This window comes from Olea europaea, chromosome 10 (genome assembly GCF_002742605.1).
Source record: "Olea europaea var. sylvestris chromosome 10, O_europaea_v1, whole genome shotgun sequence".
Lineage (NCBI taxonomy): Eukaryota > Viridiplantae > Streptophyta > Magnoliopsida > Lamiales > Oleaceae > Olea > Olea europaea.
The window spans coordinates 36,176,806-36,246,806 of record NC_036246.1 but is presented as its reverse complement, the minus strand read 5'-3'; the positions used below and the strand labels follow the sequence as shown (position 1 = coordinate 36,246,806).

At 34.6% G+C, this 70,001-nt stretch overlaps 3 protein-coding genes and 2 pseudogenes across 6 annotated transcripts; 3 read left to right on the top strand and 2 right to left on the bottom strand.

Annotated features, from left to right (window-relative positions):
• Window positions 1–10,998: 10,998 nt before the first annotated feature.
• On the top strand, window positions 10,999–12,327 carry LOC111400597. The gene is made up of 3 exons (XM_023028001.1): window positions 10,999–11,137; window positions 11,333–11,376; window positions 11,461–12,327. The coding sequence occupies exons 1-3, from the start codon at window positions 10,999–11,001 to the stop codon at window positions 12,325–12,327; spliced, it is 1,050 nt and encodes a 349-aa protein (XP_022883769.1).
• An 8,870-nt stretch (window positions 12,328–21,197) lies between these two features.
• LOC111402041 lies at window positions 21,198–27,296 on the top strand. 2 transcript variants are annotated; one of them, XM_023030079.1, is made up of 6 exons: window positions 21,206–21,647; window positions 21,799–21,916; window positions 22,231–22,442; window positions 22,524–22,551; window positions 26,177–26,285; window positions 26,944–27,296. In XM_023030079.1, the coding sequence occupies exons 1-6, from the start codon at window positions 21,378–21,380 to the stop codon at window positions 27,023–27,025; spliced, it is 819 nt and encodes a 272-aa protein (XP_022885847.1). In that variant the 5' UTR covers window positions 21,206–21,377; the 3' UTR covers window positions 27,026–27,296. The 2 variants fall into 2 exon arrangements, with proteins under 2 accessions (XP_022885848.1, XP_022885847.1); XM_023030080.1 differs by lacking the exon at window positions 26,944–27,296 and having other exon boundaries at window positions 21,198–21,647; window positions 22,524–22,647.
• Window positions 27,297–36,794: 9,498 nt separating this feature from the next.
• LOC111400596 lies at window positions 36,795–41,404 on the bottom strand (annotated as a pseudogene).
• Window positions 41,405–52,215: 10,811 nt separating this feature from the next.
• LOC111402040 (proteinaceous RNase P 1, chloroplastic/mitochondrial-like) lies at window positions 52,216–63,094 on the bottom strand. Of its 3 annotated transcripts, XM_023030078.1 has the most exons (8): window positions 62,723–63,094; window positions 57,377–57,851; window positions 56,592–57,299; window positions 55,126–55,215; window positions 54,446–54,627; window positions 54,112–54,232; window positions 52,734–52,802; window positions 52,216–52,647 (listed from the first exon to the last, which is right to left on the bottom strand). In XM_023030078.1, the coding sequence occupies exons 2-8, from the start codon at window positions 57,473–57,475 to the stop codon at window positions 52,540–52,542; spliced, it is 1,377 nt and encodes a 458-aa protein (XP_022885846.1). In that variant the 5' UTR covers window positions 57,476–57,851; window positions 62,723–63,094; the 3' UTR covers window positions 52,216–52,539. The 3 variants fall into 3 exon arrangements, with proteins under 3 accessions (XP_022885846.1, XP_022885844.1, XP_022885845.1); XM_023030076.1 differs by having other exon boundaries at window positions 56,592–57,851; XM_023030077.1 differs by having other exon boundaries at window positions 52,734–52,797; window positions 56,592–57,851.
• On the top strand, window positions 57,860–62,184 carry LOC111400594 (annotated as a pseudogene).
• Window positions 63,095–70,001: the final 6,907 nt, after the last annotated feature.

The window sequence follows — 70,001 nt, the reverse complement described above, 5'->3', positions numbered from 1 at the left end:
AACCATTCACTAATATCCACTCTTTTGTTTACAAAATATGCTTTGTCAACATATTTACATTTTGATACCTTGAAGAAATAGCAATTATAATAGTAAGAAATTAAATTATGAAGGGGACACATAAATTGCACTATCTAATAAAGAACAATGTCAACTGTTTTATCTGTCTTGGCAAATGAAGTATTAGTAGATACTCTTCAGGCAATACAGGTATAAAAATCAATTATAGTTAACCTTATAGAAGCCGCTGCGACAAGCTCGTCGTCCTTCTCCAAAATAATGGTATAAAAGCCTCCAAAGTTCAGCCGTCTAATGTTTGACCTGAGAATATGTAAAACATATGAAAGATCTATTACACTTGGTCTGCAATAAAAATACATTTATTTAGACTGTCTGTAATAAAATTCATACATACAGATTACTCTTTTTTCCTTGGAAAGTATAACAAATACAATTGCCATAGCTGTTCAGTGCATATGACACTTTTATCCCTCTGCATAACAAGAAATCCTCTCCTCTCCTCTATCTCTCTTCAAGCCCCCCCCCCCCCCCCCCCCTCAACTCTTCCTCCACAACTACTTCCTTCTCGAAGACCTGCTTTTCAGCATTGTTCAAAGCCATCGTCGTTGACCTCAAAACCCTCCCCACCATCATGGTGACGCGATTTAACCCATCAAAAGACTCCTCGTTTTCATTACCAGGTGAATTATTCTCTACCCTTTTTCTTTTTTTCTCAATGGGTTCTTTATTTAGATCAAGTAAATCATCATCCTCCATTGCTCCTTCTACAGATACCTCACTTAAACTCAAATCATCTTCCATCTCGCCCATAAACTATTAACCTGCCCAAAAGGAGGAAAAAAGCACTCATGAAATTACATTAAAAATTTAAAATCACAAAGAAGATGAACAAAAAGGTCTGAAAAATAACGAAAATATCTTACCAGCTACGTATCGCAAAAATTGAAGCCGGTGATCCGAACAGGACAGCTGTCTCTATAGATTTTGGGGGTTTGCGCCTGAGTGGGAGAAAGAGGTGAAGAAAGAGAAACTCTCCATTAGTTGTAAGGATTGGGAGAGGGCTTTATTTTGTACAGTGTGCGATTGACTTGCTTGGTTCGTAATTTAGAAGGGCAGACGTTCAAGGGTAAAACTGTGAATTCACAATCGTTTGTTTTAGCTAAATTTTTTCCCTCCATTACTTGAGTGTTTATTTTATTAAGAAATTTGAATTTTAGAAGATGGTATTTGAGAATACAAGTATTTTCGCAAAGTATTTGTTTCATAACCGGTCAATTTTTCAGAGTACACGAAGGTGTCTAGTCGAATCTTTTATCAAGCAAGTCTAGCAAGTTCGAACCTACTCATTCAAATTGACGATTCTAACATCTTAAATGTTTGAATTTGGAGAAAGTAATATATAAGTACAACTTATGGAAAGTAAAACTAACAATTAAACTTGAGTTCGACGTAAAATTATCTTCTCTTTTCTTCTCTTGGATGAATAAGATATTCGTATGAAGAAATCCCACAAGTCTTTCGAATTTTCATTGTGCTATATGGTTTGCTCATACATATAAAGATAAGCTTTCACGTATATTGTCGATTGTTTTAAAACATAACTCAAAAGCGAAGAACGAATTATGAACAGTGGATATTGATTTGCTTCCATTGTTTCCAAAAGATGAACATCATCTTAGAAAGCAAAGAGGTTAAATAAACATATTTTCGCATCATGTTAAATAATCCACCATATCCAACAATTTAAATGACGCATGGGCTTTGCGTTTAGAGAGGTACGCGTGGCAATTTCATTCTCAATTTCTATGGTACAAGGAACGTCCACGAGTCAAATGACTTGGAGCATATCCATGACATTTTTATAGTAGTCATATGGGGTCTTCAAGTACAAAGTGAACTTGAGTGCTAAACAAACGGTCGTGCTTGATTGTCTCACAGGCCCTCCACCGATAGAGGGTGCCACTGGATGGCCAGGCCATCTATCTTTATCCCTAATCAAATAATCCTTACCTATTCTCGCAATTGATAAATGACCATTATCGTAATGAAGTTTTTATTAAATTCGTATAACACGATATTTTTTTCGACGGGGATGATCATACCAATGATCTTTAATACTTTATGTATGATCGAGTTATTTAATAGTGCTTTTCATGTGTTACCACGTTAAAATATTGAAGCAATATATGATATATATGCATTTTCATATATTGTTAATGATGAAATATGTATACAATTAGAATATTGACATACTCAGATTAGAATAATTCTAAATATGCTTGCAATGGTAGTTAATTTTCCATAGGCTTGTGAATTGTGATGGTAATTAATTTGTTTTATTTCTTCAGCGAGTATGTAAAATTAGGATTATGTCATTTGTTCATAAAAGAATATCTAGAAAGTGTGCCGAAAAATGATGTGTAGTGAAATGACTGGATGAAAAAATTGATCGTATTTAAATTAGGGAAGTATTACATATACTTAATTGTCTACATAATGATGTCCATAATTACATGTGGCACTGGATTCAACTTTTAATTCAAATCTCACACTTTCACATCAACAACCGGATGATTGTCACATCACATTATAAAAAACATTACGTGTAATAATTATATACATGTAAACTTTTCCTTTAAACTATTCAATGATAGAGAGTCTCAAAGTCATGTGACATTATGTAATTCATTAGGTGAGATACATGTAGCATGGTCCATAAAATTAAGATTGTTTATATTTCCACCCCCATTTTTATTCAATACACCATATTTTATTCATAGTCAAGCTCCTCAATCTTTGCTCATTATATCAATTATTTTCTTAACTTTTTTTTTTACTGAATTCTTATAATAAACTTTTCATTAATTAATACGTATCACTTTTTATGATAATTTATAAAAATATTTTATTTTCATGATTTGAAATGAGGAAAAAATATTTTTGCACTTTTCATTTTTTTTCCCTTAAAAATGATGAAAAAAATAAGTTATTTTACACCATTTCAACTCATTTTTGGATATAAAATTGTTATAAAGGACAAAATATGTTATCTAATGAAAAGTTTGAAGATAAGAATGACATAAAAATCGTTAAGGACATACTATTATAATAAGAAAAGATTAAGAATTTTAAGTAAAATTAAAATGTAGTATAAAAAATAAAATTTGTGGTGTGAATATAATTACCCTAAAATTAATAGTAAGTAATTTATTCTTTTGTGGAGATGCAGAAATATTGCAATTCAATTGTATTTCGGCCATTGATAAGGGTTTAAATTTACGAGATACCCAAATTATCATGAACATTTAAGTTAAAATGTGTAAATTTATAAATGTTCAATATTCTATAATTTCAATGGTATCCATAAATTTAGAGAGTAAAAAATTTTAAATAATCCCTTGGGCTCTTGATATTTAACACTTAATTTCACTACTCTAAAAAACTGCTTATTGTTTTCCTTATCTTTTATTTTCAATAGCTTCATTTAAATTATTATATTAATTTCTTCTATTGAAAATTGAAATACTTTGAATGCATTTAATTATTGGAGAGTCAAACTCACTGTCTAAATTATTATGTTAATTTAAAAAGTCTACTAGAGCACAGTTTTAGGAGTTGATTCTTAAAGATAGAGAATATCTTATGTTTAGTGCATGTTTGGTTCTAATTTTTCATTAAAAAAAATCAATTTTTTGACCGTTACTTCCTTAAGTCAGTTGTCATTTTTGACTTATTCTCTCACGGGTAAGACTCAATTTTCTCTCTAATGGTCAAAAAATCAATTCTTATAATTACTACCGAACAAACCCTTAGTCTATTGAAGATGCTACGATAAGCACCGATTCCCATCTTATGTTAAGCATCGCTGACATATCATATAAATTCATTAGTAGATAAGCTTATGGTGGATATTAACATTTGAATTAACTTTAAAATTTATTAATAGATTTATATGACACGTTACCAGTGCTTAACTTAAGATGAGTATCGGTGTTCATTATATCATTTCTGTAAAAATGTAAATAGTCCAAATATCACACTAGGGTGAAAGAGAAACTAAACAATGCAATGGTCCTCAAGTTATTGCATGAGATGCAAGTTGGTCCACAATCCACTAAATTTGATCACCAATTGTTGTAATTTAATTTCACCATTAGTCCAATAGATAATTTCGGTCAAAATTTGCTATAAGTCAAAATTATATTTTCAAGTATAGTTATGCCCTTGTCGAGCATGAGGACAATAATAACAAAAAGTTTAAACTAGACCTAAGTCGAGAGGTTTTTGAGAAGATAACTGTTGACCATATAAATATCGATCCAATGAAGAGCACGCGAATTAAGAATTTAAGATGGTGTGTCCAGTAAAAAGTAAAGAAGAAACTAACTCAAGCAATGAGGATCAAATCTTTCAAATAATTATATGTGATGCCACATGTGTGACTTTCAAGTTAGACTGTTTTACTAATGCGACTCAATTAGTCAATTAGCAGAATATTTGGGAGGCACTTCTCTTGCCATTACTTTCTAACATTTTTTTTTCTTGAATATAAAGAAAAGTAATTCGTTCCACGACGTGAATTTCAATATATTCACACAAAACACCCGGCAACATAAATCATAAACTGGTAGTATGAATGATTTATTTTCATATATTTAAATTCTAACTTACAAAAACACCTCGCAACATAAATCATCGACTGATCATATGAATGATACCTATTCTTATATATTGAAATTATAACTTCGAATTAAATTGAATTGTCACATTGAAGATTGTTGATTGTCAGCGGGAGTCCTTCCACAGTCAAATGAGGCAATAATAGCAACAAGACAAAAGTAAATGCGGTGTCTTTTGTAGGGGCTGAGCTAATCTTTTACTTTGGACCATTTTAAAAGTTCAAATATATTAATAATTATAATGCAACGTCATTCATTGAAGCATCAAAACTCAAGTAAAGTGTCGTATCTGGTAGCCACCATTAAATTAGATAAACAAAGAGAAGTATTTGCTTTGTGTAGACCATAGGGAGTTCTAATTGTGCATGATATTGGAGCAAACAAGTTCGAAATTAGAGTAAAAAAAAAGTGTTACAATAAAAAAAAATCATAAAAAAGGTTTGTAAACTTTAAATTATTAAGTCATCTCCAGTGCTGCATCAAAATTTGCACCAAATCAAAATTATTCTCCAACCATTACATCAAAATTTACGCCAAATAAACAATGCTTTATTATTTTTTATTCATTCTTTCAATTTTTGTCAATGTATTTATTTAAAAATATATTTATTTATTTTATAACTATATAAATTACTAAATCATAATTTCGTTAAATTAACAAATATATTGATTACTAAATTATTTACGTGTTTTATATATTATGTTAAATTGAGAAAAATAATTTATTATACTATTAATTTATGATAAACAATTACTTTAAATTTACAAAAATAATAAACTTTAATAATATAAACTTTACGTTAAATTAAACTTTAAACGTAAACTTTACGAATTAAACTTTACATTAAATTAATAATTAGGGTAATTGACACAAAACGTCCCTACCTCTCAAGCTTATTGTGGAAAACATTCTTACCTTTCATTTTTTGATATTTTTGCTCCTATTTTCACATTTCATTGCGGAGAAGGTCATTTTCGTCATTTTTTCCAATAAAATGACAATTTTACCCCTGATTCAAATATAAAAAAATCAATAGAGGAGAATGAGCCCTAAGGGTTAAATATCCTTTAATGGGATTTTTTTGGCTGGAAAAATCGAACTATTTGGAAGAGTTGGAGTTGGTAAAACGGTACTCATTATGGAATTGATTAACAATATTGCTAATGGCGAAATTGGTAGATGCTACGGGCTTAATTGGATTTATTGATTTTTTCGTTTTATTTTTATTTTATTTGAATTGGGGGTAAAATTATCATTTTATTGGAAAAAAGGACAAAAAGGACCTTCTCCGCAATGAAAGGTAGAAATAGGAGCAAAATGTCAAAAAATGAAAGGTATGGACGTTTTCCACAATAAACTTGAAAGATAGGGACGCTTTGTGCCAATTACCCTTAATAATTACGTTAATTATTATTGATTATATTATAAAATTAATAAACTTTAATAATATAATTAATAGTGTAATAAATCATCATCATCATCATTATCATCATAGAACGAAAATGACACAAATACCATTAACCATTATCTTTGAAAAATGAATAATAAGAGCAAAACAAATTGCATCATTTGGTGCAAAAAATGTGTAAATGGTGCAACACTATTCATTACACCTTTTTTTGCACCAAAATTGTGCAAAGTTTGGTGTTGCATTGGAGCAACTTTACACCAAAAAATGGTGCAATGGTGTTAGCATTGGAGTTGCCCTTAAGCATCAACAAATACTAAATAAAAACCTCTCTATAAAGCATGTGTTGGTAGGGGCAGTGTTGTCGCTTCCACGATTGGCAAGTCATAGGTGCTAGTTGATTGCACAATGCTGAAATTGGAGAAACAAACATTGACAGATCATAGAATCAACAAAAAGGTATAGAAATATAAATATTAACACAATTTTTAGAAGTTGAAATTTTTTGAAAAATACTTATTGTACATCACTGTTTATATAATATTACAGATTGATGAGTTGTTAAAGAGATAATGAATAAGTTTTTTTTTATTTAGTTGTTGAAATTTTGACTCAATTAAATATCGTCACATCATATGTTGATAAATAAATCTGTAAGTTATGATATATATGTAGCACAACCGAAAAAATTTATATCACATTAGCAAAAAGTTGACCGAAATCCATTCAAACTAAGATATGAAATATAATTTGTTGAAATATTATTTGGCAATTCTATTCACTTTTATTAAAAAAATTCCGTCTTTTTTAAAATCGTTAAAAAGTTGGACATCCAAAAAAAAAAGAAGAGTGACCAATATATGGCTAATAATTTGGAAATTAAATTTGGGCAAATGAATAGAGGTGGGGCATGGGTCAGTGGAATTATAAATTGACTATAGGTTGTGTTGAAAGGTTTTTCAAAATCAATAAAGGAATGTGAAATAAAAATTGGAATCGAAGGTCAAAACATTGTACTATGTGACCGCATAGACCACAATGGCATGCAGTCGCATAGTCATATAAGAAGGCCCTGCCATTGAATGAACTATGCAGTCTCATAGATTGGCCCATGCGACCACATAGAACTACAAACTAGTCGTTAGATGACCGTTTTAGTTTGAATTTTGGTGGCTTTTCATTTTGTTTTGGTGTCAATTCATGGAGCCACATTTAGGCCTATATATAGGTGATTGATATTCATTACAGTGCAAAACATATTTTGATTGAAAAATCATTTCACAAAAAGAATCAAAGTTCCATCATATTCATATTCTTTGTATTTTCAAAATTTGGAGGATTACACTAAGAGCCTATTTGATAGGCTTGTTTTTCCATGGAAATTGAAAAAAAAATTCCATTTCCACCCAAAAATATATTTTTGATGGCCAAAAAATTTTCATGGAATTGGTTTTCTAATTACTCTCCACCTGACCGCATTTTCTTGGTTTTTAAGGAATTCAATTTCCTTTGGATTTGGTATGAATTGGGTTTTCTAGCTTTTTTTTATTTTCTTTGGACAATAAAAATAAATTATATCCATAATTGTAACAAATTCTATCCATTTAAATTTTAATTAACAATTTGCATGAAAAACAAAGTCAAACGAATACCAAAAGATCCAATTTTCAACATTTTTCAAGTGAAAAATTATATCAATCAAATATATTTAATTGACAATTCCCAATAAAACAAGTTCTAGGTAATTCAATTCTTTAGAATTTGTTTTCTTTCCATCCAAATTTCATTATTGCAATCAAAAAGGCCCTAAGTGATTAAGCGTTGAATCTTTGACAAGGTTTGATTGCTTCTACATACTATTTGCTGAAAACCTTACAATCACCAAATTTCAATTCAAGAGGAGCGAGTATCGTTTGAGGACAATGATAACGTGTTCTAACCTTCAATTTCTATATTCATATTTTCTCGTTTTGATTTTGTTTCTTCTCCATACCTCTTATTACGAAGATAAATTTCCATCACGTTGAGGTTTACCATGACTTATGTAATAACTCGATTTTGCATTAAAACCAAATTTGCTCATTAGAAGTATGCACTAATTGAGGGAATATGGTATGCAAATAGCAGATTGCCTTCTTAGAATGATCGTAGGGATATGTCTCAGAATTATGCACTTACAAAACTGACTTGTTACAATGGATGCAAGAATATGCACTTATAGATAAAGTACGCACTTCTAAGACTGCCTTCCTGGAAGTATGCACTAAACATTAATTTAAGCCTCTGGATTGTTCGAAAAAGCGTTGATGCCCGTGGTGTGGACATTGTTTCATGGAATGTTTCGAGGTGGAGAAGGAAACCGTTAACAAAGGAAGGTTATTCAATTGTTGCAGTGGTAAATGTGGATATTTCTGAGTGGTTCGGAGAAGGAGAATCAAGTGGTGAATCCAGTAGTGTTAATTTGCTAAACCTGCGGCCAATGATGCTCGCATATTCCAGCGTCTAGCTCGGATATCTAACGAAGAAAATATCGAAATTTTAGTCAACGTGACAATCTGCAAGGAAGAAGGAAGTGCGAAAGGCATTACGAAAAGAAATGGCCCTGCATGACACGTGTAGGAAATTGAACTTGATATCTGAGTTATGTTTGTATCTATTGAATAATCCGATTGAAGAAATTATTAGGTTCTTTTATGTAGTACAGCCTGATTTCTTCTGGGAAAAGATTTTGCTTTTAAGAAATAGAAAAACGACTCCCTTATGCACATTACTAGTCTGAATTGAGCTTTCCACTAGATGAACTCATTCCCATGAACACTTTTCCATTTCTCCAAATTTTACCCAAATCAATACGGTACACTAACAGAGGTAAATACTACTGGAAAATGCGGTTATATGAAACTCAGCAGCTCAATGAATGCACCACCAATTGTAACCCGTCACATTACAGCCGATTCAATTATGTATCGTGAAACAGGCATATCCTATGGAAGACCCCAACAAAAGAATTCCCAGAATTCAACAACATGCATGGAATTGAACAAGGTTATTCACACCAATACTTCCTAGCAGAAAGTGATTTCACCAACCCATTACAATCCCGTGCCATCTTGGTATGGCATATATGAATTGTAGTACAGCATTGCATTACCTAATGTAAAAATAGGAAGGGAGATTTACATAAATGTCACTAAATTTGAAAATGTATAAAAAAATTTGTCTTGCACAATTTTTTTTCAAAAATGTCACTTTTTCCCTACAAAATGTCCATCTTACCCTTTGACACCTTTTTAGGAGCAATAAATGCTTGATGTGAATGCAATTAATGGTGTTATGTGATTATTTATTTTTCTTTATTGTTAACATTGAAGAAATGAATATTATATTGTATAATATGATTTTTGATTAAAAAAAGGGGTGGAAAAAGAACACACACACGTAGGACTTGAAATAGCTTCTTCTTCTTCATCATCCCCCTTCCATTATCAACAAGGCATGAAAGAAAGTCATTGATCAATCTCAAATGTGAGGTAGTAGGAAAGAAATCTTTTCATGCCATACTTAACTACTTTAAATGTTCAATAGAACATGGTCATAATTAATTATCCATATATCATCTCTTATTTATTGATGTGTTTTATTTTTAGTAGATTTTAGAAAGGGAAAAAATACGAATATTCTCAACAAAATGTGAAGGATTTCATATTTAATGAAGCATTGAGTTATACTTTCTTTATGCGTGGGAAGATCAGTTGATGTTGTAATTGAGAATTGATTATGACCATTAATGTTTTGCAATAAATTCTTAAAACAGTCAAACACATGATTTTTAGCTTCCCCGAAACTTATGGTAGTTCAACTGTTGAGCAGTTTCATAGAATCCGTCGGGTTAGACATTTTAATTGTTGAAATCGACATTTAGTAACTATCGAGATGGGCAGAGAATTCAATTGTCGATTTCGACACTTGAAAAGCTCTCTCTTTTTGGTACTACATGGATCAAAGTATTGTAATGCGCCAATTTGACTATATTCAATCCTTGGACATATGAATGTCCAGAATTCTAACTTTTGTAGTCCCAACATTTCAGGTATGGCTCAAGATTTGAGATTCATCGTGTTGCGTGTGGGGAACTTCGTTCACGTGAATGACAAATGGAAGTGAAGAGGGGACAAAATGACTTCCATTTTAGCACCGAGAAGCATTACCATAGCAGGACTCGTGTTCGATTGAAGGACAAACTTGGTATTGTTGAAGCCCGCAATGAAATTGAATTGAAGTTCAAAGTCCCGAATTTGAATATATCTCCGACAGAGATACATGCCGATGAGGACCTAAATTGGTACATATCTATTCATAAGGAGACTGCACTCTGCGTCACTATTATGGAAACCGAGGTTCCAAGTGTTGATATGGCGAGGGAAGCAAACTGTGCAGGGCACTTGCTCGACCGAACGGAATTTCCCTATAATTTACAACATGGTGAGCTCAATCATCAGCACAGTAGGTCAAACAACGAAGCACCCGCACCTTCAATTGACCATATCGTGGCTGCAGCATCCTTTGAACACTTAGATAACCTGTTACATGGTACGAATGATGCTATTATTGCTGACATTGACCAGCCAATGTCATCACATTCCATGAGTTTAGGCACGGATGAATGGATTACAGTCATCGTTCTCGCCGAAAAGCAAATATTCTTTAGCAAGAAACAATTGTACTCGAATATTCATGTACTTGCTTTGCAAGAGAAGTTCCAATTTCGGGTGAGCAGGTTAAGCATGAAAATGTTAACTGTTGTATGTATGGGCGATAATTGCAAGTGGATGCTACGTGCTTCTACTGTCAAGTAATCTGCGATCTTCATGATCCGTAAATCCATTAACATGCATACATGTTCCCTTGATTTTCGTCGTAACGCACATCGACATGCCACTAGTTCTGTAATTGTCGAGCACATTTTGGGAAAACTGGATACTCCATATCGATCGTATGACCCTACCGCTATTGCACGTGATATGGAACGTGAGTTCGTTGTAAAAATCAGTTACAACAAAGCTCGTAGAGGAAAGCTTCATGCCTTAACTATGCTACATTGTACACCGGAAGCCAGTTTTCAGAAATTATCTTCATACTGCCACATCGTACGAGAGAGTAACTCGGGGACAGTAACCCACATAGAACTTGATTCTTAAAATTGGTTTCATTACTTCTTCCTAGCTTTCGGCGCAAGCATTCGTGGTTACATGCAGTACTTAAGACCCGTTATTTGTGTTGACGACAGTCATTTGAAAGGTCCATACAAAGGAACACTTCTACTGACAACTGTCTAAGATGGTAACAAACAGATATATCCGTTAACATGGGGGATCGTGGTTGCTGAAATCAATAAATCCTGGAAGTGGTTTATGTCCAACTTGAAAGAGCTTATAGGGGACTCCGACAACCTCGTATTTGTTTCAAACGGGAAAAAGAGCATTGACAAAGCTATTACTCAGTTGTTTCCATTGTCTCACCATGGTTGTTGTATCTGGCATCTCGAAAAGAACCTAATACAGCGGTACAGCAACGCAAGTGCAATACTTCTATTCAAACGAGCTGCTACGACCTATCGTGTCGAGGACTTTGAAAGACTCATGGGACAAATTCTTAGGGTGAGCGCAAGAGCGCACGGGTACTTAGAGCGTGCAGATTATTCATTTTGGTCCCGAGCACTATTTATTGGCCACCGTTACAACATTATGTCGAACAACAACGTAGAGTCTTTGAACTCCATGTTGAAAGAAGCCGGTTCTTTATCGATAACCTGCTTGGTCGAACACATTTGGAGTACTATGCAGAAGTGGTTTTATGAACGTAAAAAAAATGCGATCGAATGCAGTACCGTATTGACGCCGAGGATGGAAAACGAGTTACGGATGACATTCGAAAGTGGAACTAGGCTTCGAGCCCATTTATTGACAAACAACTTAACTCAGGTTGGAATATCCAACAATGTGGATATAGTTGACTTTTTCGAAGATACCTGTACATGTCGTGAGTTCCAACTAAATCGTATGTCATGTGTTCATGCAACTCGTGCTGCTTACTTTAGAGAAAAGTCTATGTATGACCTCTTTGCTCCCCTTATTACACATCTGAATATTAGAGGGGTGTCTATAGCGAAGCTATATATCCTGTTGGACATGAAGTGGACTGAGTTGTTCCGAGTTTAATTACATTTACTCCTATTTTGTCACCACTCGTACGTTATCCTCCAGGTAGACGACTGACTCAACGTAAGCGTTCAAGACACGAGTCTGCATGGTCGAGCAGGAAATGCACTCGTTGTGCTCGACTTGATCATAATCGGAGCACATGTTCAAATCCCAATATATCACAAGTTCCTTAAAAGTTTTTAGTGTAATCGACGTTGTATGTTCAATGTTCCGTAGTGTATTGTACCTTATGAAGTTATGTTATAAAGATTGTGATAATTACCGTTTCTGGATGTTCGACATCCTTCTGTGCACATACGAATTTCATACTTGACTGTTCTGTTCAGCACGTACGCAACATCCCGACATGTAAAATGTCTATCCCGGTAGATGTGTTCTGGATTCCCGACAGTTGACGAAAGTGTGCACAACACTGAAGATCAGTTTCACGTACATGGTTAATTGTAGATTCTGTGAACAGGAAACAACATAATTGTAACATGTTCGACACAATGTCTTTAAACACGTACAGTTAACCCTCCAAGTGTACGGTCATTCAAAATACTTGAAGGTAGTAGGCAAAACCTTGTACGAATCACACAGTATTCAATATGCGATTTTCAATCCCAAACCAAATAAATTGTAAATTGCAACGTTGTAATTTTGTCGTTGCACTACGAGCATGATGAACCCCATTTAAAAAAGTTATCTTCGATAACCCATGAAATTTATTATAATTTGTAACATTGTCATCCGTGGAGATAATTCAGCTCATGATAAACAACATTTCATAACAGCCACTAAACGTGGTGGAAAATATAGATGTAGGTTAATTTGTCGTTCTTGACAGATAGAAATCTGTAATTCTCGACAGTTCAGCCGGATCGGACTATACACAAAATACATTACTCGGATTATAGCTTAGGGACATGTTCATGTAGACATTTTGGTTCTGTGTTAACCAAATTCATCCCTACAAAAGACTGGACTGTACACTACTTATTCACTACACTCCACGACTGGCATTTCACTCGTCGTCGACTACTGAACTTTCTCCCCCACTGTCTTCACCTGACTCGTCAGACGAGATGATAATGACCTCGTTTTGTGGGACGTACGCCAGCCCATCGTCCTGTGTCGACTCCCATTTCAATTGGAGTGGGCAATGGGTCTGTGCCTCGTCCATGTATGTCTACATCCCAATTGTAACATGAAACAAGATGTTCAAAACAGGTACGTTGGGCACGGTCGGACCGTCGTTAAGTTCAGAAAATAAAACAAAAGAGCACATGTCAGATTCATACCTTATGGTGAACAACCTGAAAGACCAGGTTGGACAATGGCGCCCGTTAAGCACGGAGCAGTGGTAGGGGGAGGTGGAGCCACTAGGGCAGCAATGAACTCACGGAGTCTTGTACATTCAAATGTCACATGCTGTTCAATTTCAAGTTTCACAGTCCAGAGTCGCATCTCAAAGAGGATTCTTTGGTCTAGTAACAGCTCATCCATTTCCCCTCTGGTCAAGCTGGAAGCAGATGTTCCAACTGGCCGTGTGTATGTCGTAGGCCCTCGCATTGGAGAAGGAACCTGTGCCGCCGGAGGAGTGGAAGACTCACCAGTATCCTCACTGTCGTCACCATCGCGATCACTTCCTGACTGCCCATCACTATCATCATCTCTGGATGTCTCACCGTTACCACTTCATCCACTACGGACTCTGTCGTCCAAATCTTGCCTTCCCGACTGTCCACCAATTCCACTATCGGCGTGCAACGAATGAAACTGTGGTGCAAGAACAGTCCTCACGATGTCATCAAGCACGGGCACCGGGGGATCGTCGTACGGCACGAGAATGTACAAATATGGCTGCTCAGTCTCTACATCGGTGGGGCGAAGTATGGCGCAGACATGCAGCTGCGAAATGAGGTTATGATAATCACATGAGAACGTAGCATATTGTCACGAGATGGTAAAGGGAAACGAACACATGTTGTAATTATACCTGTACATTCTTGAAAAATGCATCGTATGTACGGTGTTGTGGCTGTTTCTGTGCGAACCAGCGAAGAAGTCGTGGCATTCGTTCACTGACTCACTGACTGAAGCGTTCCCCAATCTCCGAAATTGCCTCGTACGCCCAAACCTGTTGCAACAATAGAAACACATTCAAATTACCGAGATTATAGGTACAATGCTATCGGAGGAGTAAATCATGCATGCTATGATAATGTTACGAATTGTGTGTACCTGTATGGCAATGGAAAAGTCGTGCACTGTGCATGTAATCTCTTTCTCCTTCCTCCTTTTGACCTGTTGGAATTTTCTTGCAAAGTTACCTCGAAACCCGTGCAACAATCGCCTATATCTAATTCTACCCCAAGGGTAGAAAAAAAGAAGTCCAGGTCGTTGACCATTGATAGTGTCGGCAAATGGATACCGACATTATTATCCGGAGCATTGAAATCTCCCTCGACAATTAAAACCAGCCCAAGCTTGTAGTGATCATCACGGGTCGTCGACGGTCGGGCAACAGTAGACTGTAGTTGTGTCAATGATATCTTCTCATTAGACTTAAAGTACCTCTCTTTCAACATTTTCGTCTCAATCAATCGATCGAAATCATCCCCCTCTGGGAATAGACCACATCTTAACCTCGTCACAGCAGCGTACTCTTCTAGATCGAATCTCATCAAGTGGTCTTGTACATTAAACCAAAGCTCGTTCATCTTTTCTGTGCGGACTGTTCTAAACACTAGCTGTGGGATTAGTTGGGCAGAGAATTGAATGTCTGGAACATCAGTCAGATACCCGAGGGGGGAGTTGCAAAAGTCCTCGCGTTGCCGCTCGTCAAAATGGTCCATCACGATCTTAATATACTTGAGGTTGCTGCGTTGGGAAATGTGGGCCCGCAACTGTGCATCTTCTGGAATCAGGAATTCAAAGTCCATCTGCCCTACAAGGTGCGTTGACAAAATCCATGGAATTAGATTATAAACATAAACAATGTTGTATAATGTCTAACGGTATAATGAAGCGACATCATGCATGGAAACGGTGATCTGTCGAGAAGTATAGAGATCAATCGTCGGTATCGACAGACTGTCTGTGGACATCTGTCGATACCGATGGTTGATATCCAAATAGGGATGATAGGGTAACTGTCGAGAAAAACAAAAGGTCAAGTGTTGGGGTCGACAGTTCACTGGGAGTTGCTATGCGTGCTAAGGGGTGCAAGTTCAACATATTAGGTAATGCCACATACAAGTATGTTTGAGAAGTAATAATGGAAGATGTGTGAATGCACACATGCATGCTAGAAACTGGAAAGATAGCCAATCGTATTTATGTATATGTTACCATACAAGCATAGGTTTTAACGTAAGTTACATATAAAAATACCCCATATGTCTAACCTACTTGAAAATGAAAGTAAGTGTTACGAATCCTCACCTGGTATATACAAATGGGAGGCTTGGAATAGAACAGCTATGAATGTGTCCGGAATATGACCACACCACCGAAGTTAGAAACACACGTCGATAATTATTCCCCTAAACAAAAGATCTGACATGAAAGAGTGTTGAGAAATGTCAGCAACACTATGATGATTATTACTGACATAGAAGTAGAGGATACGGAAAAAAATAAAAAGGACCTACGAATTCGTAGCCATTCAAGTTACCGTACTTATTATCAAAAATAAGAAACAAATTAAATGTAGTAAGCATAAATGGATACTCAATACGAGACAGTGAAGGACATGTATGCAAGTGATTTCAACGAAACAATTTTAGAGGTCAAAGTGGTAGGAAACAATATCATACATCTCAACTATTTGATGAATACTTAAGACAATCAATTACACCATTTTGGACATGTCAACATGGTCTACAGTAATTGAGATAATCAATAAAATGAAAGAAAATAACTATTTATCCATCCCAGGCATCCCATCAAATTGAGCAACCAAATCCTAGCATGAGATAGTTTTTCCCTAAACCAAATGAAATCACCGAAAACCAAATCTTCTTTACAACGTGTATTACATTAATTGACTTTTGCAGTCGCGGGAGTTGGCTGTACCAAATATTCCCATGTATGTATGAAGTTATACATCGACATTCCATGGAAATTAAATTTAATTAAAGGGATACAAAATCCCACAAGCACAAGATGTTTCGATGTTCGTGTCTTCTGTCCAATACAAACAAAAGTCCAGCTACAATAACCACTAATATTTTTTTATAAGTGATGAGTATAGTAGAAGTAGGTGGTACATATAAATCACACGAAATATACCGATAAAAATTGATTTAATGTTTTTAAATACTTTATATAGATGTAAGTATAAAGTTAATATTCATAGATTGTATAAATCAAAGTAAGTGGACTTATAAATTGAATAAATTGGAATAATTTTTAATTTTTAACTTATCAGTTATGAGATCCACGATTACATGGATTTTGACGATATGTATGTCAGCCCCAACTAATAAGTTGACAATTTAGAGTTTTTTCCGAATAAAATCTTTGACGGACCAGTCAGCACAGGTAATCTATTATTAAAAATAATTTACAATTCAAAGTAAACCCCACACGCAACCTCAGACTGGGAACAACCTGCTCCTCTCCACAACGCTCTTCTCACAATTCAAGGACTCGTCTCTCTCTCTTTCTCTCTCTCTCTCTCTTCCCCTCTCCGTAAGCAAGCTGTCCCTCTTTGTACTTGTGTTCGATGTGCGAAATATAAATGAGTGAAGCCTCTTATATATCGAAATAAAGAATCAGAAAAAATAAATTTAAAACGAAAATTTCACATTTGCAAGACTTTAGCATTTGAGCTGTGTGCAGGCATAATCTTCGTGGTAAACCATTGTCTAATAAAATGAATTTCAGGTGAAAAATACTTCATATTGTCCCCAAATGAATAAATGTGAACTGAAAAGGAAGCTAAGGGATGATTTCCAAGATTGTTTACGAGAATTTTACTTTAAATCAAATAAATGAGATCACACTATTTCGAGCTTTAAATGCAGTTCTAACCTGAAATTTCTAAGTGAACAGATAAGTGCCCATCAGTGAAAAAAGTTAACAAAATAATAATCATGTACAAAAACATATCTTCAGTCCGGGCCAAAAAACCAGAGATCACGTAAATTTTCTTTTTTAAACAAGGTTAAGCTCCGAAAAATGTAATGCTGCAAAATGTTTCGCGTCTCTCTCCGTCAATCCCCCAAATAAAATAGGAAAACATACCCCATAGACCAAACCCCAACTTAGTCCATGAGATTTTCAACTCATCTTATTCCCTAAAAATAATAATAATAACACAACACTAAATGTTTGGAAATGGAAAGACAGATAATAACAAATGTGAAGGGGGTTTAATCACTTAACCTAAAAAGTCATAAGTGGATCAGTGACAAGACAATTAATCACTTAAACACCAATTCATCAACCATGAATAACCTGTTAATAAGATTATGAAACCCGACAAGTGCACTACAAAAGCATAAGCAAATGGAATAGTAACTTAATAATTCACATGAATTACAAAAATTTAGCAATAATCCTTCAAACATATTGATTTCCAAGTTTTGACAATAACATTTTATCACAAGGCAAGACTTCTATCGTTTTCTTTTTATTTTCCACAAAACATAATAAAGTGCAAACCTGTACTTAAAGTTGGTGCTGCTTGAGGTACTCAATTGCTTCATCCAGTATTGAAGCCTTGTTCGTCTAACACAATTGCAAAAGATAAACATTTGGAAATGACAAAGTAAACCCCATTAGATTTAATGAAATCAACACTACAACTATCCACTAAAGCGAAAAATAAAAAAATTTGTGGTTTCTAACTTGTTTGAATTTGGGATTAGATTTTGCAATGACTTTGTTTTGTCATTAATCTTGCTCCTCCTCCTTTGCCAAATGCATCTCATCATTTCCAAACACAAGTCTCAGGTTGGAATATATACATACAAACTTCAAAATGAAACATAAAAGGAGAAAAAAAAGAAAGTAAAACTACAATTTTCTATCTATAAAAAAGAACCTTTTTCAGACAAATTATGCACATCAGCTGCTCGGGTTATCTTCGATGAGTTCCGACGTGGTGTTGGCTTTGGCAGTGCCTCTTCTACCAAGGCTTCAATAGCATCCTACATATGATAACTATGAAATTAAACTCCACAGAGAAAAAATATATAAAGGTACATGAAAACATAAATGGATGCAGAAATTTATGCTAACAAAAGTAATTGTAACAATGTACCAACTCTCACAACCCACAAGATCTCGGAAAGTCGTTATCCAAATCATTCGCTAGAAAAGTAAGTTTCAACGGAAAAATTTTTAACCTATAACATTAATTATGGAAAATAAATTTAAATTAAATGTGACGATTTATTAAATACATTTCGCACCTGCAAATTATGTCAAACATCTTTAAATTGCATCACTACAATATCTAAAATTCCTATATTTCTTACAATTGAGATGTGTACCAGTAAACTGTAAACCTCCAATGAGATATGAGTGACGTTTCTTTCTGCCATTATACTAAATTACTAATCTTAATCTCAAAGTAAAGAATTGTTATAAATAAATAATACATATATGTTCAAGTTTTATCTACAGTATCAACAATAAATTTTCAAAAAGCCCCCTTTGCTTTGAGTTTGAATTACAATACTTGATTGAAAAGTGGAAAAAAATCAAAATCCAATTCATTGAATCCATAAAATACATAATATTGATTTCATACAAGTAAGTTTGTCCAATTGCCATAGACATTCTCCAATTATTATGTCATTCTGTAATCTGTGTCAATAACAAAAATTAAAAATCCTCAACCTAAATGACAGTTACAAAACTCCAATTCCAATTAATGCTAATGGTATTGTAAAAGTGCATCCTCTTCTCTATAGAAAGCAGAATCCTTGATGTCAAATGAAAAGGCATAACCTCAAAATACTCTATCTTCCCAGGAAAATGTTTAAAAGAAAAACAAAATCACGTTATGAAATAGAGTTTCTATGTATTTCGAAAAGAACCTTTAAGATCCAAACAAGACAAGACTCTTACTTTCTTCCTGAAATTACAGAACTTGCAAAACTTGGACTGATAATGACCTCATCAGATTCATATAATGGCTTCAAAAGGAAAATAAATGGAGTCATTACATCACATTCTAGCCTTTCCACGAAAATTTCAAGTTAAATCTTCACGACTTATCTCCTATTTCTAATTTCCCCCATTGAATTGAAACTACAGAAGAACACCCAAGTAAAAAAATAAAATAAAAATAATATTCGTCGTCCTGCAGTTTCTTTATAGAACTGGAAATTTGATACTGCATTTTCATTACAATCTTCATAATGATTTTCGAAACTTCAATAAAATAGCCCCAATTTAACTCACTTCACTTAACAAATTGTTGGATGTAAAATAAAAAAAGAGAAAGAATATTGAAATCTAAACGCATATTACATACAAATTATATTTGATACCGGTACGGCAGGGCTACGCAGGCAGCGGCGTGGATGGCGAGTCAATGATGGCAGGCTTAGACTTGAAAGAGATGTGGACTTTCGACCTTCTTGGATCTTTCGAATGCACCGGCCACAGAGAGAGGAAGAGTATGAACGAGGATATAAAAATTGGGGCTGATTTTTGTACAACTTTTTTCCATTGGTATTGGTATTGGTATTGGGTCTAATTTTTTCCCTTTTTCTTCAAATTCATACGATAGGTTTCTGTACAATTTCTGCACATGGGTTAAATCTCATTTAATTTTAGTACAATTTCTTCCACTGGTCATTTCTCATTTCATTAGGACATTTCTGGTATTTGAGATTCTCTAGAGGGGCAAATATGTCTAAAATTGACATTCTTGCAATGTAAAAAAAAAAAAAAAAGTGACATATTTATAAATGCAAAGTTAAAAATTGACCATTTATGTAAATTCCCCAAATAAGGAATATTAATATGCATATAATAAATAGATTTTATCATTTTCTTACCTTAGCATTGAATACAATTATTTTCCTGAAGAATTCGGATAATTTAATGAGAAAATAGATACATATTTTGACTACTACTTACTAATATAAAATTAAGCCCCCATTTGATCACCATTTTTAACCCAAAGAATTCATTTTTTATCGTTGAAATGAACCCACTTTCTGCCAAAAAAAGTCACCCACAACATTTGACCATTCCAATGTGATTTGATTTTGTCAATTACCATTTATATCCTTCATTTTTGTATATGTATAGAAACATGGTGCGACAATTTCATTATTTTCACGCCCATATTAATTGCCAATTCAAATGGTCACTGATATGTGTCAATAATGACAGCGACCAAGGGATCCACCGCCGAGCCAACAGATGAAATTTTTGTCATAATGGGGTCATAATGCCTCCCAAACTGAGGCTAAGTTTCTAAGCCGAGCCACATTATTTTTAAAAAGAACGTATTTTTTAACAGTATATTAATGAAAAATACGTGATAAAAAAATAAGAAAAAATTTTGAAATTGAAAAATTTGTGATTAAAATAATGTCAAATCATCATTCAAAAATATATTTTCTTAAAAGAATGTGAGTCTATCAGGACCTAAGTCTTTATTTTGACTTCCCAAAATTTATGTCAAATTGATATGAATACCTTTATACTTAGTGCTTGTTTGATGAGATTTTATTAATTGATTTTTTGATCGTTAGAGATAAAGTAGATTCTATCTGTGAGAGAAGAATTAAAAAATGATTGTCGAAATAGTAAAATAACAATTAAAAAATTAATTTTTATTAAATTAAAATTTTTACCAAACATGCTCTTAAACTTTACCTTTGAGGATTTCATCTATTCCATCTCCAGACGAACCCAATATTAACCAGAAAATTGAAATCGACAATAAATGGCCGTCAAAAAATCATTTTTACCCCTAGATCGCCTGACTTTGGTAATTATTCTATTGATTATTTTTTCCAAAATCCAAAATCATCCGTAATACACATTAGGCGGTTACACACAAGAAACAATCGTCAGACGTTAAGATAATGCCGAATCACGCGTCCATGAAGGTGGCGAAGACGGTGATGGAGGTGGCTGATGTGGCCTGGACCGCCATAGAAACCCAACGGCGCCACAACCACCATCACAACCGAGAAACGCCTCTTTTAGTGCCATCGCCGCCGGGCAAAGAAGATTTGGAATTAGAATCCTTACGCTCCGAAAATCAACGCCTCCGGAATTTACTTCAACAAAATCTGACCCTTTTTCAAAGCATGTCCAGGGAGCCTTCTCTATTACAGAATTGCCCTCTTGATGTACGGTATTTTGCAGTTTTACCCTCTTCTCTTGTGCTTTCTGTTTATTTACAATTCTGGGGAAAAGCTGATAAGGACGTTGTTGGTTTTTTTTTTTTGTTCTTTTTTTTTTTTTTTTTTAATTTTAAAATTTCTATCGAGTTAATTGCAGTTGCACGAGCGTCTTTTAGCTGTTGTGAATTCTGGAAGCTTCCTGGATCAACTAGAAAATCTCCGGCAGAAATCTGTGGAGGGTGCTGCATGCAAATTTCCATTCAACGAGCCCTCAGGTTGTTAATTTCTTTATTTTTATCTTCCAAAATTTCATATATGCGGGCTAGTTTGATTGATATGTTTATATATGATAATAAATAATACCAGAACAATGTACAATTGCAGAAGCAAAATAATTTTCCAAAATGATGTCTATTATTGGAAATAGACTGATGATTTTCCTGTTATTTTTTCATTGAGTGTTGTGCACTTGGCTGCCATAAACTTTTCAAACTGTATGTAGCTATATACATATACTCATTGTGAAAATGTTTGGAGGTTAAAAATTAATATTTGATGTTTCTGCTTGTCTTTTGGTAAATGTGATCAGATGAAGATTTGAAGAAAATGGAGATTTTGATTAATGTTGGTAAAGAAGAGCCTAGTTGGTGGGTTTGGGTCACCGAGGACATGGTTCCGAGCAATGCTGAAGAGCGGAGTGGAATTGATAATGAAAATTATGTAGTTGTGAGCAAGGAGCAAGTAGTGGATGGTGTGGCCAATTTCATGGCTAGATGCTTGGTGGCCAACCCGAAAGCTCAGGTTATAGAGTAACAATGAAGCTTATATTTGTTCTGATGCTAATTCTCAATGACTAATTATCTTGCACGTCTAATAATGCAGAAATTGACTCCTGAGCAGCTGCAGAAAGGTATGCTATCCAGTTCTCTCTCTTTCTTTACTAGTTTTACCAGACATTCCTGACGCCATCATGGAATTCTTCATTCTTGAAGCCTGTACGTATCAGGTGAAAAGAAATTTCTCCTCCTACGCATCTCATCTTTGCTTCTGATGGCTGAGCAATCAATCCCTTTTCTTTTCGTTTCTCTATATTTATGCCATAACAATATCCTTTTGACCAATATTGGTTAGATGATATGGACTTTCAAAGATAACGGCTACTCAGGAACGAAAATGGATCCATCGATATGCATATCCTGCATTACTGAGGACACTTATATGACCTGGTGGATGGTCATTTATTTTGTTATGCCAGACTATGAACAATCCGTTTGCCCTAGGTTTTGGACAGAAAAAGGGTATATGTATTCCACAATATGTGAAATATAAAATGAAGCGAAGTTTTTGAACGAGGAATTGAGGAGATGGAACATGTCAAAATGGCAAAAGATGATATAATTTTCCTTGTGATGTGAAAAACCTTGTTGCTGATTTATTGATCCCAGAATCTTATTGTGTACGGTGTATCTAAAACCATTCTAATGATTGTCGTGAGGCAACACAATGCTGATCTAGAAAAATGATGATACAATGAAATACTAAAGGATTTTGAAATTTACATGACACTGGACTAATGATATCCAATTTGAGATAACTGAATTGAAGATTTGGTTGGATAACCATACTTCTCAAAAGTTGTCCAATTGGTACGGGGATTCAACTTAAGTCTGGGCGACACGACAGAAAGCCATGAGGGATAAAGGGGAAGATTCCCTTCCAAAATGGCAGTTGTTAGAGAACGGTTGGGCATGAGGCTCTGGTCATTACAGGTGCCTTGTATAGTTTTTGTGAAGGGTTTTATTTTATATGTTTTAAAGTGTTTATTATTTCTTTAGTTGTTTCCCTACTTTTATTTGGAACCTTATATAAAGAGGGTTTAAACATTATAATTGTTAGACCTGATTACTGAATTCTCTTGATTCTCTCCCCTCCTTCTCTTGCTTGCTTTCTTCTCAAGTCTTATATCCTACGTCAATTGCATGTGCTTTTTAAAAGCAGACTTGAACCCTTTGAAAGTCTAGTTTTGGTTTTAGTTTTTATTAGTTGTTAGATTTTTATCTTTGAATATGTCTTGTCTAGAGCATTGGGTTCCTGAAAGAACAAAGATCAAGGAATTAAGTAGAAGATTTTAAAGTTTACCCTTTTTCATTTTTATATCTATCTTGAATGATGCTCCAATTTAAGAGAAGAGTGCAACAACTTGCAAGTTCTTACCTGACAAAGCACGAACTCAACTGGAGTAATTATATATGTTCTTGTGCTACTACATATTTGTGCTGTAACAATATCTTCTCAATTAAGAGGGATGAATTGATGTGGACTTTTAAGGATGGCATCTACTCAAGAAGAAATGTGCCTATTCAAAAAAGTATCCTATGTTACCAGAACACTTTGATGACCTGATGAGGGTAATTTACTTTGGGACCTTTATACATATACATCAAATTTTACGTAATGAGTTGCATAATGTTACATATCGCTCTATCATTTGCCAGTTTAAAACATGGTCAATTTTTTTATTCAATCTTTTCCCCTCCACGTCATTTTATGTAATTCCTTGTGTACCATTTTTATGTACAATTAGCATAATCCTTTATTTTGATCCATCACACAATATGAATGACCTATTTGCTCCAGGTTTTGGAAAGAAAAACAGTATACCTCAAATTTGAAATATAAATTGATGATAAGTTTTTGAATGAGGATTTTGAGGAGATGGAACATGTGAAAATGGGACAGATGATATAATTGTCCCTTGATGAGAAAACCTTGTTGCTTATTTAGCCTCGTTTTGGCAAAATTTATAATAATTTATGAATGATCTAATTTCATTTTCAACCACCCATTCCAATAATCCTGTAAGTATTACCCACTTATCTATCACTCGTATCTATCTATTTATAAATTCTTCCTAAACATATGCTTATGTATCCCCACATCTTATTGTATACATAATGCTATTTAAGCCCTTGCTACATACATTAAATCAAATTTTTTTTCTCAAACTCATTTTCAACAACACATTCACGCAATAACATATTTTATATATGAATTCAAAACTTTTTCCTACTTTTAAACCACGCATTCTCCAAAAAAAATAAAAAATAAAAATAATAATAAATAAAGAAAAAAGTCACTATTTGAAAATTCATTTTTCCCAAAAAACTCATTAAAATGGATGTTAAACAGGGGCTAAATGATTGTAATGACTGAGTACTGTGCTATGTATAAAAATGAGGATATGATGATAGCGAAGGATGTTGAAATTTATTTGACACTGAAATAATGATGGCAAATATGATATAGATGAATTGACTATTTGCTATGTATAAAAAGGAGGATATGATGAATTAGCAAAGGATTTTGAAATTTATGTGATGCTGAAATAATGATAGCGAATATGATAGAGATGAACTGAATTTTTGGTGGGATAACTATTCTTATCAAAAGGCTGTGTTCGTGTAACTTCTATAAAAGGGTTAGCGAACACATTCTTATTCTTTTCAGAAGTAGTCTGTGATGCTTAGATTGTGGTTTTCACTAGTTATATTTTGTTATCTTCGATTATGTCTCATGAACAACATGGTGAAACACAGGAAGGATAAAATTATGGGGTCCCGAAAGACCAAAGATCAAGAAATTAAGTGACAGATTGTAAAGTTCAGTCTTTTGCTCTGTCAAATCTATTCCAGATAATGCACCAGGTTAAAAGACGAAGGATTACTACTCAGAAGTCCTAACCTGATAAAACATGAACTCGACTAGAGTACCATATATGTACTCTAATACTACGACGATTTTTCCTGAATTTTCTGTTATATGATTTTAAACATGCTACAGTTTTATACATCGAACTTTTAATCCCAAGCTAGCAGACTATTGATTCTTTGCTGTGAAGAGGGGATTCAGGTAAATTATAGTGAGGATTCTTCATCAGAGAAGTTGCAGAGTATTTGCCAATTGTAGAAAGAAAATTACATTTCCTGGCTTAGAGAGTTTTGGTGCAGCAGGCTGCAGGAAGATCTATTCAAAATCAATGTCTCAGTGACTTGTAAAACAAATTAAAATGTTTCTGTTTAAAGTTTTTGCGTTTCTTTATCTGACATGCATAAATAAACAAATGGACAAAAGTATGCTTTGCTTAAATTAATCAGATACATTGTTATGTATCTCTTGGATACGTGAGATGATAAAAGGCATGTTTGGGATGTGTTAATAAACGGTTTTCTTTATAAATAGATAGAAATGACCGGTGAATAGGTGGCTAGTAATGTGGGTGTCACGAAATATGTGGATATGAAGTGGTTTCAATGTTTATAAACATGAGCCAAACATAGGCAAAGTCTGTTTACTGGTTTGCCCTCAGAAATTAAGTAGAAAGCCCAACCCTCACACATGGAAACCCACAGCCCAACCCAAATTGGGAACTTCTTTTCCTTCAAGCTAGTTTTTCCTTGAATCGACTGTTTCATCTGTTTTGTGTGATTTGTATTCAATCAACTAGTTCCAATCTCACCTGAATAATGTACTTGCAGCCCTGACAAAAGCATTGGGAGGCATGAATAAAGTGGAGAAGGCATTAAACATTTGGCACGCTGGGATGATGTTTTACACCCTGGGCATGTGGGGACTTGCTCTAACGGGGTAAGTTCTCGACTATAATAAACCTGTTTAGTTGTCAAGGTTAAAATGTCATAAATTTAGGCTGCTGCACTGAAAACTAACTTGAATCAATAGAACTTACTCGTCTAGGCACAAGAGCGCCAACAGTTATTAAACACGAAATCTTTAACTGTTAATACTCTAAGCAATGCTAATAGCCTAATATCACAGCTTTTTGGATATCAATCACCATTAAACGTGTCATGCAGAAACAAAATATAAAAACTTGCTTTGGTAGAGGTCATTAAAGAGCTACACATTGAGATAACACTTAATGAAGAAAATCCAAAGATGAAAAATGATGAAGAAGAAAGAAACACGCATGGAGTAACTTTTGCACGGAACGATGTCCTGACTAAAAAATGAGATCCGTCTGTGACTCATTAGTTTGAATTTTACACCTTCAGGTTTACATTCTGAAATTTTGTTACCCTTAGTAATTCATTTTAGTATCAAGCTGTTCGTTCTTGGTTATCAAATCTGACATTTAAGTGCTGTTAAATTTTGATCATTTGAGTTTTGATGTGACTGGAATTGATATGAAAATCGAGACAAGATACCTTACAGGAATCCTAGTTTTCCAGCTTCGTGACGTACGATGCTTTCATATGATGTGCTCACCTGATCTTCCTCCTTGTAGTTTGTACAAGAGTCGAGCTGCTCTGAGACTTGCTGCAATGGGGGTGCATACTTCGAGCAAAGCAGTTCTGAAGGTCCTCTGAATCTAGCTCTTTTCTTTTCTCTGCAACACAAACGCTTGTTGAACACAACCATTTAGACCAAAGAAACTTGCCACTGCCTTTGTGCCGCTTATTTTTTATAATTGTTAATAGAAAATTGGGTGTGAAATTGTCTAGTGGAGTTTCTTATGTTCTTGCAACGTGTGACTGCTACTTGTAAGACTACATTGTTTGATCAAATACTGGTAATTGTTTGTTTTACTTTTGGATGTGAAAGAAAACAGTGTACAGCCGAGGGCACATTCTAAATTGATTTTCAAGTGTAATGCGAAAGTTACCAGAGTCATGTCGAGTGCGTTAGTGCATTCAAGGAAACAAGTAACTAACAACATTAGAGATGTACCACAATTCATTGAGTCTTATAAAGTCCTAATTCTAAAATATTCTTCGAGCCAAATTCCTCGTTCTTGCCCTGCCTGGAATAGTAAACGGGGTGGTGGTGGACCGGTGGTGGGGACATGATTCCGCACAATATTTCTGAATTCAGCTCTTAATTTATTATTATTATTTTTATATTTTCAGTTTAAGTACATTTGAAAAATAAATAACAATTAAATGGGGTGGTACATGATAATTTTTTAATCTTGTTTGCCCTGTCCGCACCCTGCATCTCAAAAGTTCAGCAAAAATGGGATTTTGGGGTGGGGCTGGGGGTAACAAATTTTTATGGCCATTGAACTTTGTTTTATGTTTTTCACTAGTAATTAAATTTTAAAATTTTTTTGGATGGTCAAGTGACTTTCTTATCGATTAGGTATCTTATTAATCATTAAATTTTAATTTTTTTTGGAATGATCATTGAACTTATCAAATTGTTATTCCATTCAGTACTTACTCATCATTAGAAAAATTGACGGACTCGCTTGACAAATAAAAACGATAATATTATACATAATTGGTGTTACTTGTTAGCTGACGAAAAATTAGCCAAAAACAAAAAATTCTTATAAAAATGAATTTAACTAGAAAAAAGAAATAAAAAATCATACTAATAAAATTACATATAAACAAAACAAAACAATCAAAGATTAAAATTCAATCGTATTTTATAAGCGACTTCAATAAATGGAAGCACATTTTTGGCTGATTTTCCTTTGTAAATTTAGAATTTGTGGCCACTTATTATCCTATAATCAAACCACTTGTCATTTATCATTATCAAACACTCATGCACTAAGCTAAAAACGTGTTGAAGCAAGAAAAAATAAGAAAAAAAAAAGAAAAAAAAAAGGAAGTTAGCAAAAGTGAGGTGGTGGGATCAAATTCAATCCATTATCCTTATTATACATATCCATTGCCATAGCATAATTACTTTCACTTTGCAAAACACTTGCACACACAAATAGAGAGAAAATCGACAGGAAAAAAAAAGGGAAAGGAAGAAAAAGGAAGCAAAGCCTAGCATTCTCAATTCATCTCTCAATCGAAATTTCTTCAAGTTTTACTGTAAGATACTTTCTATGCTTAAGTGGTATGATTTCATGGTAATATTTATGCTTAAGCTATGCATGAAAATCCATAATATGAATGTGGTGGACAAGTCCACAAAGTTATATATCTATTTATACCTTAGGACAAGTCCGAAGGGCACCGGCAAGTCGGAATGTGCAAATATGTGTTTGATTGCATTCTTTTGTGTAGTATTAACATGCTAAAATCCAAGTATGGTATCTTACTAATTATTCCTTATTCTCATAGTATTCTATACTAAATTTTCAAATCCATAATTGCGAAGTTGGTGGAAGTCAGTCGGCATAATTGATGATGGGTTAGAGACAAGGTTTTTTTGCATCGAAGTTTTATTTTTGCATGTTTTGTTCGACTACTTTCCATATGTTTTCTCATGGTATTGTATAAAAACATGTATAAGACATGATGTAATATGGTACTGGAAGTAAATTATGCAATTATATCTTCTATGTTGTGTTAAGAGACTTTTTTTAAAAAACTTCTCCTTGCAAGTGACAAAAGGCAGAAACGGAATAGTTTTTGGGTCAACTTTAAAATGATATTTCCAACTCTATAAACATCCATTTGAGACTCTAAAAATATTTTTGCGTTCCTCTTTGAGTTGTCTAAATATGGGCGCAAGAATCACTCAATTTGAATATTTACGGCCTGAGATATAAATTTTAAAACGTCGAGGGGTCAATCTGGATTTCCTGTGCAATATTTCACTGTTTTCAGTAAAACGCCCATATCATATGATCTTGGAAAATTTTCATATTTTAACCTAGAAAACTACTTGAAATTATCTTTCTAATGCAGCAAATTTCATAGAAAACGGAGTTGGGATGAATTTTATAAAAATAGTTGAACTTGCTGCCCCAACTAACCGTGGCAGTGCCGAGTCCGTATATGTAAAGTATAATTTCATGTCGACATGCACTTCTACCGGCCATTAAATTTTATGAGGGATATTTTACCAAATTGAAAATAAGTTTCTAACATGTAATACTTCTATTTACGAGTATTTACATGTACCAAAGGCAGAAGATATTATGTTTAGTACGTGACCCTCGAAACTTAAATTCGGGGCGTCACATCGTGGTATCAGAGCAGTTATACTTTTCTGTAGACTTTTTTTTTTTAAAGAAAGTTACTGTCCTTCATCATCGAGCAAGCTAGCAACTGACTTTCAACCGACAATCAAGGTAAAAACTTTTTTTAAAGTTTATGAGTTTTCTTATGCAATGAATTGCTATATCTATGGCTGGATATAGGAATATTTTGAATCAAGTCATGATTGAGATTATGAAGTCATAAACACTTATATCTAAATATTTATTAGAGCCTTGTAGAGTAACATAATCAATTTTTGTCCTAGTTATGACACGAATGGTAAGAACCCCCACAAGGACAGAAGCTTGTGATTTTGTAAAGAAGCGGGACATATTATTGGCATTTTACTATAATTATTGTATGCATCCGCTCCATAGCCTCGAACAACGTCTTGATCTGCTAAACTGTATTATTGAGATGTTATGGGAGATACACCATAGCTTAAGGGATAAGGTGAAGATACGGAGGTTATATGAAACAGTTCCAGAACTTTGGGCCTCAGTCATAAATGAGATTGTGCTATGGTCTGATGATGACCTTTCATATGAGGACCTTACATATTTACTTCAAGAAAGTTATGAAAGTAGCCGCGATTTACAACGAAACTTTAAGAAGACTATAACCTTATCCATGAATACTAGTTTACGAGCTACCAATTCTAGGCTAGATAAGGGACCGTTGGCTAAGTGCTTTTCGAGAGTTCTAGATGAAAGTTTTCTCGTACCATTACCAGATAGTTCGGAGCAAAGCATGTTAGAGGAAGACCCAGAGGAAGACCCCGATGAGGATCCAGAAGAAATAGAAGATTAGACACCTTCTTATCTAGCTTTCTTTGTTTTTGGAATAGAATAGGATGTAATACGTACATCTACTTTTGAATGTATGTACCGTACCTCAATTTGACTTTTGTTTGTGAAAAGTAATAATGTATATATATGAAGGAAAGTTGCCTTGACCTTTGGATTTTTTCTAAAGTTAGTATTACGTTCTGAAGTAATTCTAACTAGATGAATATTTTTCATTCAAAGGAAATGCCTCCAAAGCGCAACCACGGCAGTGCACCAAATTCCAATATGAACTTAGGCGGTGGCAATGCTAATGCTAGTTCTAGTGGTGGCGAAGTTAATGTAGCAAACTTTGCACGAGAACTGCTTGCCGTAATGCGGGAGTTGGGACAGCAACAACAGGCACCACCTTTGACTGGGCAACGGACCCTAAATCAACAAGTACCAGTTGATCATCAGGAGCCCAACCAACCAGCTATTCAACCTCAAATAGTACCTAACTCGAGGGATCGAACTGCAATGATAGAGCAGTTTCGTAAAATGAACCCTCCATCGTTCGAAGGGAGTATGGATCCCTTAGCAGTTGAGGATTGGTTACGAGAACTAGAACGTATCTTTAAATTTATAAGATGCGAAGATGCTGAAAGGGTAACATTTTCAGTGTTTATGTTAAAAAAGGGGGCTAGCCATTGGTGGGACATGACTACGTGGTCATTAACACCTGCTGAAGAACAGGCTATAACTTGGGTGAGGTTTAAGGAACTCGTAGAAGAAAAATTCTTCCCGGCAGCTGTGAAAGATCAAAAGGAGATGGAGTTCCTCAGATTCCAGTAGGGAACCATGACCCTCGTGGAATATGAACGCAAATTTGAGGAATTATCAAGGTTTGCTCCACATCTAGTGGATACGGAGGAAAAGTGGGCTAGAAGATTTGAACGTGGGCTTCAACCTTATATTCGTGACACAGTGTCAGTTCTCGAGCTGAGCACTTATCGAAAAGTTCTGAAGCGAGCCCAGGCTATTTCTTATCAAAGAACTCAAAACGTTGGAAATTCTTACCAAGTTCAAAATTTCTCAGGTAAGAGGAAGTAGAACTTTGATAGACAGAGTAACGGTAAAGGAAAAGGAAATAATGCACCAAAGAAAGGAAAGACGGAGATAGTAGGAATTGGTGGTGATAAGCGTTGTCCTAAGTGCGATAGACCTCACAAAGGAGAATGTCTATTGGGAAAAAATGTTTGTTTCAAGTGTGGGAAATCAGGACATTTCGCTAAAGAATGTCCCCAGAATCAAACACAGAAGGCTGGAGATGACATGAAAGGAAAAGCAAGAGTTTTCTCCTTATCCAGGCAAGAAGCAGAACGAGACCCTAATGTCCTTGCAGGTATCATCTCTATTTCCAATATGCCTGCATTTGTACTTAAACCTCACCCAAGTTATAGCCTGTTCTTCAGCAGGTGTTAATGACCTGGTAGTCATTTCCCACCAATGGCTAGCCCCCTTCTTTAACATAAACATTGAAAATGTTACCCTTTCAGCATCTTCGCATCTTATAAATTTAAAGACACGTTCTAGTTCTCGTAACCAATCCTCAACTGCTAAGGGATCCATACTCCCTTCGAACGATGGAGGGTTCATTTTATGAAACTGCTCTATCATTGCAGTTCGATCCCTCGAGTTAGGTGCTATTTGAGGTTGAATAGCTGGTTGGTTGAACTCCTGATGATCAACTGATACTTGTTGATTTAGGGTTCGTTGCCCAGTCAAAGGTGGTGCCTGTTGTTGCTGTCTCAACTCCCGCATTACGGTAAGCAGTTCTCGTGCAAAGTTTGCTACATTAACTTCACCACCACTAGAACTAGCATTAGCATTGCCGCCGCCTAAGTTCATATTGGAATTTGGTGCACTGCCGTGGTTGCGCTTTGGAGGCATTTCCTTTGAATGAAAAATATTTATCCAGTTAGAATTACTTCAGAACGTAATACTAACTTTAGAAAAAATCCAAAGGTCAAGGCAACTTTCCTTCATATATATACATTATTACTTTTCACAAACAAAAGTCAGATTGAGGTACAGTACATACATTCAAAAGTAGATGTACGTATTACATCCTATTCTATTCCAAAAACAAAGAAAGCTAGATAAGAAGGTGTCTAATCTTCTATTTCTTCTGGATCCTCATCGGGGTCTTCCTCTGGGTCTTCCTCTAACATGCTTTGCTCCGAACTATCTGGTAATGGTATGGGAAAACTTTCATCTAGAACTCTCGAAAAGCACTTAGCCAACGGTCCCTTATCTAGCCTAGAATTGGTAGCTCGTAAACTAGTATTCATGGATAAGGTTATAGTCTTCTTAAAGTTTCGTTGTAAATCGCGGCTACTTTCATAACTTTCTTGAAGTAAATATGTAAGGTCCTCATATGAAAGGTCATCATCAGACCATAGCACAATCTCATTTATGACTGAGGCCCAAAGTTCTGGAACTGTTTCATATAACCTCCGTATCTTCACCTTATCCCTTAAGCTATGGTGTATCTCCCATAACATCTCAATAATACAGTCTAGCATATCAAGACGTTGTTCGAGGCTATGGAGCGGATGCATACAATAATTATAGTAAAATGCCAATAATATGTCCCGCTTCTTCGCAAAATCACAAGCTTCTGTCCTTCTGGGGGTTCTTACCGTTCGTGCCATAATTAGGACAAAAATTGATTATGTTACTCTACAAGCCTCTAATAAATATTTAGATATAAGTGTTTATGATTTTATAATCTCAACCATGACTTGATTCAAAATATTCCTATATCCAGCCATAGATATAGCAATTCATTGCATAAGAAAACTCATAAACTTTAAAAAAAGTTTTTACCTTGATTGTCGGTTGAAAGTCAGTTGCTAGCTTGCTCGATGATGAAGGACAATAACTTTCTTTAAAAAAAAAGTCTACAGGAAAGTATAACTGCTCTGATACCACACTGTGACGCCCCAAACTTAAGTTTCGAGGGTCACGTATTAAACATAATAGCTTCTACCTTTGGTACATGTAAATACTCTTAAATAGAAGTATTACATGTTAGAAACTTATTTTCAATTTGGTAAAATATATCTCATAAAATTTAATGGCTGGTAGAAGTGCATGTCGACATGAAATTATATTTTACATATACGGACTCGGCACTGCCACGGTTAGTTGGGGCAGAAAAGTTCGACTATTTTTATAAAATTCATCCCAACTCCGTTTTCTATGAAATTTGCTGCATTAGAAATATAATTTCAAGTAGTTTTCTAGGTTAAAATATGAAAATTTTCCAAGATCATATGATATGAGCGTTTTACTGAAAACAGTGAAGTATTGTACAGGAAATCCAGATTGACCCCTCGACGTTTAAAAATTTATATCTCAGGCCGTAGATATCAAAATTGAGTGATTCCTGCGCCCATATTTAGAGAACTCAAAGAGGAACTCACAAATATTTTTAAAGTCTCAAATGGATGTTTATAAAGTTGGAAATATCATTTTGAAGTTGACCCAAAAACTGTTCCGTTTCTGCCTTTTGTCACTTGCAAGGAGAAGTTTTTTAAAAAAATATCTCTTAACACAACATAGAAGATATAATTGCATAATTTACTTCCGGTACCATATTACATAATGTCTTATACATGTTTTTATACAATACCATGAGAAAACATATGGAAAGCAGTCGAACAAAACATGCAAAAATAAAACTTCGATGCAAAACAACCTTGTCCATAACCCATCATCGATTATGCCGACTGACTTCCACCAACTTCGCAATTATGGATCTGAAAATTTAGTATAAAATACTATGAGTATAAGGAATACTCAGTAAGATACCATGCTTGGATTTTAACATGTTAATACTACACAAAAGAATGCAATCAAACACATACTTGCACCTTCCGGCTTGTCGATGCCCTTTGGACTTGTCCTAAGGCATAAATAGATATCTAACTTTGTAGACTTGTTCACCATATGCGTATTATGGCTTTTCATGCATAACTTAAGCATAAATATTACCATGAAAATAATACCCCTTAAGCATGAAAAATATCTTACCGTAAAATTTGAAGAAACTTCGATTGAGATATGAATTGAAAGTGCTAGGCTTACTTCCTTTTCCTTTCCTTCTTATTTTCGGTTTTCCTCTCTATTTGTGTGTGCAAATATTTTGCAAAGTGAAGAAATTTTTCTCTATGACAATATATATATATATATGTATATATATATATNTCTTGCTTCAACACGTTTTTAGCTTAGTGCATGAGTGTTTGATAATGATAAATGACAAGTGATTTGATTATAGGATAATAAGTTGCCACAAATTCTAGATTTACAAAGGAAGTCTCTCATTTTTCAAATAATATAACCTAATCCCTCTAACTTTTATTATTAGCAAAGTGTATCCCAAAATTAAATTTGTATCCAACTTACATATTCAAATATTGTAGATTATAAAATAAACCCCAACAAAATAATTTAATAATTCGGTTAATTGAAATCCTAATAAAATAATCTACTTCATTTAAATCCAAATTTGACTTAGACTTAGACTTTGACTAACTAATAATCACTTCATGCATACACAACATTTAGCACTTCATGCATGCATTCATTAACTACCTCTAGCATTAATCACTACAAAGGTGGCGCCCCCCTTTTCTTTTGGCCAATAGAATATTGAAAGTTAAATTGCTATCCTAAAAATTTAAACGAGCAAAATAAACGAGCATAAAATTTCGGCGTATTACATCCCCACATTCCAGCTTGCCGGTGCCCTTCGGACTTGTCCTAAGGCATAAATAGATATCTAACTTTGTGGACTTGTCCACCACATTCATATTATGATTTTTCATGCATAGCTTAAGCATAAATATTACCATGAAATCATACCACTTAAGCATAGAAAGTATCTTACAGTAAAACTTGAAGAAATTTCGGTTGAGAGATGAATTGAGAATGCTAGGCTTTGCTTCCTTTTTCTTCCTCTCCCTTTTCTTTTTTTTTTCCTTCCTGTCGATTTTTTCTCTATTTGTGTGTGCAAGTGTTTTGCAAAGTGAAAGTAATTATGCTATGGCAGTGGACAATAATTTGTAATATCAATGTTTTCATTTTTCACGTCTTTCTAGATTTGTGAGTCTGTAAAGTTTTCTAACAGTGAGTTATTAAGTGATAGATGAGATAATAATTTGATAAGTTGACCATTCGAAATAACTTTTAGAGGTCAATGACCAATTCGTCGACCATTCAAATTTTTTTAAAGTTTAATAACTAATGAACACAACAATTAGATAAGTTCGACAACCATCTAAAAAACTTTTAAAGTTTAATGGCTAGTGAAAATCATTTTACAAGGTCCAATGGCCTTTTGAATTTTTAACCCCAAGGATGGTAATAGCCGCCATAAACTCGTCCCATCCTGTTGTCATCCTTATGTGTAATTCATTAGAATAATGTTATATGTACATCAATCATTACAACTTGGTTGACATTTCCTGTATGTGGAGGAAATTCGTGCAATGATGTGATGGATGAGTTTAAAATCAAGAGTGTAAATATTGCCATATAGAAGGGTTCTGCTTAGTGCTGTACACTTATACCGTCCCCTCACAATGAGGGGGGCCACAAATTTTTAGTTCATGCGAACCCCTTCAACATATGGGGATTGTACAACATGATGTACAAATGGCTTTACCCCCATGTAAAAAGGTGTAAGTGTGCGTGTAAGTATAACAAGGTTGAATTCATTAATATGAGTTATGCTACACAAATAGGGTAGGAGACAAGATTTAAAAACAGGGGACACATATCAACATTTCATTAAACAATTTAAAAAAAGAAGGCGACGGCACCTGTCACCAACTCTGTCCCCAAACCTTGCCCAAGCAACATAACCGTCCTTGATACGACGTAATTAAAAACATACTTTTATAACTAAGCTTTTGTTTGGCAATAAATAGTAATCAAATGACTCTTAGCACTTGTTTGATCTCCATTATTTTTAAAATACATTTTCTCTCTCTTCTGTTTAACCACACATTTTTCAATAAAATAATATTATACACAAACCTAAATGTTTTTCATATTTTTAACAACATATTCTTCATCAATCTACTATTTCCTTAGTATTTTTCTAAAACAGAGAGTTCATTTTTTCCTGTTTCAGGCATTGGCCTTTTAAAAAGCTCTAATACTAAGAACGAACAAAATAAACCGAGATCATTTGGTCAAAATTTAGCTTACAAAGGCTGATGTCCATTCTCCAAATACGTATAATAGTTTTAAGGTACCGCATTCAAACGAGTGCAAAATTTAAAGAACGACAGAATCTGAAAATCTGGTAAGTTAAACTTATTAAAATTACTTATTTCACCAATCACGATTTTCAAAATTACTTTTTATTAACAAAACTTACTTTTCTAGCGAGTCATGACTTGCACACTCTAACAAGATAAATTGTAAAACTGAACTAGAAGCAGTACTCGAGGATTTTCTGATACGAATCCAAGAAGACACCAATATTCATTGCGCAACCTGAACCAGGTGATCAACTGCCAAGAAGTAAGTTCCTACAACCACAAACGATGCAAGTCCAGAACGAGCCATTCACAACCATATTCCATTCATCAGTAAAGTCTTATCTGCGGGGTGGATGCCGGTGAGTCTCTCAAATCTCTTTCCTGGTCTATTCCATTTGAGGATTTTTCTCTCCATGGATACAAACTGAAGAAAAGTGATTATTTTACCAAAGGGGCAAAGATCTATGTATGTAGGCTATAGCTGCAGGTAAAAAGGAATTCAAGGAAAATATAAAATTCATAACAACTGTCATTGCCTTAGATCTTCACTGAAATATGTCATACTGTCATTCTGAATGAAGATGTTTGAGAAAATTTAAGTCATTCAAAAATAACCGAGAACACCAAACTACCATTGAAGAATCGTACAAGGTTTGAACTTTGCTTCAAAAACCAAAATTACTCGTGCACCAAATTATTCTCTTAGTATGACACCATACCTTCGGGAGCACAATGCATTGTGATCGACTTCTGGCAGTGTCTAACTATGAGAGGCAGCTGCAGCTACTATTCCAGAAACTCCAGCTGCTAGACTAATGGCTACCGGAGACGATGGGCCAATTTCTTCATCGAACCTGAAGACAATTTTACTATTACGTAATTAAAAAATAAAGCAATCAAGCATACCTTTTAAATTCAATTTGCACTTATCTTCTAAGAAATTCATAAACAGGTAATCCAAGTCACGAGCGGCAATAACTGTAACCTTGCACACACAAAATGGAGGCAAAAGAATTACATTTTATCTTTTTATAAATCTTACTGTCTTTTGGCTTCAATACAGTTGTTACTACTATCGTCAATTTCCACCAACTAAAGCTTTCTTGCTAAAGTTGAAACAGAATTGAAGAAAGAACACTAAACAACACCAAGAACTGAATGTTGAGATTTGCTGAATGTAAATGGGAATGGAAATGGAAATTTCATAATGTGTAATGTTAGGGCAGACTGCTTGATAAATCACACTATACTGTTCCTTGAGGGTTAAATAAAGCAAAATCTTTTTTCTCCCATGCTCGAATCATTTTGTTTCATGGAACAAGTACAGCAAGGAATTGTGAACTACAGGTAACCATGATGTGCAAATCACTGGAAGAACATTGTCTTACTTGAGATGTTATTGTCCGTTAAGAAATATCAAAAATCAAACAGAAGAATTTAAGTTATAAGCCAAAATTCATCCCTCTGGAACTTAAGTCTTAAAACAGTTATTTGCTCAAGTATTGGTAGCCCACCAGAAGATTGATTTATGCAGGACATTTCGGCTTCCGAAATTGAAGTTCACCAGGAAAGAAATCAAATTGTACTGAAGTACTCTTTCCTGCTAAATCTGAGTTAAATCAACAGTAACATCATAAACAAATTTAAAGACCAACAAATGAAAAACCTGGGTAAGGGATCCATTCCAGCTGCTTTCCATTCCATCATCGCTCCGTGTAAAAATTGCCAGCTTGAAAAAAATATGCCACCAAAAATGGAATCTTGGACTAATCCAGGTCTAAGGCCTCTCCATAGAGCACCCCATCCTTCTAAACTGATGACATCTGATAGTCTTCTAACATTACTGACAGGTGGAGGTCTCCCAGATCCTGTCATCATCCATGGATATTCTTTTCATGCATCTATTGTATTGGCATGTTTAGTTGTCAAGGTAGACAAAAGGCCGACTGAGTTACTTATTGCCTTTTGTCAAGTGAATATCCAGGCAGTAATCTTGCAATTAAAGGAGGAACAGCTCATTTCAGCAACAGATGGATGGCGCGGAATGCAGGGGCGGATCCAGAAGACTTGCGTTAGGGGGTCAAAAATAAAATTTATAGGTACCTTCTAATAAAAAAAAGCTAAGGAAAAAAAAAAAAAAAGCTAAGCAAATTTTTTTTCCCCCCCAAAATCTAGAGGGTCAATTGCCCCTACAAAACCCCCCCAGGTCGGCCCCTGGCAGAATGTGAGAAGCAGAAGCCACCTGGGCACGGAATTTAATAAGTTCAAACGGAGAGCTTACAAGAGACTCGACACTTCCAGCAGCAAGTCCTGACATTAGAGCTTCAGAGACATGCATATAGTTGTCTTCACGACCGTCTGATGAAGAAGAAGCAAGAGCAATGCAATAATTTTAGCATGGAACCAATGTGTGCTTAAATAACAGAAGCATGGAGTGGCAGACCATCATTCCACAACATTTAGATATCATCCGTTTCTTTCACAGAAACATAAGTATATTAGAGAAGAACACGTGCATGCTTATGGGAAGACAAAAACAGGGGATCCTCTGCAGCATCCAGTTACAGACAAGCTTCAATAACCACCATGGAATACCAACAAGCACATTCAGTTGATCTTAGCACACTTGTCTAACATCATGATTAATTTTGTCCTTTACACACAACAAATTTCAAGTCCTACGCCTCATTGGAAAACTACTTCCATTATTATTACAGAGCTCCACTCAATTTGCTGCATTTTTTCAATGTCAAAATCATTTCAATTTTCTTTCTAACAAAATTAATTTTGTTGCTATTTCAACTAGCAATTGACAAAATATGTAAACACGATGACATCAACAAATTAAGCCTTATCTACGACCAAATTTGGAGTTGGCTACATTAACCTTTTCTCGCTACTGATGAAACAAGTAAACGATGAATAAATACTTAAGGATACTTCTCTGAAAATCTTAAATATTTGTGCAAGTGATCTGAACATGTGTACACATGTACATGACAAATGCTTCCTTATTCTGTACGGATAAATCCGGCAGCACTACAGTCGCAAAATAACCATGCAAAACTCCATAATGATAACTAGGATCCATTCCAGAAAATGATGATTGTTTGTAAACAGCAGCTTTGACTTTGACACTCACGAAAGATTGTACCCAAGCACTGCGAATTGCTGTACCTCCCTTTTACTTTCCAGTATCTCATTTGAAAACTCGGTTGTTACTAGACTCTCTTTCCAATTAGATACTTTTTGGGTGAAAAATAAAGAAGTATCAGGTCAATCTTCCTTCCAAGTCTTTGTCTAAGACTTATACTTGGGCACCCATCTAATCACCCGCTCCACATCTTTCAGTAAATAAAGCCATTTCTTGAATGAAATCATTTTCTTATCATACACAATTTCAGAGTAGTTTCTTTATCATAACAAGAAAGTGCTGCCTTGCACACTGCTAACTGGAAAGAAGGAGCTCATAAAGAGAAGGCAAGAATAAACACAAAAAAAAAAAAAAAAGGAAAAAAAAAAAAAAAAAAAAAAAAAAAAAGCACAAAAATAAAGGACAGTTTACATTTGTAGAAAGCTGTCAATATCTCATAAACACCAAAGTGAACTCCCAAGTTCCAACCCCAATGCTTTACTAGTAATCAACCAACCAATACCACTATACAAACCTACAATATTTAAGAAGGAAAACTCTGTTGAGTTGACCTTAAAGAATAAAAAATATTTCCAATTTGTCATTAATATTCTAAAGCATTCACACAAATGAAATCATAAATAACAAACAAAAGAAGATAGGGACGCATAACTAGAGTAACAGAGGGAAATAAAAATCTTGACGGATTTTGTCTCTCAAGAATGCATAAAAAAACAATCAAGATTGAGCATGCACAAATAAAATTCTTAAAGCTTGAGGAACCACTGAAACCATGTTTAAACTTTGACTATATGGAGCAATACTTTTAAATATCTTCAATTTAGAGCTAAATTTATCTCAGAGATCCTACATAACTATCATTTTAGAAGCTATACATATTTGACATTTGATCAGACCAGGTTTTCTTGTTTTCAATAGTAGTTTTATCCTGCACTATTTTTTTCATTTTTACTTTATCTCAAATCCTAAGAAACAGGCCCTTATAGTGCCCTATCATCTAATCTTATTAATTTTGTCAATTGAAAAATCTTTTTATGTTAGCATGAATATGTGCATGCACATTGATAAGATATTGGGCATGAAAAACTAAATCCCTTCGCAGCTCATAATTTAATGCTGTTCCAAAAGTTGAGTTTCTTAACAGAAAATTGCAGTGGTTTTCAAACTCCACGTAACTTCATTCACCAATTATTTCTTGAAAATAGTTAACAATTGTAAACTTACCTGAATATCCTGAGATGACTCGGACTCTATCAAGAATCTGAGCCATAGACAACCGTTTCCTAGATCCAGAGCAAACCTGTTTTTTGTAGTCAAAGAATTATGTAAGTATTGCTATTGACGGAAAGATATTGAGGGCCATGCATGGGTGTTTCCTGTATGTTGAGCAGATGAACGAAAAATCTATTTGAGAACATCATACCTGTATAAGGACTTTGAAAGTATCCAGAGAGTAAGAGAGAACAGTGCCTAGTGCCACAGACCCTGCAGCAGCAACTGCATGGGTTGCAAATGTGTTGCTCGTTAACAATTCAGGCATCTGAAAAAATGACATTCCCAATCACTTGAAGTTGTAACAGTTAGGTTATTAACTAAAACAACACATTCTGAGAAGGGAAAAGTGATTACTTTGATGCGCTGAATTTAGATGCCCTTCCAACTCATAGAGCTTTAGTGTCCTTGCAAATGCATTCTCTTGATGTCTTCAGCTACAAATTCATTTATATCATGTATGAAAGTCCTAATCATGGAAGTGTATAATCTACTCATTACAAGAGAAAAACCAAGAATTTAACAGAGTTGACGACTAGCATGTCATAAAGACGAAGCAAATGCTTCCACTTTCCCATCATGGCTTATGTAACTAACCAATGACACAATTTGATATTTCCCAATCAAAACACAAAGGGTATGCATAAATTGCTCTTTTTGTCAAAATATTAAGTTAAACATCCTCGAATGCTAAGTTTAACAATCATTCCAATGAAAGAGTAAAATGCTGAAGAATAAAAACACAACAGTACATGCATCATGCATGCAATTTTCATTTTGCTAAACATCTTTCTTTGTGCATCATGTAATGGCCAGTTTTCCACCCACTGCAACTTGAAGATTAAAATGCGACTGTAACGAAATATATCTACAAACTGACGTAAAAGATACAAAATTGCACACTTCTCTTAAGATGGTCCCTGCTGTATATGTACAGTGTGGGAGCTGATTCTTTGGTATTTAATCATGTTGTAGAACGTGGGCATTGCAGGGACAGAGGAGACAAACAAAAACTACTAAAATCAAAAACTAAAAATGAATATACAAAAAAAAGGAAAAAAAAAAAGAAAAAGGGAATAAAACATTACGAGTCTAGAGATTCTTTGTGAACATCGTGATAGAAACCAAAAACTAAAAATGAATATACAAAAAAAAGGAAAAAAAAAAGAAAAAGGGAATAAAACATTACGAGTCTAGAGATTCTTTGTGAACATCGTGATAGAAACCATTACCATATACCATACACAACCAGAAAAGACTCCAAAGTCCGCTACAATGTAAATCATTGTTTTGGGTAAAATGCCACGCAGCTTAAAATGCAAAACAGTAATGCTTGGACTACTCAACGTTGAGAAGCTCAATCAAACAATTCATCCATCTATGATAAGTTGATGATGAAGAAGGAGATTCTAGAACTTGGAGAGAAAAGAAAATGGCGGGAAAAATTTTGTTATTCACTTCTCAATTCCAGAATGATACAGATACACGAGTGTATATATATACATGGCTGCAGGTGCTAAGACTCAAATAGAATGTGTGCAATGACTTAAATACTCCTATGTTAACATGACTCAATACCCCCCCTCAAGATGGGGAGTGTATATTCAATATCCCCATCTTGTCTAACAAAGACTTAAATTTTGCTCCTCCCATAGGTTTAGTTAGCAGGTTTGCAAGTTGATTTTGTGAAGCAGTATGTAGCATTTTTACTTCTCCTATCTGTACTTTGTCTCTTACAAGGTGGCAATCAATTTTTATGTGCTTCGTTCTTTCATGAAAGACAGGATTGCTTGCTATATGTATAGCTGATAGGTTGTCCCAGAAAAGTAATGCAGCTTTAGTATGCGTAACACTTAAGTCACTCAATATATTTTTCAACCAGCTCAACTCACAAACTGCAGCTGCCATTGACCTATATTCTGCTTCGGCTGATGATCTGGAGACCGTATGTTGCTTCTTAGATTTCCAAGATACTAATGAATTTCCCAGAAATATGCAATAACTGGTGACAAATCTTCTTGTATCTAAACATGCGGCCCAATTTGCATCGCAGAACCCCTTAAGCTATAAATCAGATATGCCATCAAAGAATAAACCTTGTCCAGGCGTTCCCTTCAAGTATCTTAACACATGATGGGCTGCTTCTAAATGAGCCTGCTTCGGTGATTCAAGAAACTGACTGAGGACCTGCACCGCATATGATAGATCAGGCCTCGTTATTGTTAAGTATAGTATCCTTCTTACTAACCTCCGATACATACTAGCATCCGTAATAGCTTCCCCTCCATCCTTGCTTAACTTCAGATTGTGTGGCAAAGGACTTTTTGCTGGTTTAGCCTCAAGATAACTAGCATCTGCCAATATTTCTAAAGCATATTTTCTTTGACAAATGGATATGCCTTTGGAAGTTCTAGCTATCTCCAGCCCAAGGAAATACTTTGAAATCCCCAAGTCCTTGAGCTTGAATTGATCATTCAATTTCTTCTTGAACTCCTCAATATAATGCAAATTATTTCCACCTATGATAATATCATCTACGTAGATAATTAGCACAGTAAAAGAGCAACCATTTTGTTTGCTAAATAAGGAGTAATCAAATTTTGATTGCTTAAAGCCCTGTGACAAAAACTTGGTATTCCATTGGCGTGATGCCTGTTTGAGTCCATATATGGACTTGTTTAATTTGCAAACTAATTTTTCTTCATTCTCCCCCTGCTGCTCATAACCTGGAGGCATCATCATGTAGACTTCTTCATCTAGTTCACCAATAAGAAAGGCATTGTTAATGTCTAATTGATAAAGATGCCACTTTTTCTGGGCTGCAACGACCAAAAAAGTTTTCGCCGTAACGAGCTTGGCAACAAGTGAAAACGTTTCCTCATAATCTAAACCAGCTTGTTGTGTGAAGCCCTTAGCCACAAGTCAGGCCTTTTTCCTTTCATCTGTCCCATCTGAATTCAATTTTACTTTGAAATCCCATTTGCAATCCACTGGTTTTTTATGTGCTGGAAGCTGGCCAACTGACCAAGTGTTGTTTGAAACAAGAGCCTGATACTCTGTATCCATGCCCTGACACCAATCTGGATGTTGAGATGCCTCAGCAAAGGATTGAGGCTCATAGATGGTGGATTGTGCTAATGTGTACTTTCTCTGTGAAGGAGACAATCTGTTATAACTCAACCAGTTTGATAAGGGGTACTACCTTCCAGATTCAGGTCCTTTCTCCATGGAATTTGATTGAGATGGAGGCATCTGTGACACCAGGTTGCAATGATAATTTTGAAGATAGGATGGAGGATGCTTGGGTCTAGTAGATCTGCGGAGAGGTGTGAGACATGGTTGAGATGTTTCTGATGAAGTAATCTCAAATGAGGCTTTTCCTTGTGAAATATGTGATGTTGAGGGAGAAGGTTGATCAGATAATGATGAAGAATGAATGTTTGTGGTGGCTGAATCTGAGGTGATGAGTGGAATGTCAACATACTGATGTGACTGTACCGAAAATAAAGTCTGACTGGGATGTAAAATATTAGTAGGACAGGAAAGAAACTTGAAAAGGTGAGGGTGATGAAAAGGAAATATTATCTCATGGAAAGAAACATCTCTGGAAATGAAAGTGGTATTTGTTTGGAGGTTGTACAGCTTGTAGGCCTTCATGCCATAGGGATACCCAAGAAAAATATAGGGCATAGCTCTTGGATCAAATTTGGTTCGATGTCTCTTAAGAGTGGAAGCATAACAAAGGCAACCAAAAACTCTAAGGTGAGTATAGGATGGCTTAGTTTGATATAGAAGCTCATAAGGAGATTTGTTATTGAGAATTGTGGTTGGAGTTCGATTAATAAGATGCGTAGCAGTGAGAATGCAGTCCCCCCAGAATTTGTGAGGTAATTTGGCTTGAAATTTAATGGCTCTAGCAATGTTAAGAATATGTTGGTGTTTTCGCTCTACTACACCATTTTTTTGTGGTGTTTCCACACAACTTACTTGGTGTATAACACCTTTGGAGTGGAAGAAATCAATCATGAGGAATTCAAATCCGTTGTCTGATTTGAGGTATTTTATATTGCAATGAAAATGTATTTGAATCAAGCAAAAAAAAGATTGAATGATGGATCAGGTTTGAGATTTGTCTCGCATGAGATAGGTCCAAGTCATACGACTATAATCGTCTACAATTGTTAAAAAATATTTAGCGCCATCCAAGGTAGGAGTTGAATATGGCCCCCAAATATCACAATGTATGAGCTCAAATGCCTTGGAAGTTTTTGTCTCACTATGCTGAAATGGTAATCTATGTTGTTTAGCCATAGGACAGATTGAGCAATGCAAGTGTTCATTAAAAGTGATGGCAGGAACCAACTTATGTAAAAGAGACAGTTTGGAAACAATAATATGTCCCAATCGACAGTGCCAAACATCAATGTTTGTGTTGACAGCATTAGTTTTCATTGAGGTACAAACAACAGGACTTTCTTTATTACATGTCGAAGATGAAGCAGAATTATTGTAGAGATTTGAGTGAAGTATTTTTATTGCTTTGATGTCCAGAACGCTGAAAATGGTAGAGTCCATCTTCAAGCTTGCCTACCCCAATCGTCATCCATATCGAAAGATCCTAAACAAAACAACAATTGTGGATGAATATCAAGAAGCAGTTGTGCTCAAGTGTCAATTTGCTGGTAGATATCAAATTAAATTTAAAGTATGGCACAACTAAAACATTTGTCAGAATCAAAGTAGCAGATAACTTCACTGTCCCAGTGTGGGTAACATCAGCAGTACTACCATCAGGTAATCTTACAAATCCATTAATTCTGGCATTCATAGTGGTTAGATGTTTAAGAGAACGGACCATGCGTTCTGAAGCTCCCGTGTCTATGATCTACTTATCTGCAAGTGCAGGGACATTAGAGCGTGTGAGATTACCTGAGAAGGCAAATGCATTAGGCATTGAGAACGAGGGAGATATCATATCTTCAGGTTGTTGACTGTAGTCTGTTGGCCGCAAATTGCAAGTTTGTCCCTGTAACTGTGGTGCCAACACAGCTAGAATTTGTTGGCATTGATCAGGTGTAATAGTGAGGCTAGAGATAGCATTAATTACTTCTGAATTATTAACCTGAGACGATTCACTAACAACATTTGCAACTGGATATTTTCCTTTAGAAAGTCTGTGACCTGGAGGATAACCAATTAGCTTGTAGCATTTTCCCTTAAGATGCCCAAGCATTCCACAGTGGCTACACATTGGTTTCTCCCTTCTTTGTAATGTACTGGCTCTTTCATTATTAGTGGAATTGGAAATCAGTCTACTGGCAAAAGCCTTTGCATCAAATTGTTGTCGTCTTTTACCAACAACTTCCTTTTGCCTCTCATCTTGTAGCATTAGGGCAAATACCTTGTTGAGAGGGGATAATGGATCCATCAACAGTATTTGGCTTCTCACACCGGAGAAATGTTCATCTAAACCCATAAGAAACTGCATTGTCTGATCTTCAGACTTATAATTGGCATTGTTGACTTCCGGTCTATAATTCTCCAATTCTTCCCATAGACCTTTAAATCGATTGAAATAGGAATTGACAGAGCAATTTCCTTGAGTAATCGAAGCAATTTGCTTCTTCAGTTCATATATGCGAGGTCCATTACCTTGGCTATAGCAGTCCTTGAGCTCAATCCAGATTTGCCTCGCCGAATCTTTGTGCATCACACTGGGGTATAACTCCTTCGAAATGGAGTTGATAATCCAAGAGGAAACCACATGATTACATCTCCTCCAAGCTCCATAAAGAGGATCATCCAATGAAGGTTTGACGATCGATCCGTCAATGAAGCCCTTCTTTTTTTTCACACTGAGTGCCATCACCACCGCACGATTCCACGTCGCATAATTATCTTCATTAAGCATCACAGAGATGAGCTGCATACCTGTATTGTCCCAATAGTGGAGGTAATACGGACTGCTCGGATCACTGATCAATCGATTAACAAGAGGAATCACATCTCCGGTCATCATTTCTACAGCAGACGAATCAGTTGATGAACCAGCTTGCTTCGTCTGGTTTTAAATCTCTATTTCAGCACTGGATTTGTTCGCCATCACAGGGAAACTTCACTGCTCTGATACCATGATAAGTTGATGAAGAAGGAGATTCTAGAACTTGGAGAGAAAAGAAAATGGCGGGAAAAATTTTGTTATTCACTTCTCAATTCCAAAATGATACAGATACACGAGTGTATATATATACATGGCTGCAGGTGCTAAGACTCAAATAGAATGTGTGCAATGACTTAAATACCCCTATGTTAACATGACTTAATAGTCTAAAGCTCAAATAAGCAATTGGATTTCAATATTGCTTAATAATTTTCGAGGTTAAGATGGAACTCCTAGATGAAAATAATCATAAGCAAAACTATAGAAGCTTGATGACTTCAATCAAACGGGTGTTGAGCACTAAAACGGCAAAATACTCCCCAAAGTATAGAAAACTATATAATATCAACTGACCCTTAAATTTTGTTATATATTTATAGTATAAATATAAAATGTGAAAGAAATAATCAAATTAGATGAAATGTCCAAGTAGTGAGAAATGTGGCATTTGTGTGGAACGTCAGGGGTTCGAATCACTCCCTACGCAATTATTAAAAAGTCTTGATTGAGGCCTTGGGCTCTTGGACTCTTGGGCTTCCTTAACCAAAATAATTTTTTTATTATTTTATTTATTTTCGAAATTATTTAGCAGATCAAACTAGCCATTATTTTCTGACCATATTTTGTAATAACCCACTACTCACAGTCATTAAAATACCCACTACTGACAACCATTAACATTCTGTATTATTCTCTAATCATGGATGGGACAGTTACTTTCAGTTTTGCCTATAAAACTCATGTCTTGGTTTGGGAAAGACACACACCAAATGGTGTAGCTAGGAAAAAATCGAACTCTTAAGGATATGTTCATATCAGTGCTAAACTCTTCTAGATTACCTTTTAACATGTGGGGGAGAAACACTTCTTTCTGCATGTTATATTATTAACAGAATTCCTAATAAGAAAAATAATAAGTCCCCTTATGAAATGTGGAATGACAAGACACCTTCATATAAATATCTTAAAGTGTGGGGGTGTTTAGCTAAAACTTTTATTCCAGCACCTAGGAGAACTGAACTTGATCCGAAAGCTGTTGATTGTGTCTTTATAGGCTATGCTCTTCATAGTAATGCCTATAGATTTTTAGTCATTGACTCTAAAAATAATTTGATAAAAAAGAACACAATATTTGAAACTAGAGATGTTGAATTTTTTAAAAATAGATTTTCGTTTAAAGAAAAGTCTGAAAGACCAAGCAGTTCTTTTAGTATTCCTCCTAGTGTTAGAGAGGAGCCATCTGAATTAGAAGAAGTTGAAATTAGGAGAAGCAAAAGACCTAGGACCAGTACTTCTTTTGATCCTGACTTTATAACCTACTTAGTAGAGGATGATCTTAGTACTTTTGATGAAGCTATGTCTTCACCAGATTCTATACTTTGAAAGGAAGCTGTAAATAGTGAATATGATTTAATTATGTCTACTAATACTTGGGAGTTAGTTGACTTACCTCAAGGATGTATGGGTGTAGATGGTTGTTTAAGAAAAAACTTAAACCTAATGGTTCGATTGATAAGTTTAAAACAAGACCTGTAACCAAAGGCTATAGACAAAAAGGAGTTGACTTCTTTGATACTTATTCACCGGTTACTAGGATTACCTCTATTAGGATGTTAATTGCATTTGCTTCATTGTATGATCTTATTATGCATCAAATGGACTTCAAAACTGTAATTTTAAATGGAGACTTAGAAGAGGAGATTTATATGAATCAGCCTGAAGGATTTGTTGTAGAAGGCCTTGAGGATAAAGTATGTTGACTTAAAAAATCCCTTTATGGCTTTAAACAAGCTCTTAAGTAATAGCACGAAAAATTTGATACAATTTTGACATCAAGTGGTTTTGTAATAAATGAAGCAGATAAATGCATATATAGCAAATTTGAAAATAATTGTGGTGTGATAATTTGTTTATATGTTGATGATATGCTGATTATGGGAACTAGTGTAGATGTGGTTAATAAAATTAAACAATTTTTGAACAAACGCTTCGAAATGAAAGATTTAGGTATTGCTGATATTATTCTAGGAATCAAAATAATAAAACATTCTGAAGGAATTATTTTGACCCAATCATATTATATAGAAAAGGTGCTTAAGAAGTTTAACCAATACAAATGTATTCCTGCTAAAACACCTTATGATACAAGCCGTCATTTGAGAAAACATTCAGGTCCTAGTGTTTCCGCTTTAGAGTATGCTAGAGTGATCGGTAGTCTCATATATCTCATGAACTGTACAAGACCTGATATAGCATGTGCTGTCGGTAGACTTAGCATGTATACTGGTAATCCTAATAGTGAACATTGGGATGCTCTCATTCGAGTCTTGAGGTATTTGAGATATACTCTAGACTAAGGAATACAATATACCAAATTCCCTACTGTACTTGAGTAATATTGTGATGCTAATTGGATTTCTGATACCAATGAAAGTAAATCTACAATTGGATATATATTTACATTAGCAGGCGTTGCTGTATCTTGGAAATCCACTAAACAAACATGCATTGCTAGATTTACTATGAAATCTGAGTTCATAGCCTTAGATAAGGCAGGTGAGGAGGCTGAATGGTTAAGGAATTTTCTTATGGATATTTCTTTGTGGTCTAAACCATTTCCAACTATTTCAATCCATTGTGACAATCAAATAGCTTTTTCAAGAGCTCAACATTCATTCTACAATGGAAAATCTAGACATATTCGTAAAAGGCACAATACCGTGCATCAACTGCTTAAGGATGGGATTATAGCTATTGACTATGTGAAGTCAAGTGATAATATTGCTGAACCATTGACCAAAGGATTAGCTAGAGAGCTAGTTCAAAAAACATGGAGGAGGATTGGGCTAAAGCCTATTACATAATGATCACCTATAACAGAAACCCAACCTTGCAATTGGAAATTCCATGGTCTAGGTTCAATGGGACAACATAGCTATTGGAGTGGTCTATGGGCGTACTACATTGGATTTATTCCAAACCCCTCCTGATGATGCGTAGTATCAACTGTATTGATTAGAGGATGAGCTAATGCTCTTAAAATTTACTATAGCTGATATTTAGTGGGGTATTTAGATAGAGTGCACCCTTAATAGCAGCACCTATTTGAGTGTGGAAGTGGGGCCGCTTCCTATGAGAATTGAGACGAATTCTCTAAAGCATTCAAAGAAAATTGGGAAAGTTCAAGGCTGAAATGAACACAATCGCGAGAACTCAATAATTGTTCTTGAAATCATGTGTGTTTTGTTGTCTCAGTTTGCAACTATAATTGTAGAGTTCAAAACATAGTTCACTCTACAGCTAGCAAGCTCGATAGGATATACAAAGTCAAGGTTCAAGTCAGTAGATACCTAAGCCTACATGATTTCTATCGTACTCTAGAGTAATATTTTCATTTATCTTATTTATTTTATGTGGGGGATTGTTATATATTTATAGTATAAATATAAAATGCGAAAGAAATAATCAAATTAGATGAAGTGCCTAAGTAGTGGGAAATATGGCATTTGTGTGGGACGTTAGGGGTTCGAATCATTCTCCACGCAATTATTAAAAAGTCTTAATCGGGGCCTTGGGCTTTCTTGACTAAAATAAATTTTTTTATTATTTTATTTATTTTCGAAATTATTTAATGGGTCAAATTAGCTAGTATTTTTTTTTATCTTTTTTGTAATAACCTACCACTCACAATCATTAAAATACCCACTACTCACAACCATTAACATTCTGAATTATTCTCTGATCATGAATGAGACAGTTACTTCCAGTTTTGCCTATATAAACTCGTGTTTTGGTTTGGGAAAGATACATATCAAAGAAAACAGAAAATCTTTTGAAAAGAAATCTTATTTCTCATATTTTGAATTTTTATACTCGATTTTTACATATATTTTGGAGTACCTTTGAGAATTCTGAAAACCATTCGTAACTGCTGCACAAGTGGTTTACGATTGTTGTATCTTGGGAGTGATTGTCCACAGAGGTCGCAGCAGTTATCGACGGACAATTTGTATAGACATTACCTCGACAATTTGCTGAACTTCACGAGTTCAATAGCAGATAGAACGTATTTGAGACAGTAAATAATCGTTCGTTAATATTCCGCCGACTTTGTGTTTATGAATGAAGCGAACAGAGAAATGAGATTAGTAGTAGAAATTACATTTTTATTTTATTATTATTATTATTTTTTTTTTTTTGAGAGAAGAAATTACACTTTTTAAAATTTGAAAATAGAAATCTATTCTCAACTTTGAAAAAAATAAGAAAATTATTTTGAAGTTTAGTTATAAAAAACTTTTTAGCTTAGCCAGTAACGAATACAGAGAAACATACCTAGAAGAAAAAAATATTGTGCCTTTTAACAAAATTCGTATTCGTTGTTATTCAACTCTTCATATATAATTTTTGTATTTAGTTATAAGTTTCATTTTATTTATTTTTTTAAGAAAAGAGATTACTCTTTATTAATTTGAAATAGAACTTTATCCTCAACTTTGGAAAAAATAATAATATTTTTTTGAAAGGTTGTTGTTAGTCATAAGAAACTTTTTACGCTTAGCCAGTGAAGAATAAAGAAAAATGGGATCGTCTACTCATAAATTTGACCTACTTATGTGAGAACTAATTGTATCTTATAATTTAAGTCAATCCAAAGCTTAACAAATGATTTGTTTAGCATGAATTTTGAGAAGAGAGTTCAATTGTTCGAGTTAAAACAAGTTGGTCGGCTGCGGGTCGATAATTTATTTTTAAGATTTATTTGTGAATTGTCTATTGTAAGAAACTTAACGTCAACAAAGGACTAATATGATCAGTCCACATTTTAAAAACCAATAAAATTTTATTTTCGAAAAATATTTTCCAAAATATTAAATACTTAGACGTTACAACTATAACACAGTATTAGAAAAGAATAATAACAATAAGTTCAAACATGTGTCATGAATATATCTTCAGTGTATATTGGTAGGGACTAGAAATCATAACATAGTACTCTGAAGTAATAAAAACACGTCCAATAATGCGTATTAAGACTATAACTCTCCACCTCAGACACCCATTATTGTACGCATTTATGTAAAAAAGGAAAAAAAAATTGACTTCTTCGACCGATACTCCAAGAATGTCTCCACAGAACACAATTAATAAAATGATTTTACGACTTCTGACCAGATTATTTTCCCCAAGCTTCACCTTCCTCATCTTATCCTCTGAAGTTTGAAAGTAGAAATTTATCTACCTCAATTCAGCTTCAGGTCCTTTATTCTTGTGGCACAAATCCATTGCCTCGGGGTCTCAAGATCGTCTCCAGTTACGGTTGGAATGTGCCAACTGCCCTGTTCAGACTCCTGCATTTCACTCAAAATTTGTAAAGCATAAATGAGACTTCATACACGAGACATCATCAAAATGCCATCATTGGTATGTCACTTACCTGAATGACAATTGAATAAGGTGGTGGCATGCGGAACTGGAGTCCATCACTGGAAGGAGTTAACCTGACCTGCCAATTTTCAGTAGAATCATAAGAATGTAAAGATCAACATTTTCATCCGGGAAACTGCTTTTAGGGCCCCGTTTGATTGGAGGAGTTGGAAATGTGGATTTCAAATCCACAAGTACAAACAACGTTTCTGAACTAGTGCCTTGAGTGCATTATAGACTGTGTAAGTATGTATACAAGATTTATATTCCATACTCGGACGCAAACCATCCCAAGTGACACGAGTTGACCTGAAACGTAATGTGTTGATGATAGACCAACTAGATGCCGAGTTTATCATTTACTTAAGGTGTTTGACACTCTTCATAGATTATTTAGCACGATTTGATAAATAAATTTTGGCACGATAACTATATGTATGAATTTAACCTACTTAAAATAAAACTCATCATTCTCAAATATAATATTTCCAATAAAATTAGGGGCCACCCAGTCCCTCCAGTACTAGCAGATAAGCAACACTTTCCAACTTTCAGGAGAACAAACAAAGGTAGTACATATATTTAGAGTGAGCCCATCTAAACAGTATAACATTGTACAAAAGAAATATCTATCCACAGATAAAGATGTGCCAAAACGATACCTACACGCTCGACTCAAAAGAAAAAGACAAATTGAATTAATCTACTTTCTAAATATCACGTCCTCATTGCGTCCTGTTCAATATTTTTAAGAATTATGGTGCCCCAATAGCATTCAGTGTTGTATCCATTTAGTAGTGCCTATTTCAGCACAATGTAGGTACAAATTTTCAGAAATTGTTTAGTGTGGTTTGAGTTACTATCAATCATTACCCTAATCCATCCAACAGTGTCACACATTCTACATGACATTTTCACTAACTCACAGGCAAACATTAAGCAAGCATCGTTTACTCCCATTGCTGCAAGAATCGATTATCAAAGTGATGTAGGATGCAATGAACAAAGAATAAGATTGAGAAAGAAAGAAAGAGGAAGAGAGAGGAGAAAGAGAAGAAGAGGAGAGAAAATAGAGAATTTAGGGGGAGAATATCAAGTTTATTTCATATCAAAGTTGTCTCTATTACAATGCATAAGTCCCCTTTAAATAGGGTTTTAATTAATCCTAATAGAAGTAGGAAATCCAAGAAATCTATTAAATCAAACCCAAATCATGTTTCCTAAAATAAGTGTCCAGTTTGGAAAGTAAACTAAATACTATCTCTACTAAGATTCCCATCACAAAGTGTAGCAACCATGTTGAATACCATAATATATTATTGAATCATCTCTTATTTGGCAATCACGTTTAAATATAAAATGCGTAAATAGAAACAAATGAATGATACCTGATGCTTTTCTTTCCATCTGGGGAAAAAACTATTGCCTAGAAGTTGGAACAGGTGGTCTCTCATCTCATCATTTGTCACCAGCAAACACTTGGAGCTAACAGCAGCATACAACCAATACCTGGGGAAATGGAAAGGAAAAACATAGGTTGCATAGTTTGACTGTGATTCACACTTTGACATATGACCAACAAAGAGGAGCAAGGGACAAAAGATGTCAAAGGGACCGTGAGAAAAAAGATGGAGAAATTCAAAGGCATGATATATTTAAGCATTTAAGGGGAAAAAAAAAATAAAAATAAAAAATTTCCAAGTAGGTGATTGAATAAAGTACCAATCATCATTCGAACCAGGAGGGGTGACATAAAGTGCCCCAGCCTTCTTCCAACTTTCCAACAACTTCTTGTTGTTAGGGTGCTGTGCAGGACCACCAGTTACACGACCTTTATGCAGAATAACAAGAGGTAGCTTTCCTGACGGACTCAGTTTACGCAAGTGATACATAACATGTTTGAGCTACAAAAGAAAGGAACCAATAAAAATTTCTTGTACACTTGTAAGTTCAAAGATCACCAAATATACAGTAATCTTAACTTTAATCTTAGTTTCACTTCTGCCTTTCTTTGATTTCGATTTCATCCCTATCTACCCTTCCTCATGGGAGCAAAACGAGAGATGCAGGGTGGAAGAGACAGAAAAAAAGAAAGATGTTGAACCACCTCATCTAAAAGTTTAGGCTATTGGCAGGGGACATTTATTTTTTTATATTTAGCCTTCAACTTGGCCTCTAGGCGAGACTTTTTTTCACAGTAAAGCCGAACATGAGCAAAATTTTCATCAAAACTTGCACTTAGGACCTTTGCCTACTCGAACACCATGTTGAACTACTATGTCTAAAAGTTTAAGCGGTAAGAGAGAGCAAACATTTATTTATTTATTTAAATTAAGTGTTCAACGAATTATGGGACAGAATGCCACTCTCAGAACCCAGGGGGGGAGCGAAGTTAACATTACCTGGGAAAAACTGAAATTATGCTGATTAATAAGGCCCACATTAGCACCATCTACTACTGCATCAAATGGACCATGATGTCGAATCCATTCCTGAAAGAGTGCATCAATTGCTTTAGACTGAAAATTTTATTATTATTATTTTTTGGTTATATGAAATGCCTGAAGCACAAAAAGGATATTACGGTGGCCAATAATATATCAATGCATTTTCAATTAATGATGTCATATTTGCAGGCATGACTTCCTATTCTAATGAAACAGTTGTTATAAACAACAATATGCAGGACATGATTTTGATGTCAAAATGATTTTTCTAAAGCTTCAGATTGCAATATCATACATTATCATCGTCCTGCTTTATGCTTGTGGTTCTGTAACATGCAATCCTTTGTTACATCAGTTACAAAGCCTACTAAAACTTGACTGTAATCAATATTCATATCTCCAACTCAAATTCTCAATGATTTTCTTGTCCTTTGTTCCCTTGATATTTCAATAATTGAGCACCATCACAGTTCTTTCCTACAGAAAATGCAGCTGCATATATCAAGCTAGTATGCTTCCATAAATAAATGTCTGCCCACATGCATACACACGCACATACTCCATTTATTACTGAACATTTCAATTTGCCTATCTGGGCATCCAAAAATAGTGTTCACTTCTCAAAAAGAGTAACTGAATCTGCCCTTTACTTCAAAAAAATGGTGTTACGACAGTGAATCTTGGCCATTCGTTTTGATCAGAAAAATTAAATGTCATATCAAAACTCAATTTCCCCAGTCTAGCCTAAAAATATGTGTCTGTTAAACCTTACCATTCAATTATTGAATGAATGCCAAATTTATTTATTGGTACCAAGTGAATGTAAAATGTACGCTATAAATTAGAGGCCGTCTAGAAAGAGTAAAAGACAATAGAATAAGGTATTCAAAGAAACAATTTTAAGCCTTTGGATTGATTGCATGATATGGAAAAAAGTCTCCCGTTCAAATGTCTACCATATGAATTTCTCCTAATTGAAAATGTACCAGTCTTTCCCGCAGCAGATCAAGATGTAACACTCAAGTTTAAGGCCCCGTTTGGCCCCCATTTTCTAGAAATGAAAATGGGTGGAGTAGTGTTTTTTAGAAAAAATGAGTGATTGAAAATGAATAAAAAGTTTTTTATTAACGTGTAATATTATTTTATGAAAGATTGTATGGTTGAAAATAGAAGAGAGAAAAATAGAATGGGGGCCAAACGGGGGCTAAGACATGTCAACTGCCAGAATTTATTTGTCAATAATTAATTTTCAATTCTAGAACAAGACAGAAGAAACAATATTCCTGATTACAAGATTATGACTAACCTGTCAAATGTATTAAAGACAACCCAAATTACACAAGTACAAAGACCTAATTTTTATACACATGTACACATAAAAATCATCCTTAATAACAGTAAACAATGAACAAGTTCCATACCTGAAATTGCCAAAAGCCAGCTTTAGCTTCTCTTTCGCTAGCCAATTTTGCTAAAGAATTTGCAAAATTCTGTGTCTCCATGGGATCAATATCTATACAAACAAGCTTCTCTCTGCACAATTGGCAGACCCCAGTCTCATACATCTGGGTCCTCATCACTCTCCATTTCCCTTTCCCCAACCATCCTTGCCCATGCCATCCACCCCCTCCCTTCACAATTCCTTCCTTCACCTCTTCTACATTCCAATTCTCCATTCCAACCTCCGCCGCCCTATCTGACCTAAACCAATCCTCCACTATACTGGCCGTCTCCTCAGACACCTGCCTCACAGTGGCTCTCAACCTATGAATCATCTCATACACTTTCTCCTCCCTCTTGACACCAGAACTAACCCTCAAAAGTGCTGAAAGCTCAGGCTCTTCGGCTGAGACCTTGTTATCCACCATATGGGTATCCACCTCATATGCTTTATCAGCCATTGCCTTCTCACAAAACTCAAACAATGCCGGCCCATAGGACCTCAACTTTGGAATTATTCCATGATTCTTCATTTCCTTAACCAACTCAAAAGCCATTTCTGGGTCCTTCTTAGCTGCTGCTAATCTTGAAGCATTGGTAAATGTAGCCTCATTTGGAATCACTTTATCCAACCGCATCTGTTTAAAAATCTCAAAGCCCTTTTCCAAACCTACAAAATTATCTACATCCTGCCCACTGCCATCATTATTTGGTGAACATAAATAAAGCAAAACATTATAATGATGTACATTGAGTTGAATATTACTTGCCCTCGCCTCATTGTAAAGGCGAATGGCCTCGGAAAAGTCACCATGTTTTGAGCACTGGTCGAGCTTGTGGCGAAGTACACTTTCTGGGGCCTCATATTGGGCTTTTTTCTTTGATTTTTTAGGGACTGAATTTGTGGGATTTTGAAGGAGAGATGCTGAGGTGGACAGTCGGGTTGTCATTTGGGTAATGGAAAGAGGCCTCCTGTGTTGGCTTTTGGCATTATTCTTTACGAGGTAATGGTAGTGGTGGAGGTATGAAAATGATTTACAACAGAGAAACAGTGATTTAGAGTTTTTGGAGAAGAGGGGGAAAAGAGGCGAGGTTTTAGGACAAAGATAAGCCACATGAAAGAGCATCCCTGGTGGAAGGGGAGAATTTTTAGTTTTACTACTCGCTGCAACTCACAATGTAATGCTACTCCCACGCAATTCGTTTATAAATTGACATGACAGCCTTGTTGTAAATGGTCCCTGCAAAATTCAAGGCAAAGAGTTGGCATCTGTGCAATATTTATAAAAGGTTTAGGTAAGATTCTTCAGTACAAAAGCAGACTGTGGAACGTAAGCATTTCAACACAGAAGATATTGAGTTCAAACCCACAAAGAAAATAATTTATTAGTAAAATTCACTTGTACAATTTTAATTGGTCAACATAAAGACACAAATTCCTCACCCAAATTTAATTCTATCAAAGCAAACTCCACAGCACTAAGCCCCTGTTTGAGCCAAATGCTTTAAAACTCATTTTCAACCACTCATTCTTCCAAAAAAATAATTTTGCTCGTAAATTCAAAACTTTCCCAAACTTTTTAACATACATTCTCCAAATATCACTATCTCAAAAAATCTATACCAAACATGCCCTAAATCTCTCACTGCCCAAATACACTGTCTGTCCATCCACAATATCTATCCACTCAAACATAGAATACATGAACCAAAATCTCATATTTGTAGGTGGTGAAGTCGGTTATCGCCCAGCTTAATTATTCTAGACATTACTACTATGTATGGGCTTATGTATTAAAGACAAGTAACACAAAATGATGGTGGACTAATGGCTGGAAAATTCTAGGTAATGAGAAATGTCCAAAAACAATAAGAGAGACGAGATGCTGGAAAAATGGAAGGAAGAGATCTAGAAGGGCTTATACAGCGAGCCAGGGAGTTCAAGAAAGAGTATAACAACTCTTTGCATCGGTAGAGCATTTAGTACTAGACTTTGCACAAGATAATCAGTTCAGGGTGTTTAAGATTTCAAATTTCTCAAAAAACTCTGAACAAATTTATTCAATTCATAAGGGGACACCAAACAGTTATAGACCAAGATATTGAGGGGAAGTACGAAGCACTAGAAAAACATGGAAAGGATCTAACAACGATGGCAAGAGCAGGGAAGCTGGACTCATTTATAAGAAAAAAACAAAATACATAGATGCATTCAGACTCATTCCAGAAGAACAAAGAAAAATTATGTTCTAATTGGTGAGCCAGGGGTCAGAAAATCAGCAATCTCTGAAGGGCAGAGGATTGTCCAAGGTGATGTCCCCCAGGCTTTAATGAAAACTAGGCTGATATCTCTCGACATGGGTGCAAACATAGCTGGTGCAAAATATCATGGAGAATTTGAAGATTAAATGCCTGATTTGAATGGCCAAATAATCCTTTTTATTGATGAGATCCACACAGTGGTTGTCACAGGTGCGACCAACAGTGCAGTGGAAGCAGGCAAATTCTTGAAGCCTATGCTGGTGGAGAACTAAGATGCATTTGTGCATCCACTCTGGAGGAGTATCATACATATAATAAGAAAGATCTGGCCCTCAAGAGCCGGTTCCAGCAAGTTTATGTTGATCAACCTTCAGTGGAAGATACCATCTCTATTCTCCGTGGACTGCGTGAAAGGTATGAGCTGCTGGAGTCCGCATTTCAGACAGCGCCCTCGTTGGAGCTGCAATTCTATCATACCTCTAGTCTCTAGATCAGTGGACATTTCGTACCTGACAAAGCTGTTGACCTTGTTGACAAAGCAGCAGCTAAACTGAAAATGGAGATTACTTCAAAACCAACTACCATTGATGAAATTAACTATGCTATTCTGGAACTTGAGACAGAAAGGCTATCTCTTACCAATTACTCTGATTAAGCATCAAAAGATAGGCTAAATCGCCTTGAAGCAGAGACAAGATGAGCTGAATGAGCAGTGAGAGCATGAAGTTATGACATGCATACAATCTATCAAGGAAGAGATTGATAGAGTAAATGAAGTGAACTAGCAAGCTGAGGAGCATAGTCTCAACCGTGCTGCTGAATTGGAGCAAGGGAACTCAAACTTTCTGCAGTGTCAATTTGAAATTGCAGAAGTCTGGAAAGTCCTTGCTTAGAGAAGAAGTTACTGGAAGCGATATTGCTGAAATTGTTAGTAAATGGAAAGGCGTTCCTGTTTTGAAACTACAACAACCAGAGAGGGAGAACCACGACATTGACAATAACATCTTTGCTCCCTTGAATCCCCATTTTTGGGATATTGATTTAGGCGAGGAGTATGATGACCCGCTATTTTTGCCCCAAAGGTTGACAAGGATGTTCAAAAGATTATATTGAGGAAAAGACAATGATTTTAGATACCGGTAGTGCGCCCACCATTCAGATCGAGAATGAGCAGCTACCAACTATTACTAAACAATTTGGTGATTTAGAGATAATAGTCATAATTGTGAGGCATGAGCTTACATTGCATAATTCGAGGATGAATATTGCTCGATCCAAAGAGAATGATGTCATTGGATATGTTGACCCAATAAATCCATGTCGTAATTAGATGAATAATCACTTTTTTAGTCAAAAATGAGCCATTAAGCCAAACTTATTGGCTAAAGCATGAACAGTTTTCCAACACAGTTACAAAAACATGGCAGTCGATGAGTAGTCAAAGAAGGGTTTCAACGGTGATGATAGTCCTTTTGATACTTTAAGTCCCAAGAAACAAATGATTGTTGATTTGCGTGAAGAATACGACGGTCCACTGGTTCTTTAAATGGAGGTCGACAAAGTTAATTGGAAAAGCATGTAGAGAAAGAGATAGCGACAACAATATCACATCGATTTTGAAAGAGTTATCGTTTCGACAATTATCAAAACCCTAGATGTAATGAAGTTAATCTCTTCCTGGCTGATTATAGAATGGTTGTTTATTTGTGTCGTTAGGTTATTAAAAGATTCATTGAATATGGAGCTATTTCAATAATTTGAAAGATTTTCAACGGGAAATTTCCCCACCTGTCATGGATTGTGCTCAATCCCAATATTTTGGCAATAAAAGATTGCATAGGGACCACTATTTTGAATACTGTGAAACAAAATGCTATGGAAGTCCAGAAATGGAGACGGTCGATGCGCAAAATGTGCCAGACTTACCAAATGCACTACCATCGTTAGAAGGTATCAGTTGAACATTAGGGACAAATCTTATCTAAATGAAGGATAATAATATAGTGAGAATATCTGTCTTCCGAATCAAATATTTTATTCTCTTGATTGTAATATTTTTATCTTGTTTTATATTCTTTAATTTATCAAGAGTGTTTGCATCCTTAATTAGATTTTAGGGTTTTTATGTCTTAGAATTACTAATTAAACACTTTATAGGTTGTTATATTTGGTTGAATTTGATTATTTAATAAAATTGTAAAATTGTAAGGTTTCTCATATTATTGTTGAATTTTGGCATTCTTTATGAAGAATCAATGATCTTTGACTCCCTAAACATCCAGAATTCGTAGAATCAACAGATCTTAAGTGTGCGTTGAACCCGCCTTGCTTCACTCTGCATCAGATCCCCAGTCCTGTTACTAGCTTCATGTTCATCGTTCCTAGTGTTCGAAAGACAGCTTGCAAAAGCAATTCCTTCTTACATGTTCAATGCCGAAGAAGCTCTTGTATGGATTGATAACTCGTTGGAAGAGAATACTAGTAAGATAATAATAAGAAAGTTTTCCTTCTAAATCTCCATAAAGCAAGTACATGGAAAAACATGCAGTTTCACGGTTGATTGGAGCCCCCAAGTTACATTGGATATGAAGGAGGAGGGCAGTTAAAATGATTTTTCGAAGGAGGCCGTAAGCAGTTATTTTGTTTGATGTGATAGAAAAGGCTCGTTCCGGTGTTTTTAAAGTGTTCCATCAAATGGCTAATAAGCTTTTTGCTAGTAAATTCCCCTGTCTGGACCTAACAAGAGGATTCGTGTCTTCCAGTAACTGGCTCAATAGGGTCGTATCATGAATCACCAACACTGTTATCATTATGACATCAAATGTGCGTTCACAACAAAGATGATGATATCTTGCCAAAGCAAATGGCTTATGAGACTATAATGCAGAGGGTAATGAAGGCTGCAAGATCAATTTTCCATCCTGAATTCATGAACCGTGTTGATGAATGCATAGTATTCCAGCCTCTTGCTGTCAGGTTACAGTTGGTAGAAGTACAAAAGAAGAGAGCTGATCGGAAGATGAAGATTTATGCAAGCAATTTAGTAGTTGAATTCCTAGGTTATGGTGCCAGACCAGTGAAGCCTGTGATTCAACAATATGTTGAAAGAGCTGGCCAAGGGAATCATGAGAGGAGACTTTAAGGATGAGGATACAATGTTGACAGATGTCAAAGTCATTGCATTTGGAAACAGTCAGCTTCCACAACAGAAGCTAGTCTTAGAAAATTAGAGTCTGGTTCAGATACATCCTATGAAAACCGAGAAGCTTTCTCTCAGTCTCTATGAGGAATTGACACATCTCTTCTATGTAGTGACAGGAAACAATTACTACATATCAAGAGAAAACAGTGTGAAAAATAATTAAGAAAACTAATAACCCTTTGAATGTCAAAAACCATTACTACATATCATTAACGATTCCCCAATTCGGTCCAATTTAGCTAAAAATATAGATAAAGAATTAAGTAAAAATCAGCAATTAATTTCAACCACGTATTTTATGGATTCACAATTCTTTTTAAAATTTTCACCATTCATGTCATCTACTTTTATCGAAATCTACTTAGATACGATTTTTAGCATTTTCCAAAAGGGGTCATTGAAAGGTTTTGCAGTCGACTGAGTTCACCAGAAAAATTCATCACACGCAAGGATATACACTGGGAGCTTTAATCAAACAAGTGGTGAGCATGAAACAGCTAAAGATATCATAAACTATCAAAACTTGGTAAGGTTATGTAACACGTCGAAAACATGACATGAAACAGAAACGAAAATTCCAGGCTAGATTCACCAATAAACAAATTATTAATCACCATGAAAGGAAAGAGGATATTAATAGAAAATCACCTTGAAACTTTGTTGCAACAAGAGCTGCAGTCAAATGAGGGTTCAAAAAAGCTTTGCTTTCTGCACACAGCACAGAATCAGGACATATTAAAGATTTATCCAGAGCACCCTGCTGGAATGGGAATTAAGAATGCTTGAAAGATTAACGTAGATAGACAAGTTTGCACGTTTTCAAGTGCAAGAAAAAAATTGCTTTAGAATTGTCTTCTAGGGAATGAAAGAAGAAAAGAAACTCAAAAGATTGATAATAAGTAATTGGGAATTGCTTATTTGTTCTGCTCTGTAAATCCAAACCGATGTGTTTTCGTTTTCCTTATCTGAATAATCGTTTCCGCTTGTTTAGGCATTTTTTTTTCTTTTATGAAAATTTGTGGTTAAAATGTACGAAATTATGTCTTACTTACAAATTTGACACGTTTATTTAATAAGTAATCTTTAATTTAAGTCAATAAAATTCAATATACATTTCATTAAGATCATGAAAGATAGTGTTTTAAGGAGATTCAATAGATATTGAGCATATTGTATTTACTCAAATTAAATGTCATAACTATTTCTTAAATAAATATATCAAATTTCTCTGCAGGAGAAATCGTTTCGTAAAAAGTATTATAAATTATGGAAAATTGATTTTTGTAAAGTATATGATTGAAAATAAGTACGAGGGAGAAGTAATTTTCAAGAACCAAAATCTTGTTTGAGCACAATTCTCATCAAAAAATGTATTTTTGAATACTGTATTGATAAAAATTGTGTAGTTAACAAATAAAGAAAATTCCCGAAATTGCATATAATATTATTTTATTTAAAAATTTGTGGTCAAATAAGTGTTGAAGAATGTATTGTGATGAAAAATGAGACTCAAACAAGGGCAAATAAAAACTAAGGATGCAGTTGGTTAGCAGTTTTTAGTTTTTAATTTTGTGTCAGTTTGACACCCATTAATTTATTTTATGGCTTATTATAAAATCATTTTCAACTATACATTCACAAAATAAAATATTCTACACATATACTAAAAAAAAAAAATTCCTTTACTTTTTACCACAAATTCTCTTAAAAATACTATTCAAAACTTTTTTTTCCTCCATTAATGATAATCAAACAAGCTCTTTGTAAAATTTTGAAAATGTGTTTGATCTGATATTTTTGAAAATGAATTTCGAAAATAGGATTAAACTTTTAATATAAAAAATGTACTGTTGACATTTTGAGCATTATGAAAAGTTCGAAAACACTCAAAACGTAGAAAACAAGTGCTTAAAAGAAATTTATTTAAGAATTTTAACAAATAAAATCTTAAATTTAAAAAAAAAATTGAAAAAATAAAAACTAAATTTTAAAAAAAAAAATTTAATTCTAACAAAATAAAAATTTGAAAAACTAAAATTATAAAAATATATAGAAAATTAAAAATTCTATAAACAAAAATAATTTAAGATTTTAATGATTATTTATATAAAAAAATATCAGTCTACTTCATTTAGTTTTATTTTTATTTCCTATATTTTGAACTCAATTTATTAATTAATTTTATTTTACTTTTTTAACGAGAAGAGAATATAATATGAGTCATCGACTTTAAAATGTATATATTATTTGATAATATATTAATAAAAAATTAATTTATTTTTACTGAGTAATCGAATTTAATGAAATAAAAATCTCACAAAACAATTTTTTCAAAATTTCAAATCAAACATATTTTCTGTTTTAAGAAATATTTTTTTAGAAATGATGAACCTAACGTGTTTTTAACAATCTTAAAATAAAACCTCTTAAAACAAAAAAATAAAATGAACTCAAAACTCAAAATTAAAACACAAATCAAACGTGCACTAAATTTTTTGGAGTTTTCAAAGTGGGGATGGTAAAATCCCCCCTCCCACCCCTGTCGTCGGATGTGATTCCGAATAGGATGGAAATTTTGTGATTTTAAATTTAAATCATATTTAAAAATTGAAAATTAATAAGTAAAGGAATGGGAAATGGAGATATCAGTTTCTGTCCCACCTTCTAAAAATTTCGATGGAGTGGGGGACAGGAGGAAAGTCTCGTTGCCATCCATGTTTCCGAACCAGATTAACGTATATGGTAAAATGAAATTCATGGATTGATGTAATCCACAAATTCAGCTCATGATATTTAGGAGAACAACTTCAATGGACAGTCGCATCGAATGGGAGCCACCACCTTATCGGATGCCACCCTACCACCTCATCGGGTGAGGACCCAAGAGATGGTGGCTTCTCATTCGACGGTTGCACCATGTAGAACGGTGCGATCGTTCCATCAAAGTTTTTCTTGTTATTTAGGCAACTGTTTAAAAATGTGTTGGATGGCCTGACTCCACAAATTCATTCTTTATTTTTGCTTATTTCCCCCAACATTTTGGATTAAAATCCTTCACTAATAAGTAAAACCATATAATCCCAAAGTACCTCGTGGACTCTAAACTTGTAGAACAAGAGTGAACAATGATATACATGATTAAAGAAGAAATATGTGTAAAATATTATCCTCATATTTCATCCGTTTCTTCCTAATTTAGCATAAAATCATATTTGAAGGCAGTTTATGTGCAACATTAGAGCATTTTTAAGAAACTCTTTATTTTTAAAGAGCAATTGATTATAATAAAAATAATTTATACATTTCAATGATTGTTAAGCGTTGAAACTTGCTATATTATTAAATGCATGATTTGTAAAAATAGAGATCGAGTTGAACTCTTGTATTTGGGTAATTGGCACAAAACGTCCTTACCTTTCAAGTCTATTGTGGAAAACGTCCCTACCTTTCATTTTTTGGCATTTTTGCCCTCATTTCAACATTTCTTTGCACTGGACGTCCTTCCGTCCATATTCCGTCAGTTTTTCCGTTAATTAAAGGGTAATTGGCACAAAACGTCCCTACCTTTCAAGTCTATTGTGGAAAACGTTCCTATCTTTCATTTTTTGACATTTTTGCCCTCATTTCAACCTTTCTTTGCGCTGGACGTCCTTCCGTCCATATTCCTTCAGTTTTTCCGTTAATTAAATACAAAAATACTTTTTTCTTTCCATAAACAAGGGTAAAATTGTCCTCACCCACTTCACCCCTTTTTCCCACCATCAACTTAGTCCATAAGTAACAGTAGCAGCAACATGAATTTGAAAATACTTTAAATGATTAAGTTAAATAAAGAAAAAATATCGTGAGCACATTATATTTCACAATTCCACAACTACTGTTGTTATCATCTTGTGTCACTGAAAAATTTTAGAAAGACATATTAAATGGGTAGTCAATTTATAATGAGCCAAAATGGTGAATGGCTCTTTTTGGCTCAATGAAGAAGATGAATGGCTCATTTTAAATTGACTCATTATAAATTGACTACCCATTTAATATGTCTTTCTAAATTTTTCCAGTGACACAAGATGACAGCAACAGTAGTTGTGGAATTGTGAAATATAATGTGTTCACGATTATTTAACTTAATCATTTAAAGTATTTTCAGATTCATGTTGCTGCTACTGTTACTTATGGACTAAGTTGATGGCAAGAAAAAGGGGTGAAGTGGGTGAGGACAATTTTACCCTTGTTTATGGAAAGAAAAAGATATTTTTGTATTTAATTAACGAAAAAACTGACGAAATATGGACGGAAGGACGTCCACCGCAAAGAAAGGTTGAAATGAGGGCAAAAATGCCAAAAAATGAAAGGTAGGGACGTTTTCCACAATAGACTTGAAAGGTAGGGACGTTTTGTGCCAATTAACTGAATGTTTAACGGAAAAACTGACGAAATATGGACGGAAGGACGTCCAGCGCAAAGAAAGGTTGAAATGAGGGCAAAAATGCCAAAAAATGAAAGGTAGGGACGTTTTCCACAATAGACTTGAGAGGTAAAGACGTTTTGTGCCAATTACCCCTTGTATTTGATCATTATTGCTTTTAATAAAATTGAAAGTCTAAATTCTTTAGATCTATCACCAATCACAAAATTCAAAACCATTGCCATCATCACAGTTACCTATGCTGTCGAGGAAATAGAAGATTTTTTTTTCTTTTTGTATAGACTGTGGAAGAAGATAGAACGGTGGGTTCCAAACTTTTGTGATAGTGATGGTGGTGGTGGTTATGATTGACAATGGCGGAAACCAAGAGAGAGAGTCTAGAGACGAGGACTAGAGAAATGGTGGTGGTGGATTTATATCTGAGAGGAAATGGTGGTCAAAGGCACCGGTGGAATCAGCACCTAACGAGCATCAACGATCGCTTGTACTAGATTCGTTGGGAATTTTTTTTCCTTATATTGAGTGACCGCTCGACGGCTCTCTCTCTGCTTGTGCTCAATATTCATCCTAGAAGGTATCAACATAAATTTCACCCTAGCACAATGCATAAAATAATTTTTAAGTGCAAATGCTAGTAGCATCCTCAAAGGCCAAACAACTCTCTTGGAGCAGAGAACCATCTTGAGAATTATAAACTAGAGGTGTAAGCGGTCGGATTTTACCGATTTTTGACAGACTTTCAAACAAAATCGGTTTGAGAAAAACTCAAATCTAAACCAAATCATTTTAAACGGTTTGAAAAAAAAAACTCAAACCTAAACCTAACGGTTTGGTCCAGTTTTAAATCGCCGGTTACACCGTATATTTTTTTGCTTGTCTACTTTTACGTCATTAATTCATTGAAACTATTTTAAATGGTTTGAAAAAAAAACTCAGACCTAAATCAAACGGTTTGGTCTGATTTTAAATCGCCGATTTCACCGTATATTTTTTTGCTTGTCTACTTTTACGGCATTAATTCATTGAAACTATTTTAAATGGTTTGAAAAAAAACTCAAACCTAAATCTAACGATTTGGTCCGATTTTAAATCATCGGTTTCACCGTATATTTTTTTGCTTGTCTACTTTTACGGCATTAATTCATTGAATTCAATATAATACATATCTCACTAGCAATAGATCTAAAACAAACTAAATACATGTACTATAAATTTAAATACCAACTAAATCAAAGTAAAATTACAATAAACTAAAACATAATTTTTTGTCCGCCATTTTTAGGCTAAAGGCGTTACGATAACAGTACAATAAAAGTCTACTAAACTAAATATAAGGCCAAAAGTATTAATGATGTCCAACAAGTCGTGTCATCATATCTACAAGAAAAAATGTGACTGATTAGACAGAGAAAATAATCGACTACAATAAAAAGCAATTGTTTATAATATCTAAACATAACAATTACACAAGCTTACGGTTGTATGTTCTCACGAACTCAATTTCTCGCATATACTCATACATCAATTGTTGTCACACATGATTCATTGTCTGCATGGTCAAACAAATGCATTCATTACATCATCGTAGTATTAGATACTAGATAGATAAGAGAATCTTCAAAAATATGGTAATAGAAAATATAAATCACATACCACAACTTTCATTGAATCATAAAATGTCTCCACTTCATCTAAATATTTGTGACTCTTTACAACAAATGATCACTAGAGTTATGTAAATGTGTCAAACAGTTAATGTGCTTAAAAATATCAAATTTTACTTTATGCTTACCAGAAAAATTATTAATCTGAACATATACTTCTCCTTTGTTTGCAAATTCAACAAAAAGTACACAATTACATATAACAATTCTTCAACTGCAATGGAACGTATTTTGATTGTACAAAACTTGACAGAAAAAAATAAAACTAAAATCCCGGTTGAGCCTAAAAGCAGGGGAGTCCATTAAATGCTGAAAATAAATATACCTTTTTCTTGGACGAATGCTTAGACTTTTCATCAAATTCAGTGATTCACTTGGCAAAAAAGAGAGAGGCGTCATTTTGGGAAGTGCGGAAGGGACGAGAAGTAGAATTGAAAGAAACCCCTTTTGTATTTCATGTTATTCAAGGGGTGTAAGTAATATAATCCAAGCCCAAATCCTTCATCTTTTCTATTTTGGAGCTCATATGACTTTTAAGGCCTTGGACCTAAGACAAAAATTAAAACTTGACAATAATAATAATAATAATAATAACAACTATTTAGGATTATTTAGTAATAATAACATATATGTAATGGAAAATTAAAAATTGACAAAAATACCCACAAATGACAAAAGTCACAAAACTATTGAATTTTACATATTTTGATGAATTTTCAAAAAAAAATATTTTTTTATTTTTAGTTTTATATATTTTTTTGTCGGTCCAATTTGGTTTTAAACCGAAATTAAAATTCTCAAACCTAAACCAAACCATTTTTGACCAATTTGGTTTCGTTCAAAACCATTTCGTTGACGGGGTTCACGTGGTACCAAACCAATGGTTTCTAAAATACGATTTCAGTTCGATTTTTCCGGTTTGGCTATTTTTGCTTACAGCCCTACAATTCTATTAAATTAAAAGCAATTTGAAGAAAGAAAAATAAACACTCAAGAACACACTGAATTTATAAAGGTTCGTTTCAATGTGAGACTACGTCTTCTCCTACCACTGGAGTAACTCACTATGATGAAAATAATAATAATAATAATAATAATAATAATAATAATAAAATTACAGAAGAAAGTCACACTCCTATCTTCTCTAGCCTCTCTTTCTTTCTTTTTTATGATAATCATGAAGCCTAAAGACCAGCTCCGTGAAATGACAATAATTAGGATCAACAATAATTAAAGGGAAAATTTCACATACAAGAGATTAAGTATAGGGCATTTCAAAAATAAGAAAATAAGTATCATATTTCAACAATCAGAAATTAGCCTAAAAATAAATATAAATCTTAATATAATTTCATATGGAAAACAATCCCGAAGAAATAGGTTGAGATACCGTACAATCAGGATTCTCCAAAAAAAGAATAAATCATCTTTCAAGCTGATTCCAATAGTCAGAAGATCTGAAAATACATCCAATTACCGCCGGCTCTTGCGGAAGTGACGGTGAAACCGAATTCTGGTCACAAATTACAGTCGTGGGTCATATGACGTCGAATTAAAACACGGTGTCTCGAACAGTCACTGATTACATTATTCAGGCGTGTAATTACATTGATCAAGCGTGTAATTGCGATTTATTCATTATAATTTGTCGTTTATTCACGCTAGACAAGTTTCGATTGATCAAAAATGTGATTTTTGACGGAACTGTGATCATGAATATCGGACATTGCTGTTCGAAACTGTTGTGACCGTTATGGAAAACATGTGACCCTGGATACAAGATATAACCTCATGCATTCAGTACGCATGGGTGTTTGTGTCTCGAAATGTGTGA

Coding starts and splice junctions, on each gene's coding strand:
- LOC111400597 (XM_023028001.1), top strand. CDS start 10,999: ATGCATACATGTTCCCTTGATTTTCGTCGTAACGCACATCGACATGCC. Junction 11,138..11,332: donor TATTGCACGTGATATGGAAC/GTGAGTTCGTTG, acceptor ACTTCTTCCTAG/CTTTCGGCGCAAGCATTCGT. Junction 11,377..11,460: donor ACATGCAGTACTTAAGACCC/GTTATTTGTGTT, acceptor GGTAACAAACAG/ATATATCCGTTAACATGGGG.
- LOC111402041 (XM_023030079.1), top strand. CDS start 21,378: ATGCCGAATCACGCGTCCATGAAGGTGGCGAAGACGGTGATGGAGGTG. Junction 21,917..22,230: donor TCCATTCAACGAGCCCTCAG/GTTGTTAATTTC, acceptor AAATGTGATCAG/ATGAAGATTTGAAGAAAATG. Junction 22,443..22,523: donor TGGCCAACCCGAAAGCTCAG/GTTATAGAGTAA, acceptor CTAATAATGCAG/AAATTGACTCCTGAGCAGCT.
- LOC111402040 (XM_023030076.1), bottom strand. CDS start 57,737: ATGCTCTTTCATGTGGCTTATCTTTGTCCTAAAACCTCGCCTCTTTTC. Junction 55,216..56,591: donor CTGGCTTTTGGCAATTTCAG/GTATGGAACTTG, acceptor GCACTCTTTCAG/GAATGGATTCGACATCATGG. Junction 52,803..54,111: donor GATGGAAAGAAAAGCATCAG/GTATCATTCATT, acceptor GAAAATTGGCAG/GTCAGGTTAACTCCTTCCAG.